General features: G+C 31.7%; 5 protein-coding genes across 8 annotated transcripts; 2 read left to right on the forward strand and 3 right to left on the reverse strand.

Annotated features, from left to right (window-relative positions):
• Positions 1-200: 200 nt before the first annotated feature.
• LOC118049482 (uncharacterized) lies at positions 201-779 on the reverse strand. Its single transcript, XM_073408894.1, has one exon. It carries the CDS (start codon positions 777-779, stop codon positions 201-203), a length of 579 nt encoding a protein of 192 aa, XP_073264995.1.
• A 1,210-nt stretch (positions 780-1,989) lies between these two features.
• Positions 1,990-15,566, reverse strand: LOC118049463 (uncharacterized). 4 transcript variants are annotated; one of them, XM_035059463.2, is made up of 18 exons: positions 15,277-15,561; positions 14,422-14,520; positions 13,739-13,926; positions 13,539-13,643; positions 13,053-13,153; positions 12,016-12,094; positions 11,066-11,077; positions 10,832-10,897; positions 10,150-10,218; positions 9,993-10,049; positions 9,686-9,763; positions 8,212-8,309; positions 8,077-8,122; positions 7,774-7,901; positions 6,701-6,806; positions 5,120-5,182; positions 3,735-3,800; positions 1,990-2,536 (listed from the first exon to the last, which is right to left on the reverse strand). In XM_035059463.2, the coding sequence occupies exons 1-18, from the start codon at positions 15,389-15,391 to the stop codon at positions 2,351-2,353; spliced, it is 1,662 nt and encodes a 553-aa protein (XP_034915354.1). In that variant the 5' UTR covers positions 15,392-15,561; the 3' UTR covers positions 1,990-2,350. The 4 variants fall into 4 exon arrangements, with proteins under 4 accessions (XP_034915354.1, XP_034915363.1, XP_073264864.1 ...); XM_035059472.2 differs by lacking the exon at positions 9,993-10,049 and having other exon boundaries at positions 10,120-10,218; positions 15,277-15,566; XM_073408763.1 differs by lacking the exon at positions 11,066-11,077.
• Positions 15,567-18,089: 2,523 nt separating this feature from the next.
• Positions 18,090-20,328, reverse strand: LOC118049454 (large ribosomal subunit protein eL24). The gene is made up of 5 exons (XM_035059451.2): positions 20,188-20,328; positions 19,032-19,107; positions 18,831-18,932; positions 18,550-18,698; positions 18,090-18,461 (listed from the first exon to the last, which is right to left on the reverse strand). Exons 1-5 carry the CDS (start codon positions 20,196-20,198, stop codon positions 18,308-18,310), a joined length of 492 nt encoding a protein of 163 aa, XP_034915342.1. The 5' UTR covers positions 20,199-20,328; the 3' UTR covers positions 18,090-18,307.
• Positions 20,329-30,691: 10,363 nt separating this feature from the next.
• On the forward strand, positions 30,692-34,014 carry LOC118049445 (glutamine synthetase nodule isozyme). Its single transcript, XM_035059443.2, has 11 exons — positions 30,692-30,856; positions 31,843-31,882; positions 31,967-32,070; positions 32,170-32,218; positions 32,310-32,416; positions 32,531-32,747; positions 32,863-32,937; positions 33,021-33,074; positions 33,178-33,215; positions 33,307-33,466; positions 33,558-34,014. The coding sequence occupies exons 1-11, from the start codon at positions 30,783-30,785 to the stop codon at positions 33,708-33,710; spliced, it is 1,071 nt and encodes a 356-aa protein (XP_034915334.1). The 5' UTR covers positions 30,692-30,782; the 3' UTR covers positions 33,711-34,014.
• Positions 34,015-36,230: 2,216 nt separating this feature from the next.
• Positions 36,231-44,878, forward strand: LOC118049164 (uncharacterized). The gene is made up of 12 exons (XM_035059091.2): positions 36,231-36,711; positions 37,075-37,278; positions 38,065-38,210; positions 38,443-38,711; positions 39,712-39,809; positions 40,859-41,006; positions 41,076-41,515; positions 41,714-42,225; positions 42,314-42,374; positions 42,486-42,764; positions 43,596-43,857; positions 44,302-44,878. Exons 1-12 carry the CDS (start codon positions 36,292-36,294, stop codon positions 44,628-44,630), a joined length of 3,168 nt encoding a protein of 1,055 aa, XP_034914982.1. The 5' UTR covers positions 36,231-36,291; the 3' UTR covers positions 44,631-44,878.
• The last annotated feature ends 21,613 nt before the right edge of the window (positions 44,879-66,491 follow it).

The raw sequence follows: 66,491 nt of genomic DNA on the forward strand, positions 1-66,491 counted from the left end.
TAATTAAGTGTCTCCATATATATATATATAATATATATATATATACACACACACACACACACAAGTGAACAGTATCTATCTAAAGCTGGAAGCCATTTCTTGCAATAAATTTGTGTAGGGAACGACAATTTGACGAGTTACTGTTAATTCACCAAGCATGGGCATCCCGTGGCTCGACAAGTAATTAACCAATATCCCAACTACCGGAATATGACTTTCCGGCCGCTGCCGCTGCCACAACGCACTAAGGCTCTTGTGTCCACATCTCCCCTTGTGCCACAAACAACCGAATGTCTTCGCCAAAACCCTTGTAAAAACGTCTTCTTCTTCTTGTCCTTCTTCTTCTGCTTCATTCCGCCAGTCTTATCACTATCCAATGACGACATACTTCTGTGGTCATGATCAAGATGATCTACCTTGAAGCCATAAAATCTGTTGCTGCTTGACTCTATAAGATAGTCAAGTTGCTTTGAAATGCTCTCTTTCTCATATTTATCAAGAAGAGAATTGTCTGTACGGATTGGACTCGGCGTTTCTGATCCTGATCCCATGGTATCTTCCTTCATTGTTCTCGTAGCTTCTAGCTTGTATCTTGATGGTCTTGGAGCTTGATGAGTTCTTGTAACATCAAATTCACAAATCGGCCTTCCTTCAGACCCTGAACCATGGTGGTACCATGCCCATGCAGCGGCTTTTACTAGGGCTAAATCATCAGTACTGCCACCACCTTTAGGTTTCTTTTTCTCCATGAAAATGTTGAAGGGAGGGATGGAAGGCATGTGGGATATCTGATATTGGAAGAATATGTGGAAATATCAAGCTCCACGCTATAGATAAAAACTTGGTATTTCCTTCTCTACTGTGGTTTTGCATCTTTAAATTCTTCAAGAAAGGTATCTAATCTCTTGAAGGAATTTGCTTGCTTGGCTCTATTCTGGTCCATTGGTTGTGTTGTTAGGTGGAAATTAATTGGGGTCCTCAGAGGACTCGTTCGTTGTTATGGGCGTATACCATTCTCGCTTGTCTACATACCTCGTCTTTATTACACTTGAAACCTTGTCTTGATCATACACAAAACTTTTTCCTAGCAAGAACCTATCTTACTACACTGTTTTAAATTGCGGTTCAAGTACCAGTTTTTTGCTGCTTTTTATTGGAGCTTTAAGTTTAAAACGTGGCATGCCGCACAAGCAAACAAGTTTGAGGCCCATGTATTGCCATGAAACTCCACTTAAAAGCAAGGAGTCTTGTTCCCATGTCATACCAATCTCATGATCCTCAACGAGTCATGTATCCCATCTCATCTACCAGATCTCCGAGTTCAAGTCTCTTTCTTGTAAAGAAAAACTCCAAGTCGTGAATATTGAAAGAGCTTGTTGTTTTTACTTTTGTTTTCCGATGAACTGTCTTGGACTGCACTGAGGAGTCTCTCCCGCCCTTTCCAGGACCGGTGTAATCAAGCAAACATTCTAAGAATTCTTGAAATAACTTGGAAGAGAGAACCTTGCAAGTTCATCTAGCTATCCCACCAACTTAAATTGCTCTGCATCTGTAGGATAAGGTCAAATGCATGGGAGGTTAAGTGATGATTAGTTTAATGAGATTTGGTCTATTCAGAGCTCCGACTTCACATGAAAAGATCTCTACCTATTTATAGCCCTAGCCAAGTGGTGGTTCAGCTATCTCTGTTTTTTCTTCACTGCCCTCTTGCACCTTTTCCATTATTGCTGCAAGAAGTACAGCCCTTAAAAGCAGTGACAAATGGTACAGCCCAGCGGAAAAGGAAAGAGAAGAAATGGGGTAGATATAAGGATGTCCATCCAATTTATAATTTTTTATATTCATCCACTACTCATTGTTTATCATATAAATATTCATACTCTATTAATTAAGTTTCTGTTATATATATATATATTAGAATAAAAAAATCAAAATATTCTACATATATTTCAGGTTAGTTTTAGGTTAAATTTCAAAACGATTTGACAATATTCATAACTTATTTATTATTTATTAAATAAAATAAATATTCAAAAATTACATACCCATCAGTATCCATGGAGTTGTAGACATGAGCTAAACATTTTATTTGCTACAAAACTAAGAAAAATTGTGATTTTTTGTTCTTGATACATTTGTGCCTCCATACAATTTCTTATTGACATTTTATTATAACTACCAGCTTCTCAAGCTAACAAACAAAGATCACAAGAGTGATACACCCAAAAAAAAACACACCAAAAAGCGTCAACGAGCACATAATATTTCCAGCATTGTATGTGAGGTACCAAAGGTTTTGGAAGTGTGGTTTCATTCTGGCTTGAACAACTGGCACAAACCTGAAACTATTTTAGGGTTTATGTTTTGAGCGATCATGAATCTCAGCTTCAACACGCTTGATTTCATCATCCAAATCCTTTAAGGTGACTTTATCTTTGTTAACAGTATCGATCATCAAGCTCAAAAGATGCTTCAAACATGAAAGATACTCGGTCTTTACTTTAGGGGAATCAGAAATTAACTTCTCAGCTTCAAACTGCATAAAAATTAAAACGTCTGGCCTAAGTTAGTATCATTTCCTCATAAGCAATCTAAGAACCCTTAACTAGATAAGAGAAACATATTCACGCAGATGTAGAGTTAAGATATAACATCTATGTATCTCTAACTTCCTGCAATAATTGGTTGTTTCATGGAAGCCTCAGAAAAGGTTCCTATTCACAATTTTGAATCAATTAATCCAGCTAGGAAGGAATGTAGAGGATTCAAACAAAAGAAGCAAAAACGAAGACAGGTGAACTAACAACAAGAAGGCACTGGGAAACAACGGAATGTTCAAAAAAGAAAAAGGCCAATGTTTAGAAGTTAAAAAGCGACGTGCAAAACTCGAACCTAATTGATAATTGGACATTCAAGTTTCATGTGTGAAAATGAACAAGCTTTGAAAGCTAATTTAAGCATTTAACTTACCACCATTACAAGAAATAAAACATCAGAAACATGCAAGAAGTTAGATGAAGGCCTGGAGGCCCAGGACAGTGAGCCTCACAACACTGAACAAGTGTTTTTTTTTTTTTTTTTGTTACTTTCTGCAGGCAATTCTTAGGCATTCCATAAGTTGCAGATCCCTAATATATGAATTTTGGGGAAATTCCCCACAAAGGAGATCAGTTTCACTATCAACCCAAAAATTCACCAAGTCATTGCTTATTTTAAGAACGTGTTTCATTTCATTTTCTTTCCATATGCCATCCGGGTAGGGTCTATCAAGATGATAACATATCCCAAATTGAGATTTGGAATTGAAATCAGATTTTGCAAAAAAGGTAACAAAATAAATAACCATTAAATTTCACATGACATTCCTTAGTTCTTTATCAGGTTAATGCTATTGATATTTCCTGTTGATATTGGGCTAGCTTCCTACTTGGAAGTAGAGTAACGAACTCATTTCTCATCCTAACAGGTTTTAGGCCATGATCTCTTCTTCTGCAATCATTAGTTTTGGTATACAAGAACAATGATTCCTACCCGGCCTACCACGCTGGACACAATTGAATTAAAGTCATATCTTTGGCAACAGCATCTGGATTAACTTGCACACATGAAACTGGCCGCACAGACAATAAAGAAAAGGACAGAAACCAAGCAGATCTCAAAGGTTTTAAAAAAACCAAATGCTAGACATCCACAACTTCACAAAAGTTGAATCTCCCATGAATTGCAAAACATACCTCTTTGTAAGATGAAATGCATTGCAAAAGGACATTTTCGGCTTCAACATAGGGTAAATGCTCTCCCTGTTTTACAAATTAAGCAAAAGGTAGTTTAGCAAAGTGAAATAAATTAATTAGACAAGGAAATTTGAGGAAAATAAATTAGAAGCAGCAGACTTTAGGATTTAATTATGAGCTCGAAGAATTAGATTTCTAGTATTGCTTCAAGTATTTTCATCTTCCACTGTTCATTCAAGGACATCATGTTTCCCAATTTAAGATACTAAGATGCAAAAAAAAATGCTTCAGTATAAAATTAGCTTGTGGAAAATTATATCGGAAGAAATTTTTTTGTATCATCAAAAGAATCAGGTTCGTGAAAAGTTGAACACCATAGCTCTTCCTATATGTTTGGAGATTCACTGGAGGTGAACACCTTATTGTGAGATGTTTACAGGTTTCATTATACTGGTGGTCAGGGATGACCAAAGATTCCCAAGCTCTACAAGGATTAAAGGTGGATTATAAAGAGCATTGAAATATTCTTTCTTACAAAATAATCATAACCGCTCGTTTAACCAATCTGGTTCTTTGTTCTCAAGTAAGGAAATATGACACGTAAGAAAAAATGAATAGCATAAAGTCAACCAAAAAGCAAAATTTGGAGGACAAAGAACTTCTAGTTTAGGACTAAAGTGCGAACTTATTTTGTTTGTTGTTCAAGAGTTTGGGTAATGCTGCAGGAAATTCTAGTCGAGATCTACACAAAAATCAATTTCCACTGAGGGTGGAATTGAGGGAAGAAAGCTGGGATCTTTTAAATTAAAAAATATGGAGACAAAAAGGCATATGGGACGCACCATAACATCAATATGAATCCAAATAGACACATTATTTCTATATCTTTTTTAGAATTATTTGACACTTCATAGCATAGATCCCGGTAATTTAACTTCACAAGCATATTATCTTTGATAGTAAATGTACCATACTATATGAAAGATGTAGAAAAAAGGGGGGGAAATGCGCCTTGTTAATAGGCACTTTCTGTGCAACAGGGTGCTCAAGGGGGAAGAGAAACAGAAAAACAGAAAATTGCACAGGACAGCATGCATCATTGATGGCAGTTTAGGCGTGCTTGCATCTACTTTATGAGAACCCTACCAAAAATTAACACTAAGAATTGAGCATCTATTTGTATGTTGTGTCTTTTCAGGTGCAACTTAAAAATAACTTTTGAAATGGAACTGCTACGCTTTTATATGTTATAGAAAGTAACAGAACAACCCTTTTTAACATCACATCAATATCCAACAATTCTGAGTAAGTTTGTATTCTGCAGTAAAAATAAAGGAGAAACTTCAAAATTTCATCATTAACCAATGGGAATTTTTAAGACTGACCTGTGACTCCAGTAACTCTTGTTTTGTAGTCTCCACAAGTCCAAGAGTATCCAGTGATTGCAACTGCAAGCAAAATGAAATTTCCTGTTGTTTCCATTTTGAACAACTAGATTCTAGCCACAATGTGCAATATGTCACAAGATAACTCATAAAGTTAACATGAATTAAGAATTCAAAATGATTCACCCCGAGCTATTTTGTCTTACATTTTAGATGTTCGAGGTAACAGATCATAATTTATCCTTTCAATAAATGCAACAAAATGTTCTCAAGACTTTCAGAGGAAGAAGAGAAACTGGAGATCACGATCCAGGGTTTGATTGCTAAAAAAGAGGATTGATCACAAAAACTCAGTTGCTTCAGTGCTATCTTTCAAATTTGAATGATTACTTAATTAGCCTTTCTTCTTTGATCGTGGATACAGGTTCGCTGCATAATTTTGGAATGTCTTCTCCAAATTCTCTTTCAATTTTGTATTTTATTTTTTAGAAATAAAGTGCCTGTCATCGACAGAAACTTGTAGTCGGTGGAAGAGAGGAAATAAACGCTACCTCTTGATCTTGACAAGTGAACTGGAATGAATAAAAAACAAGATTTTGAAAAGCAAGAGCAAAACTCGAAATGAAATTGGGTGACAATAAAAACAAAGAAAGGCTCAATGCTAGAGATAGAAAGAACAGAATAAAATAGGAAACATGAAAGCAAAAACAACGAAGTTCAAAAAAACATAGGGTCAATAACTTAAACAGTTTCACAATTTGATAAAGGCCAGCATTTCTCAAGTTCATGAGATGACTCTTCTTTTACATATAACTTCACTTGAGATGAATTTTAAAAATTTCCAGAATGTCACCTCTAAATTCAAACATTATATTAAACCATGCCAGAATCCACAATTGCTTACAAAACAGTTCCCTTTGATGCACCTCATACTTACGTTTCTACAGAGATGATAATCAAGGGAAGTAAACTAGGACAGAAATTACAATGGCCCCACATATACTGTGATGGAATGACCAGAGAGTACCCCACTACCCTGGTGGTCAACACAGAACCAGATTTTCATGTGTCTTGGTGAGATCTTATAAATAAAATAAATTAAAAATAAAAATAAAATAGACATTAATAGTATTTTCATGCATCTTGGTGAGATCTTAACAATACAATAAAGTAAAAATAAAAATAGACATTAATAGCAATGCCACGAGATGATTCTTGTAGGTTATGAATATATGATTTTCGTTCTTCATTATCTAGAGAAAGCAGTTCCTCGGGGGACAAATTAATAGAAACTCCAATATAATCACTCTGAGTTCAAAGTTTTCACTTTCCATAATTCATGAAGAAGTATGATACCCAGTTTGGCACAATTTTGGTCTGTGAGTGCAATAGAGAAAGTACAAAATAAAAACAAACTTTAATTATATGTAAACCTTCAGCTACATTATTAAAAGAAGTAACAAATCATAATAACTTTAAACAAGGATGTTTGATCAATATCAAAGAACAAGAACATTAGCTCTTGTATGACAACATTTTCCTTGACTAAGCATGCAAGCATTCAGAATGAGAGGAACTGACCATTATGACCACTGCCGCATGCCCCTCTCTTTTCATTTCAGATGCACCTTTCTTCTGCTTTTTCCCTTTTTGCGTTCTCAATTTATTTAAGACTTGGCGTGCTATCCTATCATGGAAGATAATTGCATATGACTGATCTGTAAGAACCTACAATGCTTGGAGATGATACTAATAGAAGTTACATTAGCAAAGCCAAATTAAGTTATTCCAATCTCAAATCTGATAAAGTTTGAAGGACCCATGTAATCATTAAAGTTTGCAGGATTATATGCCAAGTAATTGAACTGGAAAAATTACTGGAACACAAGCTGAACAAGGGAATACATATGTTTCTTTTTTAGATTATAAATATAACAAATAACACTCGGAAGTAGTATAAACATGCATGTACAGAATAAGTCAACTAAATGTGTACATCACCCTAGATTGTCAAACCACATTGTTTATCAAAAAGAAATATTGAATGATTTGGTTAAGTCTTATATCATCAACTCAAACACACCCCACCCCGTAAGGAACTATCTAGGAGTTTCCCAATGTATACCTATTCCAGTAGATTGCTATGTAAGAAGGCACATTTCTATCTAATTTCAACAAAGGCTAACCATCAACAACAAAACAACAAAATAAAGCAACTTTATTGAATTAAGATGAGAGAAATTTAGCAGTTGTATTGAATTAAGATGAGAGAAATTTTGAAAATAGTCGTCCTTAAATGTCTGCATGTGACCTTTAGCAATGGGTTTTAAACTTCTCAATCAACAAACGCATTCCACATTAGGACAATATCCAGAAAAAAAAAGTAGTTTATTGTTCAAACCAGATTGAGAAGCCCCAAGGTTGCTTGTTTGTTGTGCTTGCTTCAAATTGAAATCTAAAGTGGTATCTACCACGTCCCATGTTTATTAACCATGATTAAATAGAGAAACACTGAAGTACATAAATGAAAAAACATGATCTAAGATTGGAAGCAAAGAAAAAAATAAACATATGACAATGTTCACATTGACAGGGCATTCTCAAATCATATGAGTACTGTTTGTCCGAGTACTTTTCTATAGAATAAGGCAAACCTTGTAGTACTGTGCAAAAGATCTTTTGCCTTGTCAAGCTCAGCAATTGCTTCAGAGATATTTATCTTTCTCAGCCGATTTGAATTCAACATTGCAACCCTTGCAATATGAAGCAGATTTGCAGCAATCTGTCCACAAAGAACAGAAGCAAGTCATGTACAAAACACATGCAAGCTAAATTTCATTATCATAAAGTAGTGAAAAATAAAAGCACATCCTTTGGTTAAGATTACTCATCCAAATGATGTCAACTCCTTTTTTTTTCCTTATAATTTATGAGTTGAATGTGTCAGAATGATAAACCTGAATGTGATCTTCGGGAAGCAAGGACTTCCGAGCCTCAAGACACCTGCAATCAAAAGTTATAAGATATAATTTAATTTGTGTTGCCAACAATCACATCTTTTGTTCTACAGTTATCCTAATCATTTTTCTCACCTTTCAAGTAGTTCTTTTGCTTCTTTTATCTTCTCAATTGACTGTAGGGTTAGGGCCAGCCTTTCAGCTACTATTACTGTGTCCATGGAATTCCATCCCTGAATTAGAAGGTAGCTATCACATCAGGAGCTAATGATGACATCACAGAATCATCAGAATTTAAAGGAAGAAAGATGCACCTCATTTTAATAGTTAGTTAGATTCGTGACCAACAGGGTTTTTCCTTGCAAAATCTTGAAGGTCTCAAGGATGGGATGTCATTGCAAAATTTTAATCTTCTATAACAAAATCCTTACAAGAAAAGGTGCTAATAGGATGTGCACACAAGTATATGACTTTCTTTCAAATGTATTGCATGGACAAGCTCCTACCATAATAATCTTTCTAAACTTAGTCCAATATTTCTCTTCCTGGTTTCCTTTAGCCAACTTTTCATGGAAGGCCAAGTACCCTATGGTCATAGCATTTTTATTTAGTCTGCAGTCCTCACCAAGATAACACTGCTATTTGTTGCAGATAAGAAGGCCTAAAATGGCAGGCTCCGGATGCTTGTGGATGTGTGCTAACAGCATAAAAGACCTGGGTCATCTATTCCTGAATTGTTCAGTCGCCAGGAGCTCTGGCTGGCCCATGTTTTTCTCAACCTTGGAAAATTGTGCGTGTCCTTTCTGGAAGACTTGCTTTTGACACAGCACAAAGGATTTGGGAAATCCAAAGCAAAAACATGCAATGTTTGCAGGTCCATTGGTTTGACACCTCTAAAATGTTCAAGATTAAGAAATTATCTCACCTTTTGATCCAAGAGAATAATTTTCTTAGCTTCTTGATGGTGCTTTGATACAGGTGTTGCCTTTGATAAATCCAAAGACAGCAAGAGAATAATTTTTATTGCACTGTTACTCTAGTTTCGTTTGGCTTTCTTTCCCTTAGTACCACGGAAGGATGACATGTTCTCCAGTTATGTAATCCTTTTCACCCTTCTTATTCTCTATTTTGGGATAAAAATAAAAAAAGACATGTAAGGAGATGAAACCCCAGTACAACAGGTACATGAGCTAAAACAAATGCATGGCCTGGGAAGCAAAGCATCCATGAGCTCCATAAAGGGCCAAAGCAACAAGTTTATACCAAGGAAAAACAAGATACCAAGTGCCAGGGGGAATGGGCAAAGAAATTTCTATTCCACTAGTTAAAATGGAAGCTTAAAGATAAGCTATAAACCAATGCAATGAAGAAGAAATGGACAAATATCACAGTAGATGAAGACCAGAATGATATATTTCAGCTGCATTTGCTAGCTTCAACAAAGCATGTTGCAACTCAACACATTATCGGGAATTAAGGGAACTAAATCAGTAAGAACAAGACGTGGAAAAAAAATGGAGCAGAACAGCATCCTGAGAGAATTATTTAGAAGAAAGAAAGCAAACAATGAACAATTTAACATCAAAAAATTTGAAAAACTATATTGCACCTTTGATAGTTCCATAATCTGCAGCACCTTCCTTTGTACATCCTCGGCTTCAGCAAGACGATTGGATTTTAGATACATCTGGAAAAGAAAAGAGAATATAAGTAAACTATACAAGAAGGTTGAAAAATGCAGTAGTCACACAAAAGGATAGTGTGGTAGAAACAATAAACCTATTTGCATGTGGTAAAAAATACTGCATAAGTTGAACTTGAAAGACATGGTACAGCAAAATGAATTAATCTTTTAATCACAAAGGCTAACATGATAGAAAAATCTACTATATGTATATCAAAAGGAACCCCACAACCTGAGAGAGAAATTGTAATCTCCTAATGCAAGTAATTGAGTCCCCCATGCCATTTTCCTGTATAATCAAAGAAGACATGGGAGCGAAAGAAATAAATTAAATAAAACAATTGCTGGAAATTCAGTACCGGGACTAATTGAGCAGCATAGTCATGCACCTCTAATATCTTAATAGATTCTTGAATGAGGGCTTCAGCATCCTTCTCTTTTCCAAGGAGATAAAGCACCTGTGACATTAATGATATATGGATCTATAAGCCAACTAAGTACACACAGAGAGAAAAAAAAAACAAAAAGAACAGCACTGTTTAAAGAACCACAGACAAAAGGAAGCAATTTTTATTCTAAAAGACAAGGGGACGCTGCTTGAAATTTAAAATTCCTCTTTCTTCATCATAGAGTGTTCAAAACAATCTATGCTAGGCAAGTTTGTGAATCTTTTATATCCTCAATTGTATTGTGTGTTGTTAAGGACTTTTAAGTCCTAGTTGTGCTGCACTGAAGAAGACGTGTCATGCATAGCATGCCAGGATGATGGTATTTGAATTATGATCCTTCTTTTTTTTCTGTGGAAATTGGTTTCAAGGATATAACTTATGAACTAATGTAATCTGAAACAAAATTAAAATTGAAAGAAATTAACCTTTAATTAAGTATAGTGAATGGAAGGTTAGAATATCAATAAAAATATGCAACAACGAGTTAATTATTGTTAACCAGGTCATATACATTCTCTAAATACATGAAACCATCAACAGTGAAAAGGACAATGAGCATAATGATATTAAAATGAGCTGACAAATAGATTTAGCACAAGCAACCATACAACATAGCTATTACCATTCCGAGATGATACAGTGTATCTGCATAATCTGTATGGTTGAGTCCTAAAACACGCCTTTTTATCTGAACAAGATAAGGTTACATTGAGCGTTACAAGTTCAAAGTTTGAGCTGATAATGGAAGAAAGAAGAAGAACAACAAATAAGAACTTCAAAGCTAATTGAAATTTGAAAATGGATAAAAGAGAATCATGCATGCATGCTATATATGCATTTAAGTACTTGTCCGTACCTTCACAGCACGCTGCCAAAGGGAAATCAAAGGGAAGAGCACAGATCAGCAGAAATTATCAGTATGTGTAGCAGAAAAACATTAGTTGTTGACTGAAAAGAATAATCTTTGCTAGATTAATAAAAATACTTACGATAGAAAGACAATTAAAAGGAGAGAAAAGGAAGAACAGAAATATTTAGTGCACACAACATGTACATAGTCCTCCAGAATGCTAGTTCCATTCAAATGCTATTTAGCAATAAAGTTTCTATGTTATTATTAAAAGTATAAAGTTATAGTGCAATCGATTATGAGTCTAATATCTGTTGCTACAGTAGATGCTCATTGAACTACCTATTTCCCTCTCTAGGAGAGGATATTCACGCAGTAAATACCAAACCACGGAACATATTTCAACAATCAAGTACCTCAACTGAAGAAATGATAAGTTTAATGATGTAAATAACAAAGCTCTCAGTCAATTACATGGTTACAGAGTTTTTCAGAATGCACTCGATCCAGGCCAATATTTTCTTTTCACAGTCACAAAACAATAGTTCCCCTTCCTCACCATCCCGAGAAACTGGTTAATTTGTCACTACAATAATTGGTACCTTTCTTAGATGGCCAAACCAATCAACCCAAGTTTCTCTTATCTTGTGTTTTTAATTAGCATGAACTTTGACTCATATAACCAGTCACCAAATTTCATCACCTAAAAAAGGGAACCATCTACACTCAATGAGCACTTCACTCTTCATTCCACTATGACTAAGGCGTATTAAGGATTGAATGTATTACATGCTGAAGGAAAAATATGTCCAACACAGATTTTCTTGAACTGGGTGGAATGAAAAAAAAATACTGGCAGAAATTCAGAAAATTAACCAGTAAGTGCATATGAAACTTTTGATCATAATTCATGAAACTGCAAACAAACTAAGACAAGATATGAAAAATCCTTTTACCTCGTAGCACTTGTCAGCTTCATCCAGTTTCCGCTGCATGAGATAAAACTGCCCAAGGTTGTGAAGCGCAGCACCCACACTGTGCAATAACAGGATTATGTGATTGTGTAAGCAACAATGACACAACAATAGAGAAGTTCATTTCTTAGTTATTTACCAGGCCAAAAGCCACTAATCTATGGTCCTTGAATCAATCATAGCAAGGGACTGACTGATCTATTGTTTATATAATTAATGAACTACAAAACTATTAGCTGTCGATTCAGATGCAACTCTAACCATTAGCACCATGTTTGCTTGGGTGGAAAGGAGAAAGATTGGAGGCGAGAGAAGAGATACTAACACCATTTGGTTGGGCCAGAGTATACCCACAGATGGAACAAATGAATCCATTACTTTCTTCCATTCTCACATTTTTTAGTCCTAAATTGGAAGGATTGCCGGTGCATTCATGAGCTGAGGAGGCTTTTTCTTATTTTAACACTCATTTAATCTTCCCCACTCTCCTTCTGTTCTTTTCCTTGCTAACCAAAAGGGACAGCTAGAAGAATGGGATCACTTTTCCATCTCTCTTCATTCTTCCTTCTTACCCCAATCCACCCTCTCCTTATTTTATCCTTGCTAAATAACATTCTGCAAATTCCAGTCATAGTTGAAGAGAGAGGCAAGAACTGGATGAATGGAAGGTGTGCTGCACCAATATAGATATCATAGTATGGGCCTAAATGTCTATATATGATCATCGCCTCCCAATTTGGTTGGCTACCATAACTGAAATGAAAAAAATCATAATGTGTGCATAAATACCTGTCTAGTTTTATCCTGTATTCACTACATTGATAGTCTTCAATTCCTTCTTAAATTTTATTATAGTTTTAATTCTTAGTGATGTTGATCAAATACAAAGACTGTTGCTTAAGAAGCTAAATATAAAGGTAATCAAGCATTGCAAGAGATTCAAGGGAGTTCACTATGTACAATAATTAAAAATGATATAGAGAATTGCTTGTCTTACTTCCCAAATAATAACATTATACCGGATGTCTTCTGGCCCAAATGATTCCTCCAGAATTTTGATGGCCTCCCAATACAAAGGTTCTGCTTTATCAAATTGCTTCTGAACTCTAAATAGCTCTGCCTGAAACAAAAGCAAGTTGAAACAATGGCTTCTTACATGCAACATATTCCATAATTTGTTTAACTTTTCCAATTAGTGACTAACTTGACAGCAGAAACAATTCTGATCACTATCAACTTATATTAGCCTGATTATTGACATATTGAAAACAAAATGATATTTCTTCTTCTTAATAATAAGAAACAAAGAAAGAAAAACTGTGACCTAGACGAGAATTATAAAAGAAAAAAAACAGAACTCTAGTGAAGGAGTGCACAAACAGTGGCATTTCCAAAAGTTTAATCTACAATCTAATTCACTGCAATTTTCAAACTAGATTTAATAAAAGAACAACTACACTAAAACCACCTCTACGTCATTGAAAGCATCTAAACAGTAAGCTTACCAAGTTGTTGCAAGATGAGGCAACATGAGGATCCTTCTCCCCGAAACCCTCTTTTGCTTCTTGTAGAGCAGAAAAGAAGAACTTTTCAGCTTGATCCAATTTCCCCTGTTCAGATCACAGACCAGATTTGATTAAATTATGGGTTACGATATCAAATGAAAGAAATGAAAGAACCATGGCAGATAGCAAAACATGCTTGCCTGCAGGAAGACTTCCCTCCCTTTATCAGAAAAAAGCCTCCATTTTGCTGTATGTTCATTGGATATTACAGAACCATCCTCAATTTTGCGAAACCCAAACATGCTATCTGTATCTAAATCATTTTGTGAACTGCTCTCACGAGGCTCGTCTGCCAAGACAGGGTTGGCATTTATCCCAAGAATTATTGCTGCAAACATGTCAGCACCATTGCCAATGTGTCATAGACTTCATCCAATCACCAAATAAAATTAACTTACAAAACCCCAAAGTGCCATTTTCTAGTAAATTTTATTTGCACCACATTTAGAGACCATTTGTCTTTATGGTAACTTTAGCTTTTTTCCCAATCATGGAGAAAAAATTGTTTGGTTAGCCAACTAACTTCTGCTTTTTGCACTGGGCTCTACATATAATTGTGTTTCAAACCTTGGTTTTGTAGAAGCCAAAATAACTTGTTTTTCATTTGTAATGACCTGTTTTTCATTTATTTTACATGTAAAAATCAATATCACAATAGTTTTAACCAAACACATTTTTTAAAACCAGCTTTTTTAAAACTGCAGTCACAAAAGCTACTTAACACATGATTGTCAATCACATCAAAAAATCATTAACAACTAGAAATGCTATTACATTGAACTGCAAAATCAAATAGCCAAAAGCCCAGTAAGACAGAAGTTACCAGCTTGTCCAGCGAGAACAGTCCATAGATAACAATCCCTAGAGTTCATCCTCCAACTAGGCCCTCCAAAACCATATTTGTAGGAACATTTTGTTTTACCTGAAAGAACATTACAAGGATGGTAAGGACTGCAAAAGTTATTGACTGCAAAGTTTAGCTGATATATTTATTTATAACATGCTATCAAACAAAATACTTCAGAGGTTGAAATAGTTTAAATGCCATCAGCAAGAGTTCATAACAATGCTAGCTAGGCTTAACAGGGTATATTTTGCTCTAAACCAACGAAACAAAGAATGGAGAGGTCTGTCTTATTCTATATGTGACAACTGCACAATAGAACAATTTAGCATAACACCCTCTTCCTTGGTAAGTTTTTCTCTCTTTTATCATAAAAAATGTGATAAAGCAAATGAATTCGACACTAGCGTCTAACAAATGTAAGCAATACCACTTAAAAACTGTAGTGAAGTCATAAACCATATCAAAAACAAAATATTAAAAGCGAAATTCATAAACTTTAGACATGACAATTGACAATACGCAAGTCAAAAAATTGGCACAAAGCCAACAACAGGAATTAAGGCTTAAATTTCATAATTCACCATTATTCCCATCGGTACAATGATTCTATATTTCTTTCAATAACTATGAACACTAAATTACCAATCTTTATTGCATCCAAGCATCAAAGAATTAAACTTTCACCAAAAGAAGAAAAGGTTGATAAAAACAGCATTGACCCATTATTCAAAACCATGAGATTCTCGGCTAGAAAGTGAGTTTAGAAATCAAAAGCATCACAGTGAGACTGGACAAGAAAAAAAAATGTTAAAAACACAAGAAAATACATACTGGAGAGTGAATTGGGCAAGGCATTGCTTGTTGTAATTTCACTAGAAGAAGATAATCTCTGAGGAGGAAAATGGGTTCTCCTCAGAAACTTAGCTGCCAGCTGTCTCATATGCATCCCTCTCTGTCAACTATACAGAAAGCGGTTTTGTGGGGTTTATACTGAAACTACTGTTGTGCTTGTTAAACCCTGTGTCAAGACTTGAGACCTTAGTAAGGGCTTGTTTGGCTTCAAAACAAGGAAGGAAAACATAATATTCTGCGGTGCACCAAGTGGAAGGATTCCTCTAGACTTCTTTTTTCTTCTTTTTTTCTCAATATCTTTTCACTTCAAGTTTCAAAATGGTAAATGTAAAGATTTTATAACTAATAATAAGTCTTTTTTTTCATTTTTACTTGTAATTAATAACATGTTGTGTTTTTTTTTATATTTTATTCTATGAAATTAAAAATAAAAACAAACTCAATAATTCATATAAAATTCTTACATAATTTTATATTTTTTTCATCAAAATCTTTTTATATAACTAATTTTTACTTTCCATGTGAATTTCCTTTTTAAAAACATGATTTATTTGACTTTCCATTTTTTTGAATAAAATCTTATTATAATTTTGATACCAAGTTTCAAAAAAAAAAATTAAAAATATATATTTTAATTGTTTTTATAACATTGTATGAGAAAAAATAAAAATATAATTAATGTTAAAAGAAATGTTATAAACATAATAAATAAATAAAATTAACCACTTTACTCTTATATAACAACGAGACAAATTAATTCCTTCTTGTATTTCAATATTATTTTTTTATTTTTAATATTAGTATATTATAATCATAAAAAAATACTGAAAAAATATATTAATTTAATGTTTTTTTTATCTAATATATTTTTAAAAAGCATCCAAAACAGTTTAAAATACACTCTTCATCAATTCCTTAACTAGTTTTTTAAAAATTTAGAACCTCAAGAACAATATTTATCAAAACATGTATTATGTTTTATTTGAAAGAAAAGTAAGAATGGAAAAATTAGATGGAAAACTTTAATTTACAATACAACCAGTGAACAGCCTTGTAAACAACGTAAATAGGATTATCACTTCCTACAAATGGAATTGCAAACTAAACACATTGAGTTTTTAAAACCTTTTTTTTTTTTCTGATTTTAACTGTGGAGTTTTTAAAATTGTGACATAATGTCTGTAAATCTAAATCTTTTGAGCAAGAAGTTTTTTCTGAATAAATTAGATCTATGGTATTACAGTCTAACCGGGTTTTTAAAATCTTAAGTTTTTTGAATTTTAAATTATTATTTTTTTTGATGTTTTTAAATTATAATGATATCAAAAATAAATTTTTAAAAAATATATATTATTTTAATATATTTAAAGTAAAAAAATATTTTAAAAAACAATTTTTACCTTTCTCAAAACTTCAATTTTTATTGCTTTTTAGCTTGAATTAACATCATTTTTTATGTTTTTTGGATTGAATGCGTAGACAAACAGACCCTTAGTCTTAGATTTATCTCTAGCACAACGATTAGGATGTTCATCAACCCCAATTTTTACGGTGGTGGCTTCAACAGAATGAGCGTTAAAACAAATAATGAGAGGGAAAGAAAAATAGTTTCATCAAAGTGTCTGGTTCTCCAATAAATCCAAGTTCTTTGCTTCTTGCTGAAGTGCACACAAGGATAAATCCTACTAGTTTCTCTTTTGATGAAAAAGATCATATTTAATATTTACCAAATTCAACTTAATTTGACAGATAACTCCATAACTTATCGATCCAGAATCTAGCTTAAATCAAGTTTTATTTTGAAATTAGCATAATGAGTAACTCATCCATACCTAGTTTTAAAAGTAACCTAACAAATCCACAACTAACATCTAACCCTTAATAACTATGAAAATGATGGGAAAGGAGAGCAGGTTTCGTGAAAGAGTATTTTGAGGTTTTATTTTGCTCACTTTATAAAACAAAATGATCCATGAAGAACACCATCCAATGCGTGGCTTCTTCTTATCCTTGGAAATTGTCGTGCGTCTAAGGAAAATGTGGCTTTGATTTGATGGCAAACCACCTTGGCGTCTCAATAGAAACCTTAATTTTATGTTTCAACCCTAGTATAAATCAAAATACTTGCTTGATGCCTGGATACGATAACAATTTGGTAGCCTCTTCAAAATCCTCTTCTAGCATTTTACAATGATCACCATGCAGCAAATTAAAATTTATGTGCCATATCATTCAAGGTAGCGATCAGGGCGGACAGGTCGATGCAGGTAACCTAAGACTAGCTTTCCATAGTTGAGAACATAAAATTAAAGACCCACACGCTTAGCAACAGTGCTAGTGATGCTTGGCAAAATGAAAGAACTAAGGCCTGTTCTTCTAAGATTTCAAAATGAAGCAGTGCTTCATTTTTCTGATACCTTTGCTTGCAATTCTTCTGGTAATGGTAGGAACTGACTCCATTTGGCATTGTAATACGGTTAGCATTTTGCCTCAACCACATATTTGAAGAATTTTAGTTACTCAAAACACACCATAGTCATAGTTTTGCATAGATTCGATTGAAAACTCTTTTTTGAAACCTTGGTTAAGAAAGTACACAGATTTATAGATTTTCTTAATTTTACCTTTTCAAACTGTAATGGCAAAAACTACCACAACATTAAACACACACTCGGTAAAATAAACTACGAACGTACAACAATCTAGCAGTGGTATTGCACACCCAAAGCATACACAACCGATCCATTCTTGGGTCACAATCATAAATGATAATAAGTCAACTAATATATCCAATCAAAACCGTGACAAATTAATAATCTCATAAACAGAGGGTCATAAATGATAAGAAGTCAACTAATATATCCAATCAAAACCATGACAAATTAATAATCTCATAAACAGAGGGTAAATTCTTGATGAGCAAAATGGCAACAACCAACCTTGATCCATGTAAAATTTCCAGCATGAAATTCTTTAAACAGAGTTAAAAGTACTAAAAGAAAGAAGGATTTCACCGCTTCCCTCCACCTCCACCAAGCTTGGGGCCCTTTGGCGCAGCACCCTTTGGCAAGCTACCTTTGCTGCTCTTTTGTGCCTTGGCCATTACCTCAGCTTTTTTGGCTTTCTTCTCATCCTTTGTTTTCTTAATCCTCTCCTTAATTTCACTGCACACAAAAACACCATGCATTGTCAATAAGTGCCAAAGATGACTAGCTAACCAAAGTGCATTGGAGACCAAGAAAGGGAACATACCGGAGTGCAGCCTCTCGTGCAGCATCACGAACTTCAGGTTTCTCAGCTCGCTTCTTCTGTATGACCTCCAAAGTAGCACCTACAATGGACCTTGAGTACGGTTTTTTGGTAGTGCGGCGTCTCTTCTTAATAGTTTCAGCAGCAATGTCCTGTGATTATTAGGAAAGAGATGACAAAATTAACATCACGGGTTTCTTTCTAAAGGGAAGCCCATCCTACAAACAGAAGCACTCTACATTCCACTTTAAGAAGTTAATAGAAACTGTAAAAAAAATGGTCACCTTCTTATGTTGCTTCCTGTACATAGCTGTCCACGTTAGCTTTGAGGGTTTCAGCTTGTTGTGGAAGTACCTCTTGCATTTAGAGTTGGCAAAGAGGAATACCTTAATTGAATGAAGAAAAATTATTTAGTTTCATAGATTGTATTGAAGAAGATATTGGATAAAAAAATGCAATGCCTTCAACACCAAACTACACATTACCTGGGAATCAGAGCGAATAAATCTGATACCCCTGCCAGGATATATCTTTGCCCCACTGAAGCGGCAGAGTTCAGTCCTGAAATCATCCAGAAGAAAACCATCAGGATAACGAGATCAATATCTATTGTCAAATGACTATTGTCAAATCAATAAAAATGCTCCATTCCAGACCAGTCAAGTTTGATGGAAATCATGATCGCGACATCATTTGCGTATAAAAAACTCCATTCCAAGCCAGGAAAATTTGATAGTTATCATGATCACTAATCTAAAACCTCAATGAGGTCATTTGCATGATCATGACAAATCTCAGAACTGAATCAAATCCTAAACCCCTCTGTATAACCCTAAAAACTACCTATCACTCTCGAGTGCCAGTTCAATGACTAGCTAGTCACTTATTCATTAAAGTGTTGCGCTTTCTTAAAATCAAACCAATAATAAACCCAAGTATAAAACTGCAACTAGAAAACCCTTGCAAATGTCACACACATCACAAAACCTTAAACTCTCATCAAAACTACAATGTTATTCAAGTCTTATTCATTCTCTTGCTGTCCTTGCTATGTTTTCACTTAATTATATTCCTTCTCTACTCAATCACCCTCGAAACATAGATTATATTTTAATCCTGAGACCAAGATTCTGAAACAAAATGAGCATAGTAGTATAAGTTGAACCTGGGACTTTTTAACTTAAAAAACCAGTTTTCTATTAACTGTAATCATATGACAATTCAATTCCCAATGTTGTACGAGTATTTCCGCTCTTCATGTTAAGATATATGTAGATAAAAAAAAAACTCACTTGAAACAACTATCATAAATTCTTCCATTCCCAGGAATGGATAGTCTAGCCATGACCAAAGTATTGAAAGATGCAAAACCCCATTACCAAAATAAAGCTCGCATTTTTTAGTTTTATAAAACGAAACAAGCCCAACTTTTTGCCTAAATTTCTACATCTCATGTCCATATTGTGCTATACTGTAAACAATACCGAAATGACTCAAATTCAATCCAACAATTCATAGAACACCCGAGAACTTTAAAAAAAAAAAAAAAAAACAATAACTCATCTGGAAAAAACACAGAAACATAAAACCCATTTTACATATGCATAAAAATGAAAATATACAAGAGAGAAAGAGACGTACTTGAGAACCATGGCGGCGGCGGCTGGTTTTTTTTTGGCAGCAAAGAAGAAATATTAGGGTTTAATATTTTGAACAGAGTTTATATTTTTCGATACCATGTCAATGGAGGATTTAGAGTTATAGGCTTGGGCGTGTTACCACTTAAAATGGGCCTGGCTACAGTTTTAAGGTGGAAAACTGTGTATGTCTCTGACCAATGGGCTCTATGTTCAAGCTATTGGTCTGGTTTCTATGTTTATGAGCCTTTGTGATTTACCTTCTTTGTCTCACACCATCCTCCTTTTTTTATTTTTCATTTTTTCTATTAGTATTGAATTAAAATTATAAATAATGATTTGATTCTAGTTTCCTTGCTTTTGAATGTCATAGAAAAACGAATTTTTTCTTCATTTGGTATCTTTTATCTCTTGTTTCTTTAGATTTATGAAGACAACGAATTTCTCTTACTTTATAATTGTTTTGAGTACAAATTGATTGGTTTGATAAATTAAACGAATTTCTCTGTAGATTTATGAAGACAACGAATTTCTCTTACTTTATAATTTTTTTGAGTACAAATTGATTGGTTTGATAAATTAAACGAATTTCTCTGTAGATTTATGAAGACACCTTCATTAGTTTTATTTAATGTTGTATTACTTGCAATTTGAAAAAACAAATTAAAAAAAATATATCAAAACTATTCTTTGATCAATTTATCTTATTAACTAAGATTAAATTCTTTCCAAATATTTTAGACGACGCTCTCCACATTGATCTAATGCCTTCATGACACATGGTACACCATATACCATAGAATATTATAAGGTGAGTAAAAAAAATTAAAAACTAATTAAACCAAAAAAATAAATAACTGAAAAAATCAAACTGTGAAAAAAACTGATTAAAATTTTAAAAAAACTAACTAGTTCGGTTTTAGTTTTTTAAACCTGAAATTGAAAAAACCGAGCAAACCAGTTTGAACAACTTTTTGTTCTAAAAAACCGAACCAAACCGAAAATGGTCGGTTTGAACCAGTTTTGGTTCAGTTTCGATTTTTTTAAATCGGTTTGGTTATTTTTTATAAAAAAAACCGAACCGAACCGAAAATGATCACCCCTGTAATATAACAAATATTCAACTAGAAATTGCAAGAAAAAAAAACACTTTTTAATTATGTTTGGTTTTAATAATTCGAAGTGCAGAAAACAAAATAATTGAATAAAAACCTAAACTGCTAGATTGATGAACAACCTTAACATTATAAATCAGGTAAAAAAACAAATCCAGAGACAAATCTACTGTTTGTTTTTTCGTGTCAAGTATAGTAGAGGATCGACTTTGCATTGAAACAGGATCCACAATGTAATTCAAAAAACAGGATCGAAGGCAAGTTATGGGCCAGGAGAGATTAGAGCTGAAAAAATCTCTCGCAGCAGTTGCGTGATCAGTATGACGTTGGGAACAATTTAGGTCATGATAGATGATTGAGGAGGATGACTTTGCATACAGAATATATATATATATATATATATAATGACATTTTAGTATGGATTAGCAACATATTCGGTTGCTTAATGACCTGAGCTTTTAGCCCTACGTACGTGGGAAAAAGCCTGAAAGGAACAGACAGCTTCTCTGTCTTGTAAGAATATATGAGGACTAGGAGAGCTACAAGTGAACGAGGTCGCCTTTAATTGTTCCCAGAAGATGCGTTAGGCTACTTGCTACTATCCGAAAGCATTGGCCTGTTTTGGATAAAGGTATACACTTGCAGTTTAGAATATGTTCGTTTTCAGCATCGCAGCCAGTAGCCATTCAGTGAATTTCTTGTAAGCCTCGTCATGAGCTCGACGCCGGAGGGAGAATGGAGAATCACGAAGCCTGCCAATTTGGCACCAGATGCCACCATTATTGGCCTCGAGAAAGACTAGGGGGACAGCAAAGTGTCTATCACCTCCAAATGAGTGAGTCCAGTGGTGCATAAAAGACCTAGCAGGTAGGCTAGCTTTGTCATGAACAAGGCCAAGAAGTGCATTGTCTCTGTGGAAAAAATGGGTGGATGTACTCGTGATTCCCTTTTTTTCTCTGTCTTGAGATGTTGATGGGGTTGATATCTTCAATAAAGCCAAACATTGCCAAGGATCTTCTTGATCATCTGTTTTGTGTACATAAAAGGGACAGTTAACCTAAGGATAACAACGGTCCTTGATGATTTATTGTCAGTTTGGGAACAGGTTTACACCTTGTTTCTTTAATTTTTATTTTTTTTATTAAAAATAAAATTATTTTTATGTTTTTAAATTATTTTAATGTATTGATATCAAAAAAAAATTTTAAAAAAATTTTATTTTAATATATTTATAAATAAAAAAAACATTTTAAACTATTACCTTCTCACAATTTTAAACACATCTCTTAACCTAATTCCAACTCATTACATGCCAATGCATCATTGGCATTTCATCATCCTATTAATTCCCTAACGATCATGCAGAATGATAACAATAATTACTAGGCATTAAGGCAGGAATTTATTAATTTGATATGGATAGTTTCTAGCTTTAATCAAGAATTAGCTATTTGGCCTGCATTTTTGAAGTGGATCGTGATTTAAAAAAAAAAATATTAAATATACAAGTTATTTCGAGATGTTTTTTTACATAAAAAACTCAAAGTATAAATCAAAAAGTTTATCTAGACATCTAATCAAATAAATCAATAATCATCAATGTAAATAAACAAAAAACAATCGTTAACAATAACTAAAAGAAAAACTAGAAAATTTGAGAGATGGATGTAAATCAAGATATTTGATCTTGCAAAATAAAAAATTTACTCATTTATATCTACTAAATTTGTTTATTAAAATCAATAAAAGACAATAGAAATAGAAACACATATGAAACTGAGCGAATAGAAAAAAAAAATATTATACAAAACCGTACATATTAGAAATATTATTTCAAAATAACTACTTTTTTATAAACTAAAGTTTATTTGTATAAAATAAAATAAAATAATTCTTCAAAAATTAAATACAAACAAAAAAATTTGAAAAAAAAAAACATATCCAAAAAAGGCTTGAAAAACCTTTAGCCTAAATCATGAAACCAAGATAAAAAAAAATTAAAATAACCACAAAACCAATTTTCTTTAACCACAAAAAATTGATAAATCAACAAATGAAAAAAATTAAAAAAGCCCAATCCTGAACAAATCAGACATCGAAGGATGAAACCAGGAAAAAAAATTAATCAAACAAAAAACTATAATTAAAAGAATGAGGGTGAAAATAAAAATAAAAATATAAATTAGGGGGCATAAAAAAATTAAATTTGAGGGTTAAATTGAAAAGAAAAAAACTTCAACAAAAGGAGAAATAAATAAAAAGAAAGAGGGATTTATTAAAAAAAAATAAAACAACATAAACTTTGATTGAATGATAAAATTGAAAACCAATAAAACTTTAACAAAAAAAGCCAAGGAAAAAAAATCAAAAATCAATAGAATATGGAGCGAATTGGAAAAACAATATATGAAAAATTGTAATTTAAGGACTAAATTGAAAACATAGAAAGCTTTTCTAAAAGGGCTAATAACAAAAATAAGCAATAAAAAATATAAGAACAGAAATTGAAAGACAAAAAGAAAAGAGGATAGACATGCACTTTCTTTGGAAAAAATCGAAAAGGAGAGAAAAAAAAAAATGACTATCGATGACAACCATTCATTAACTGCTATCACACATCACACCAGGAGGAAAAGGAAGTGATGGCACTTCCAGGGACATGGAGGATGACCAAGTTTTACCACCGGGTGGTTTCGCACGCACCACCTCGAGGGTGTAGATATCATCCACACGCTGTCATTTAATGAGCACACACTAGCAACTTTTCAAATTAAAAATTAAAAATTAAACGTAAAAATACCAAAATACCCCTTATAACACTGAAAATTACAAATAAACTCATGTGAAGGACAAAAAAACCCTTAAACACATACCTTGTTTTTTGTCTCTTTTAAGCGCAAAGACGCATTTTACCTATAGTCTAAGAAGGGGAAAAAAAAAAAAAAAAAAAACTTAGTTAACAGCTCTAGTTTCTTTTACCTTAAGGGCAAAGAAGTATTTTTAATATTTTGAAGCTTGTTAAAAGTTCAAAAAACCTTTGGTAAATAGTTTTGTTGACTTTAGGGGTAAAAGTATAATTTTAATATGAAATTTTTTTAAGAAAGACTCAAATACCCCCAAACAATATTTTAATGACCATTGAATCGCTAAAAAAGACAAGGTTACCCCCACAACCAAGGGTTCCATTTTTTTTTCACTCAATGGTAAAATAGTAATTTTGTTGTAGCAATCCATATTAAATTATGTTTAGTGCTATAGTGAAAAGCCCATATGCTATATATTTTGTTCAGATTTGAGATTGTGATACCAATATTAGACATTGTAAATTGACATTTCATTAAAAAAAAATTATCATATTTTGATATTTTAGAGATTGTGATGCCAAGTTGCGTGTGATGTTAAACAAAAAAAATTAGGTTTGCATTTTATGATATTATCATATTTTGATATTTTAGATATAGGAGGAAATCATGTGTAAGCCCTTTGAACTTTAGATTTGATAAAGAAAAATAAGGTCAAATCAACCACAATCTTCCAGTGAAGGGCAATTTTGAAATCCTTCATCCAATTACATAATAACATGTGGCTTTATCTATACCAATTGGATTAGGCTCTGTTTGTTTACGTGTAAGGTGCAATGTTGTTTATGTTTTGTTTTTACCATATATTTAAAAGTATTTGGTTAATTAACACACAATAATTTTACATGAGTTTCGCCAAAAACTCTTTATTGAAAGCTTGATTTAAAAAAAAATACAATTTATAGTTTTTTCAAGTATATATTTTCAAACTCCAACCACAAAAGTTACGCCAAACATACACTAAGTCAAATCACCTTTAATTAAAAGTTAAGATAATGGTATAACTAGAAATTGTGAGATCCTTTATCCAATTATTTCCTAACATGTGATATTTATCTAGCTAAATAGATAGCAATGGATTTGGATTACTAGATGAAACCACTTGTAATTAAGAACATAGAGGTTGATTTGATTCAATATCTCTGACATTAGCATTTTGATGTTAAAAGTCATAAGAATAAACAAATAAAGCCTTATGTCCAACATGGAACCCATAATGATCTCTAGGCCTTTAGCTCTTTGTGTTTGGCACACTTTTAAGCTCACGGTCAATGTGTATGACAACTCGCTAGACTCATGCCTAATTAGGCTTGACACCCAGTCAAGCCCCAGGTCGATGGGTCAAGAAAGTCACTAGACCCTTATCCATTTAGGTTTGGCATGCAACTCAGCCTGAGGGTAACGGGTCTAGCATGTTGCTAAATACATGTCTATTTGAGCTCAACACGTAGCCAAGCCCAAGGATGTTGGGTCTAGTAGTTTGTCAGGCTCATACCCATTTGGGCTCGACACAATGCAAAACCTAGGGAAGGTGGATATGACAGCTTCTTATACTCATGCTCAAATAGATGTCGATAGGTTGAAAAGGTCACCAGACCCATGCCCCACCCATGCCCCGTTAGGCTAGGCATGTAGCCAAATCCAAGGGCAATGACTTTTGTAGTTCATTGGACCTATGCCCAATTAGACTCGGTGTGCAACCACACTCAATGATGCTAGGTTGGCAGCTGTTAGCTAATGTTTATCGACCTTCAATTCATAGCCACACCAAAGGGCAATGGAACTGGAAGCCTAGACCCGTGTCTTTGGGCAAAGTATTCTGCTAGGCCTGGAAATATTGGGTATGGACATAAGTCTCACCCATTTATCAATAAGTTATCATCTTGTTCTTTGGACCTTCTAAAAAAAAACTTAGACTTTGAAAATTATTTTTAATAATGTCAAAAATTATTAATCCATCAATATCTTTGGAATCTTCAATGTAACCATGAACTAGATGTTGATGGGATGATATTTCCAATGAAGCCAAAAATTGGAAAGGTCTTCTTAACCTTTTCTTGGCCTTAAAACTCTAGCAAAGACAAATTGGGTTTATCTTGTAATAAATGAGTTACGAGTAGCACACTTCATGTGAGGGAAAACTACCAAGGGTCCTAGAAAATCGAGGCATCATTTCTTGACATTGCATAGATAGAAAATAAATAACAATAAAGCATCCAAAATAATTTTATTTTTTAAGATAGATTTTTAGCGTAACCATTCAATTTAAAATGGTTTATATTAAAAAATAAACATTACAAAACATAATATAATCTGAATCCTTGAACTTTGAAAAAAAAACTTTTCAAATTCTTATCAAATTAATTGCTCGGTTCGGTTCTTGATCAAAGTTGGCAATAAAATATAAATTAATGTATTCATAAACTTGTCAGCTCGGATTAAGAATCCTGGAAAAAAAAAACCTTGGATCAAAGCTTAAAAAGAATTAATTATGAATAAAAATGGCATATTTAATTCATAAATTTTATTTATGATTATTAATATTGGATTTGGAGGTCGGCTTTCTACTCATGAGACCATAGACAAGATGATGAAAAGCCAGATAAATTGTCCTTCATTAAATAATAATTGTTAATTTCTCTAGAAAAAAGAAATCATATGTGAAGTCAAATTCATCCATGCCCTTTCAAGATAATCTAATTACTCTGGCCTTTTGAGGCCATAAAAATCTAATAATCCTATGAAAGACATGACAACTAATTGCGAAGAAAATAGACCTATTAGCCTTATTAATATGCCCATTGTCCCTAATATAATCTCTTAACCACATAAACATATCATTAGTCAACTGATTTTCTCACATGTCCCGCCTCATACGTGTCGTATTTGAGAGTATGGTTGTGGTTGTTTTTTTAAATTGTTTTTCACTTAAAAAAAATATGCCAATAATATATTTTTTTATTTTTTAAAAAAATATTTTTAAGATCAGCACATCAAAATGATTTAAAAACATAAAAAATATATTAATTTAAAGTAAAAAAAATTTTCATATTTCTTCAAAAAATATTTTTGAAACGCAATACCAAACATGCTTTGTTCCTCTCCCTTTTTTTTTTTTTTTTTAATTGAGTTAGTTTGCAAATTATTTTTTATTCCTATGTCTGTGGTGACCATTGACATATCTAAGGGCTTTGATAATTGGAGTATACATTGAGTTGTTCTGGAATAATTTAGATCTGCAAACCTCCTTTCAAAATTGTCAATGGCTGTCCTTGGGATTACATCGCTTTGATGGCCTCAAAATTTTTTTTGCATTCGTTCGGAGAATGATAATTATTGTTTTTAAAATATTTTTTATTTAAAAATATATTAGATAATATTTTTTATTTTTAAAAAATTTATTTCTAATATCAATCTAAAATTATAAGAAAAAGAAAATTTGTTGAAAAAAAATCAATCTTTTTTTTTAAAAACACAAAAATACTGAGTGTGACAAACATGGACAGATTTTGGTATTTTATTCTTCAAAACTTAGAATCTGTGGTGGCAACTGCCGCACTTGGTGGCAATTCTGGGTTTTCAGCTTCTGGTTTTGCCAAAAAATCAATCATTTTATTCCATTCAGACCAGGAATATAAGAAACTTCCATCACAAAAACTGGACTTCGAGCAGTTGATTAATTTTGAGTGGTTGATACTCCATATGAATTAGCACTGCCGATGGCTGGTGTATATGCAAGGTAGTATTATCCCTTCAAAAGGTTATAATAAAATTATTTTCTTAGAATATAAATATGTTTTTTTTTTTAAGTAAATAACAAAGAGGATACTTTTATGTGACACTTCAAAAACTCCTTATCCTTGATAAATTAATTCTTCTGATTTTAAAAAATAAATTAAATAATTATCCCTAGTTTTAAAAATTAATTGATTTTTGATCATACTTAATTTAATACTATCTTATTCCAAAAAATATAAAAAATATCCGGGCCTCGTCAAAAATTATTTTTAATAATGTCAAAAATTATTTATCCATCAATATCCATGGAATCTTCAATGTAACCATGAACTCAGATGCGATGGGATGATATTTCCAATGAAGCCAAAAATTGGAAAGGTCTTCTTGACCTTTTCTTAGCCTTAAAACTCTAGCAAAGACAAATTGGGTTTATCTTGTAATAAATGAGTTACGAGGAGCCCACTTCGTAGAAAATCTTAATCCCTGTATTTTGAAAAAAAAAAAAATTGCTCATTTCGAAAGAAAAAAAAAACTTGGATCATAGCATGGAAAGAATCCGATGGCCAAGATTAAACATGGCAAATTAACTTAAGAAATTCAGTTGAGATTAATTATGAATAAAATGGCATATTTAATTCATAAATTTTATTTTAAGGTTATTAATATTGGATGAGGAGGGCCGCTTTATGCTCAAGAGAATATAAGCAAGATGATGTGGGGCCCGGATTAGACATGGTAAATTGTCCTTCATTAAATTATTGTTAATTTCTCTAGCAAAAAAATCATATGTGAAGTCAAATTCATCCTTTCTCTTTCAAGATAATTTAATTACTTTGGCCGTTTGAGGCCATAAAAATCTACTAATCTTATAAAAGACAGTATAATATACTAAAACTCCTTGCATTTCACTATAGAAGTGAACACTACAATGTCATGACATTATATATATACTTTAGTCCTTAAAAATAAAAAAATTGTGAGAATTTTTTTTCAATTTTTTTTTTTATTTTCATTCTCTAATATTAAATTTATTAGGTATTTAAACTTATAATTTATTTTAATTTAGTTTTTATGAAGTTATTTTAATCTCAATTACAATATTTATCAATAAAGATGGAAAATGAACCAAATAACAAGTACCCAACACACATGCTAGTAATTATTTGTGAATATGCCTTTCTAAGCATAACATAAGAACAACCAAAACTCTAAATTTTAAAATGGAGAAAGCAATTAATTTAAGGAAAATACCCTGACGAAAAAAAAAATGCATGTTTAGCATTGTGTTAACATTTACTTTTTAAATTTTTTTTCGTCTAAAAAAATATTAGATTAATACTCTTTTATATATTTTTTAATGGTTTTGATGTGCTGATGTCAAGAATAAAAAAAATCTAAAAAATATTATTTTAATAAATTTTTTGATTGAAAAATACTTTTAAAAACAATCACCATATTACCAAACATATAATAAGTTTAGAGTTGATAGCTAGAATATCTTTATATTTGGTTGATGTCTAGGATAAAAGAGGTAAATATGGAAGGGATTTAAATGCTTTGATGGAGAGATATAGATAAGACATAAAATCAATATATTTTTGAAAGTATCTCAAGACAATATCTAAGAAAAAGAGAAACAAAACTATATATAATGCTTATAAATAAGCTTCATTGATTGGAAGGGATTTTTCTGATTATTACTATTCATAAAAAAAAAAATACATTGAACTTATAAGCACGTGAGCTTGAAGATGGCTTTAAATGGATCAAAAGTTTTAGCTTTTTAAATAAAGTGGTAATTTATTCCTAGAGCTTTTTAAGTTAAAATAAAGAACAACTAGACACATCTTAATGGGTATGGCTATGATGGCTATTTTTATTTTATCTTATTTTATTTTTTGTTGTTTGATAAATAACTAATTTATTTTCCTTACCATGATAGTCCAACAATTAAGATATGAGATGATCATTAAAGGTGTGAGGGGGAGATCTACCAAGGGTTGCTGGATCTTTCCCTGGACAAAAATAAATAAATAAATAAATAAAAATCACCAGTCTAGTTTCTTTTTTTTTGTTTAGTGAATACACAACGAAATTTTAGGAAGTGGAAAAGAAAAGAAAAGAAAAACATAAATAACGATAAATATTTCATATTAATGTAAGGAACAAATAATAATTTTTTTTCAAAAGAAATGGACAGTAAAAAATAAAAAAAAATATTTAAAAATAAAGATAGAATAATAGTGATAAACAAACCAAGTATAAAGTGATAAATATGCTAAATATAAGGAATTTAAAAAAAAAATTTATAAACTTGTAAGAAAATCCAAATTCTTTTGTACATGAGTTTTCTTTTAAAACTACATATTGTCTTGTCAACTAGTAAGACTTTTAGTTATTTTTATAACTAAAATCTTTTTTTTATATATTTTTCAGGTAAAAACACCTAAAAAACTATATATATATATGGGTGAAATCTAGAAAACAGCTCTTCTAAACAGGGAATTGGAAGTAATTGACAACCGGTGGAGCAGTTAGCCAATAGAGTAAAGCATGGACCTGTCTAACTAGATTCCTTTCAACCATTAACCATAATTCAACTTTGCCGCGGAAACGTTCGCTCCATTTATAATTTTATTTTAGAAAAAAAAAATGTATCAAATTATATGAATCACTTCTTAATGATTATATTTTTTTATTTTAATACATATCAAATAAAAAAAAATCTGTATCTTTTTAGAATTCTTTTATATCTTCAACACTCTAATCGCATCAGCTATAAAAGCAGCACAAGCAAACCGCTTCTGTGTTCACGTCTATATATAAACACAACAACTTCCATAAACAATCTCAAAACACAGAGAAGTTTCTTTGGTTTTTTTATCATGTCGTTGCTTTCAGATCTCATTAACCTTAACCTCTCAGACTCCACTGAGAAAATCATTGCTGAGTACATATGGTACTGCCTTCTTTACTCTCCTACACCCACGCACACACACTCTTCTTCTTCTTCTTTCATTTTTGTACGTGAATGTATGGATATTTGCATGTATTTATGCGTGTGATTCTGTGTTTGTGTTAAAGGGTTTGCTTTGTTTTGGCTTACTTCTTTGATTCTTTCTTGAATCCTATCTCTTCTGGAATTGTGGGATTTCTCTATTTTCTTGTTCTTGTAACTTTTCTTTTACTTTCATGAAAGATTATAGATAATTAGATATGTTTTGTAGCTTGAGTCCTTTTCTTTGGTCATTTAACTTCAGAGAAACGAATGCTTTTCGAAGAGTATCTCATTTATTTTGAAAAAAAAAAAGAAAGGCTTTACTTCTCCTTTTTGCAGTTCTTGCCATTCCCCTGCTGCTGCTGTTCATAGTTTTGGATGGTTTTGCTTTATTTTTGTGTGCTTTGCTTGTAATATTCAACAACCACGAATATAAGTAAGGTCACCAATTCGATGATCTGAAATGAACCAACAATTGTGAGTCATCTCTGCTTATTCCACGACATCATTTTCAAAGAACAGAACACAAGGCTCTGCCCTGCTTCAGCTATTTACGGTGTGATCGATTGGTGACCCAATAAGATGCTCGGTTTTGAAGAATCTTACAGTTTTTTTTTTTTTTTTTTTTTTTAACAAATAGTTTTTTAAGGATAAACTTTAGTAGTTCGAGGCAAATAGTTTTAGCCAATATTGATAATTAATTGAATTCTGTTTGTTTCTAATTAATTAATTTTTTTTCTGTTTGTATGATTAAAAAAGGGATTATTTGTGGTATCAGAATTAATGATCCCATGTTCTTGATTTTTCCTTGGAGGTTCAAGTTTTGTCAAGTTCTTATGGTAGTTAACATGGCTAAGCTCAGTTTTGATAAATCTTTGAAGTTAGAGGTTGCCTTGTTCTGTAACCAAGCAAGCTAGTAATCAATGATTTGTTCAATTCTTGAACAGGATTGGTGGATCTGGATTGGATATAAGGAGCAAAGCAAGGGTATATAACTTTGTGCTTCGAAGGTTTTGTATGTGTTGTTCTTGTTCAAGCTAATAAAATTGGTTTTTTCGATTTTATGGACAGACTCTTTCCGGCCCAGTTAGTGATCCTGCAAAACTTCCCAAATGGAACTATGATGGTTCCAGCACAGGCCAGGCTCCTGGAGAAGACAGTGAAGTGATCCTATAGTAAGCTTTTATTTGCTTCTCTTTTTACTAATGGTGGACCCCCTTGTTCTTTTGATTTTGTTAATTTTCAAATATTTCTGAACTTATTCCTTGAAACAGTCCACAAGCTATTTTCAGAGATCCATTTAGGAGGGGCAATAACATCCTCGTAAGCTCAATACCTTCCACTATATCTTCTCACTTGATGTAGCCACCATAGCTTGAAGTCATTTTCTCTGACATTGATGGTGATTCTTTAGGTCATATGTGACGCTTATACTCCTGCTGGCGAGCCAATTCCGACAAATAAGAGATGTGGTGCTGCTAAGATATTTAGCCATCCTAATGTTGTTGCTGAGAAGCCCTGGTATTTTTTTTTCTATCCTAATCCACCCTTAATTTGTTCATTCTTTTTCTTTATTAGAATACCTACTGTGTGATTTTACAATTACGATCAACTTGAAACATGATATATAACCAGGTATGGCCTTGAGCAAGAATACACCTTGTTGCAGAAAGATGTTAAATGGCCACTTGGGTGGCCGATTGGTGGTTATCCTGGCCCTCAGGGACCATACTACTGTGGTGCTGGTGTTGACAAAGCCTTCGGCCGTGACATTGTCGATGCGCATTACAAGGCATGTCTGTATGCAGGCATTAACATTAGCGGCATCAATGGAGAAGTGATGCCAGGCCAAGTAAAATCAAAGAACTTGCCCCCCCTCTACTTATTTGATCTTTCTAAATTCTAATTTAGAACATTTGTGGTCTTGTTATGTTTCGCAACGTTAAATCATTTTCATTTTCACGTAGTGGGAGTTTCAAGTTGGACCTTCAGTCGGTATCTCCGCCGGAGATGAATTATGGGCTGCTCGGTATATTCTGGAGGTAGTTTTAGTTTACCGATTACAGAAGACAGTACTAGGACTCCAATTTATATTATTTTCTCAGGTCTATATTTATGTTAACAGAGGATTACTGAGGTTGCTGGAGTTGTACTTTCATTTGATCCCAAGCCAATTCAGGTCAATTTTTGTTCCATTTTCTTACTTAGCCCTTATCGAAGCTCTATCTTTTGGTAGCTTTTATCGTTTAAGCTCTAACGAAAAAGGACTTCTATCTTGCCAGGGCGATTGGAATGGAGCCGGGGCACACACAAATTACAGGTACAATTTTGCATCACTGGTTGAAGCTTCAGTTTTTTGCTTGCTCTTTAATTGTTTTGGTCTCATACTTGAAAATCCTTCACATTTTCAGTACCGCGTCTATGAGAAATGAAGGAGGCTATGAAATCATCAAGAAAGCAATTGCAAAGCTTGGTCTGAGGCATAAAGAACACATTGCAGCTTATGGAGAAGGAAATGAGCGGAGACTCACCGGCCGACACGAAACGGCTGACATTAATACCTTCAAATGGGTAAGAGGAAGAAGAAACAATTTCCTTGTTGCCTGGTTTCTTTTTATAAGATGTCTAACATCAATTTCATCACATCTTGTCCGGCTGACAGGGCGTGGCTGATCGTGGAGCTTCTATTCGTGTTGGTCGCGACACAGAGAAAGAAGGAAAGGGGTATTTTGAGGATCGAAGGCCTGCTTCGAACATGGATCCATATGTTGTTACTTCCATGATTGCAGAAACCACCATCCTGTGGAAGCCATAAGAACATCAAAAGGCCCCTCTTAGACAGAACAGTGTCGGTGGTATTCTTTGCAAGGGACCATGGAAAGATTTGTGTCAGGGAGATGGTTGTCTTTCAATTTGTTTGCCTTTGTCTTTGTCTTTGAGGCAGCAAGCGAGTTCATTGCTTTGCTTGCATGTCTTGTAATATTGCATTGATCACAAGTGATTTATAGGGCCTAGAAAGGGGTTAAAAAGGTTCTTGCTTTGATGTAATGCCGATCACATCTCAAGATGTTATCAGATTTTATCTAATCTAAATAAAACTCTTGCTGGTTGATGAAGCATTGAATGTCTTCTAGATCACTACACTTTGAAAAGATGCTATGATGCACACGTTTCATAACTATAACTTCCCAATTATTCAATTTAAGCAATAATTATTGTTCAAGGAGCATTGACCTTATGGTCCTTTGTATATTCAGCTCAATTTTTTGAAAGTAGATAATTATGGCATTATGTAATTTATCCGCAAGTCTTCTAAATCTCAATTAATATTTTAAATTTGCAATCCATGATTACACACCCGACTTTACTAGAAAAGCTCAATTCTTAACTATTTTAATGTTAAATGATAGAATTAAAAAAAAATGATAGAATTAAAAAAAATCAAATTAAAAAATTTATCAAAGCAATAAAAAGAATGAGCATGATTATATATATAAAAAAAGAAAATGAAGGAAAGTGAAATTAAAAAAAAAACAAATAAAAAACATAAATTAAAAGGATGGGGATCAAATCTAATTGACTAAAAAATTGAAGGAGAGTGAAATTAAAAAAATAAAAATAAATTCAAATAAGAAAGAGGAATAAAACAAAGAAGGGATGAAACCAAAAGAAAACAAACTTGAAGGTTTGATTTGCAAATTTGAAGGGTTTTACATAAATTTCTAGGTGGAAAGAAAAATAACAGGTAAAAAACAAGGTTGTTGTTGCAGCACACGAGATTCATTGACTACACATGTCACGCAAAAAGAAAAAAGATATCGAGATAAATTGATCAACGTGATGGGAAAATGGTATTAACTACTCGCATAAGCTATATGTGTTATCAACTTTTTTTTTTTATTTATAAAAAATACCACAAGATCAAAAACTTATTAAAGAAAAATCATTATAAAATGATGAATAAGCCTCTATGATCAAACTTTTGAAAATTTAATTCCAATAACAAGAAAAGTATTACACTATAGCAAAAAAATATATGAAATATAAAAAAAACTCATAGACCATTGTAAATTTTTATTTTCTTTGCAAGGATAATTTTTTTTATTAAAGGACGGAGATGCTCTTAAACAATTCTAGAATAACAAATAAATCAAGTGTAAATATACCCCTTGACTATATAAGAGAGCTATATGAATATTTCGCCTAATTAATGAAACCGGGAAGCTTTTAATACTAATATTTTTATAGAATGTTTGGCATTTTGTAATCATAACTGTAAAACATGTTAAATTAAAACTCATCAATTTACAGGGAGATGGTTCTCGATACAGGAGACAAAGCAAGAAAGAAGATACGAAGCTAGCTCTTAACCAGTGCCAAGAGATATAAATAATTAAAAAAAGAAGAAATTGTTTGATTAAAAAAATAAAGATAAAAATACAAAATAAATTTATATTTGTAAGAATGTTATAGTAAATTTTTATATTTTTAAAATAAAAGATATAAAAGGAATATGTCTGCATATATAATATTTATTATTTATTATTTTTTAAATATAATAGTAAAATATTCTTAATTTTAAAATTATTCAACTAAAATATACAAAGGGTAAAAATAGTTGTCTCGCCAGGTTCATCAAGATTTTATAATAAAGGCTATTATAATATTATTAATCTTAACACTCAATATAAACCAAAATAAAAAAATATCTAATTATTTTTTAAAATATATAAGTTTGATAATAATGCATGTTAAAGGTAAAATATATATATTTTAATATATTTTATTATGTCTTATACACTATTATCAAACATAATTTTATCTCTGTTTTTTTTGTGTCCTGTCTCTAATGACTTAACAGACCAGCAATATTATTCACCGACCACCGTTTGAATCCTATTTATCCTTGCCATTACTTTTATCATTACATATGTGAAGAAATTCTTACAGTTAATAAGAGTGGTTAGTAGGGGATAATAATGAATTAATTCACGATTATGCTTGGGACATATAGAACAATGTCTTCCCCAAAGTTTGAATAATTCACGTTTTAGTCCTAAAACTTTTAATTTTTTTTATCAACTTAAGTTTTGTTTTATACAATATATATATTTTCCAATCCCAAAAATTCTGTTGTCTTGAAAATCTTGAACCATCTGATTAATGGGCCCACCAAGGGAACCCACCAAATAATTCACCATTCGTGGGCTACTCGTTCAGGGAATGTACTAGAGAATTTAGCCTGTTTCGGCCCAAAAACCTTGAGTCTAAATAGTCGGCCCATCAAAACTCTTTTTGAAAAAGCTCCCGCTCGAATTCAAAAAAATTCCCAAAATCAAAATTGAAAACCCTAAATCCCCAAAATTAAACATTTCTTCTCTCTGCTAAGAAAACAAATGACCAGAGAAATGGATGCCACAGAGAAACTGATTCAAAAAATCTCAAAAATTCTTGAAGAAACAAAAACGTCAAATGCTACACACATCAGAAAACTAAAAGATCTGTCTTTACTCTTATTTTCGAAAAGATCCCCGAATCAGAGTCCCCAAATCCCTAATTCTTTTCAATTCGCTTCTGCCTTTTGCAAATCCCTAACTCCTCTTTTCCTCTTCCAACGACGGTCTGCCTCTGCTGAGCGTGTTGTTAAGTTTGTCTCTGTCTTTGCCGCCTCCACTACGGCGCGTGATGGGAAAGAGAATGAGGGGGCGGGTGCTGCTGTTGATGGGTTTCTGGAGGAGTTCCTTAGGTTTTTGATGACTGCGAGTTTGGCTGCTAATAAGAGTGTTAGATTTCGAGCTTGTCAAATTATCTCTGAGGTATTTTTCTCAAATTTTTAGGGTTTTTACTTGTTTTACTATTGATAAAATTGTGGATTTTAATAGGTATCAATGAATTTAAACCTTAATAATAATTTTAAAAATCGAATTATAATTCTAAAATCTGAAACACTGCTTGTTAGTAAATATTTTAATGAATTAAAATGTGAGTTTTGCAGTATAATTTTGAGTTTTGTCTATACTCGTTTATAGGTTTTGAACACGGCTCGTTTTTCTAGATATGCTTATGAATAAAATTCTAGTTTAGATTTTAGACTCTGGGACCCGGAGTTTTGACTCTTGTAGGAAAACTGTTGCATTGCTTTCTTCTTTCTGTTTATGGTATTTTTGCTTTTTTTGTAGATTATATTGAGACTGCCAGATGATGCGGAGGTAAGCAATGAGCTCTGGGATGAGGTTATAGAATCCATGAAGCTAAGAGTTGCAGACAAAGTTCCAGCTATTCGCACATTTGCAGTTAGAGCTCTTTCACGCTTTGTAAATGATACTGAGAATAGTGATATTCTGGATTTGTTTCTTGAAGTGCTTCCCTTGGAGCAGAATGCAGTGAGTGTCCTAATTGCTTCAAATGAATATGATTTGTTGGTGTAACTTCAAATGGAGATTTGGATGCATGTTTAGTGTTTTGTTAGAGAGTAAGGATCAAGAGAGCTGTTACATGCTTATGAATTGGTGTGTTTAAAAGGGAGATACAAAGTCATGTGAGGATAGGAGGCATTCCAATGGTGATGGTTCATTCGCAGATACTTGCTGAAAAATTTCTCACCTGTTTTTGTGTTGGAGAACAGAAGTGACTGCCTTCATTTACTTTATGTGAAGGGGAAGATATCATGAGCACGGTCCTTTTTTGAACGCATGAACTTGAAAACACACTCACATATATAATATAGATTTGGATGTCCAATACAGACGACATATAATTGCCAATATAAGGACTGTTACTCTTTTGAACCCATTTCATTACCATAACATGTCAGTTGTTCCATGTTGGTTGATGGTTATTTGATTCAGAAAAGAAATGCTTGAATATTTCTCATCATATTAGAAATTTGATGAACTCATTAAATTTATATTTTATCCCTTACCTATAGTTTTTTTACAATTATGAACAACACTGTTATATTGAAGGGCTAGCTTTCATATTATAAAGTGAATTAAACAATGCGGAAAAATCTACTGTATCTTTTATAATACTTGTCATACAGCACTTCATATATTGTGTTGGACATAAAAAGATGAACAACTCAATGGAGAAAAAAGCTGTGAGATTATTATAGTGATTTGGATATCAGAAGTTTGTCCATTGTATGCTTACCTGAGGCATATTTGCAGGAGGTTCGTAAAACAATTGTATTAGCTTTGCCACCTTCCAATGCAACCTCACCAGCAATCATTGATTGCACCCTGGATATGAGCGAGTCAGTCCGCAAAGCTGCATTCTGTGTTCTAGCAAATAAATTTCCTCTTCAAAGTCTCAGGTAATTGATGTTGTCATTTCAGAACTGTTATGTAATTTTGCCTTTCGCTTTAATCTATTGGAGACTTTTTCTTTGCTCTCATATATAAAGATACATCTTCAAATTACCTTTTTTGAATTGCATATGTTCCATTGAGTCTCTGGGGAAATTATGTGCTTTAATGTCTGGTTGTAACTTAGTGATCATGCATCTAATATTTCTCATCAGGCTTCTCTTTTTATTGGTTTGATAGCATAAAGCTCAGGACAGTAATTCTACAGAGAGGACTTGCTGATCGTTCTGCAGCTGTTGCAAAAGAATGTTTAAAGTTGATGAGAGATGAATGGCTTTCTAAGTGCTGCAATGATGATCCCATTGAACTTCTTAAGTATCTTGATGTTGAAACCTATGAATTGGTTGGGGAATCTGTGATGGAGGCTCTATTAAAAGATGGATTAATAAAATTACATGGCGATCAGAGTATCCGGCAGTACATATTATCAACCTTTGGTGAAAATGGAGGTTGGTAGATCTTTTCAATAAATTTGTCATATTGTAGCCCTTTGTTTTATCACTCTTATTTTCCAGTTATTAATTTTTTTTCCTTTCACATTTTTCAATTCCCATATATCCATGGAGTGACTGTTGCTGCTTGTAGCATGAGTTTTGATAAAAAAAGCCAGTTAGCATACATATTTGCTAGATGGAGCATGGTTTAAGAATGATATTTAATTCCCCGGTTCCCTACACTTATCAAGTTTTTGGTAGCTTTCAAGGGAGAACACAATTTGATGTGTTTGCCTGTCAGATTTCTCCAAATTGGGTCTTTAAGGATGGAAAGAAGAAAATTTGCTTCTTTGTTGATATTACTAACGACCATGCATGTTCTGTTGTAGGCATATTTTTTAATGACCTGTTTAATTTCTTTTGGTTATGCTTGTAATCAAGCTATCAAACTAAAACCTTTTTGAAATTAAAGATGACTCTAGAGACATGAGTTCAGATTTCCACAAGCGCTTCAACATTCTCCACTTGATGAAAGCGAGATATAGAAATAGAATAAGTGCTTCCTTTTTTCTGTGACATTGGGTTTATATGATGGAAGCATAGCTTTTCCATCTTTATTTATCCTTCTCCAAGCAAATTGCACTAAATCTAATTTTTTAGTTGTTATCTCTTGTTGTACTCATCAAATGTTTGAAGAAACAACATATTCATTGTATCCCTGGCATTCATAGACTTGAACTAAATTATAAAAATTTCTATGTAGAATCAATTACTAATGACCACTCAACATGCCTAATTCATGTTTCCCCTTTTATCTTCTTGTGTGCCTCTGAATATCGGTTCTCTAACTTTTCAGTGCATCAAAACTAGTGTGCCATAAGAGGCCTTGATAGTTGAGTATTTTATACCTTCTGCAAGACAAATCTATTTAGCCTGTTCAGGGTTGATCGCTTGATATTTTATGTGGTTAACTTGCTATTTGTTGTATCCTTAAGGTTTCCTGTTTTGATGACAGAGGAACCTGAAAACTGCTCTGCAAGCATCCAGCTAATGGAACCAGAGTTTGCTCTTTATTGGAAAACTGTGTGCAGGCACTTGCAGACAGAAGCACAGGCAAACTTTTTTCACTTATACTTTGTTTCGTTTTCTTTTGGCATGGGCTGTTGAATTTTTTACTTGTTTTATTTGTTTATGAAGGGAGGAAGAGAGTAAGCATAGTGAAATATATTTGAGTTTTTTCCAAGGAAAGCATTTACCTTACATCATAGCAGTTATTTTATTTCCTCTCTCAATCTTATTGAGAAATGAGATTATCACGTCTTCAAAGTTAATTTTTCTGAGCATAATCAATAGGTAATTGACTTGTTTGTTTTCAATGAGCTATCAAGCTGAATTATTTTCTTCATGGAACTGTTGTGTGTACGAGTTTTCTTAAGTTTTATAACTTGTTTAATCTTCAGAGTTCCCAGAAGATCCCAGCACCCTTAAAGGCTGTGGTTATTCAATGGAATCCCTACTTGATGTTTAAGGAGAAAGTTATTTTCCAAAAGCTGCTAGATCACCTGTTCTTATTCTGACTATTTACTTGTAAAATGCACCAGATATCAAGCTGCCAAATCCAAATCACTCTGGTTATATTTTGTGTAGATTTCTTGTCAAAGCAGACATCTCAACTCCCATCATAATATAGTTGTGGGTGTCTGCTGATTCCTATAGTCCCTTAGAATGGTTGGGAAGGGGCAGGGATGGATTTCGTTTGATCCTAGGTTTTAGTAATGCAAATGCCTCTTTCTTTGCTTTGTTTTTAAAGGACATGAAGTTGTAATGTGCATTCTGTTAAAGCTCATTCCCTATTTCCTTGATATACATGGTTGCACAGCTGTCCTTTTATCTATAACTAATAATCTTTTGATGCTCTTTAGACTTGAAAGTTAATTCAGATAAATTCTTCAAATGAATTGTTTGGAGGTAACATCTTGCCAAGAACAAAAAACTTACACTAATGCTAGTGTAGAAGAATTAATCATTTTAACAGGATATGAATTTTTCGAGAACAATATAACTTTTGGTTTTTCAGGTTGATCCTTCACGTTATGTTCTTCTGGGAAAGTTATTGTTGATTTTAGATCCATGCACTCTGATCATAAAGTGTCTTTGAACAGGCAAAGGGCTCTGATGCTGCAACTACAATGGGCACTGAAGCTGCAGTGTATGCAGCTGAAGCTTCAGACAACAATGATCTTCTCGAGAGGATTCTTCCTGCAACAGTTTCAGATTATGTAGTTTTGGTCGGAGCTCATATAGATGCTGGTGGGTGACATTAGATGATTGGAATGTGTTATCCTAGTATATATTCTAATTTGACCTTGATGTTTTCAGGACCAAATTATCGTTTTGCATCTCGGCAGCTACTACTGCTTGGTGCAATGCTTGATTTTTCTGACTCTACAAGCAGGAAGGTTGCTAGTGTATTTGTACAAGACCTATTGCACAGGCCCTTAGATCATGAAGTGGATGATGAAGGGAACAAGGTTATCATAGGAGATGGAATAAACCTTGGTGGTGACAAAGAATGGGCTGGTGCAGTGTCCAGTTTGGCAAAGAAAGTCCATGCTGCTGCTGGTGAATTTGAAAAAGTTTTTCTTGCAGTTGTAGAAGAACTTGCCACGCCCTGTAGGGAGAGAACAGCAGACTTCATGCAGTGGATGCACAGCCTTGCTGTTACTGGTCTTCTTTTGGAAAATGCAAAATCATTGTACTGGCTTCAAGGGAAGGCTATTGAGCCTATTGAATTACTGCAGTCATTACTGCTTCCTGGGGTAAGAAGAAAGCTGCACTTCATGGATTTTCCCTTTGCTTTAACCTAGTCATGCCTACATTTTTTTTTTGATTTGGCCTCATTTTGTATAAAAATTCCATGCTTTATGTGTTCATTACTGCAGCAATTAATGTATCATTTCTCAACATGCTATTTTTTTCCAGACGATATTAACTACTGGTATGAATGATGACTTCAGGCAAAGCATGCTCACTTGGATGTGCAGAGGGTTGCTATCAGGTGTCTTGGCCTTTTTGGCTTATTAGAGAAAAAGCCAAGTGAAGAACTATTGAAGCAGTTGAGGCTTTCTTTTGCTAAGGGCCCTGCTCCAGTTAGCATAATGGCGTGCAAGGCTTTAATTGATCTTGTCATGTGGCACGGTCCTCAGGAAGTTGACAGGGTGATTGGACTAGATCATTCATCCAATTTTCAGGGTGACAAGATGGCAGTTGATCTTGTGGACTTTTCTAAGGCTGATGACAATTTGAATGTTGAATTGCTCGACCTCTTATATGCTGGCTTTGATAGAAATAATTGGGGAGATGTCGAAACTGAAGAAAATGAGACAGTGCAAGCTGCTCTTGGTGAAGGTTTTGCTAAGATTCTTCTCCTTAGTGAGAATTATCCAAGCATACCAGCTGCTTTACACCCTTTGCACTTAGCAAAGCTCATTAAATTGTATTTCAGTAATGAAACAAAAGACCTGCAGAGGTGGACTGTGCTGTACCTGTTTTCTCATTCATTATTGTCCTCTATAAGAATGGTCATCTAACTTTGTTTCTTGCTATCTTGTTTGCAGGTTGAAACAATGTTTATCCGTGTTCTTTGAGCATTACCCATCACTATCAGCAAATCATAAGGCAAGCCTCCGAGATTTGATATGTTTTATGCACACTTCAGGATAGTTATATTTATCTCTTGTTTTGTGTATGCCTGTTAGATTTATAACAATTTTGAGTACGTAAATGCAGAAGCATTTGTCAAAGGCGTTCATTCTAGTGATGCGTACTATGTGGCCAGGCATCTATGGAAATGCTGGAGGTTCTGCAGTAGTGGTGTCTAATATGCGTAAGCGTGCAGTCCAAGCATCACGATTTATGTTGCAGATGATGCAGGCCCCCTTGTATGCTAAACCAACTGAAAATGGGGGTGAGAATTGTAGCACGCAACCAACTGAAACTGTAGATGGCTCTTTGCAACCTTCATTTGAATGTTCAGATGAGGGACTTGGTATTCGCATTGCTGCAGAGGTGACCTTTTACAACCAAAGCTTTAATTGTTATATAACAGTATTTCTGAAAAGGCTTAGCGGTCAATTTTTAGCTGTGCTATTTTAGTCCTGATGCTGCGTTAGGAAAGTATTTGCTCAAATTCATACATGTTTATTTTCTTAGCACTATTGTTAAGTCATACATGACAAGGATTTTTATATCCAGGAAGATCCTATCATAGCTAGTGCTCCAAGTTGCATTGGTCCTCTAAGTTATATGTATGTTTAGGAACCTGTTTCTTGTGAGACATCTTATACTTTGTTATGGAAAATGGAAAAGTGCTGTATTTAAATACCTGAATAAGGAGTAGCTAAGCTCCACTGATGACCATAGAAAACTGAAGAACCCTTAGGAAGCATAGAGCAAAAGCATATTTCAAATGAAAGGAGAACTAACCAACGATACAGGACTCCTTGAGTTGTAAACATAGAGTACTTTGGTTCCTGGAAAAAGACCCCTCCACAGCTCATGTCAGAGTGCTATAACATAATCACCATCCCCTTAAAACTGCTTATCTGCTCCAAACAAGGAAATGTTTACTCATATTGCAGCAAATCATGTGTACCTTTTTTTTCTCAATTTAAAAGTTTTTCCTACCTGGAAAGGAAAATAGAAATCGAATACAGTAAGTGTTCTATATTTTGCTTATTATATCAGCATCCTTGGTTCTGTGTTCCTTGATTTCAGGTTCAGTAGTTAGTATATGTGCACTGCTCACTACAGTTGACAACCCTGCTTCTGATTAATATTGCTTCAAACCTTTTCTTTTATATCGAACTTCTTCATTTGTTACTTCTGTGCTTCTTTCAGGTGGCAAGCTTCACTACAAAGAAGACACCAGCTGAGAGGTCATATGTTTCAGCATTATGTAGAATACTTGTCTTGCTCCATTTTCGGGTATCGGAACAAGGTGCAATAAAATTAATGAGGAAACTCTTGAATCGTGTGGCTGAAAATGTATCGACAGAGAAAGACCTTGTAAAGGAGCTGAAACAGATGGCTGAACGTCTCAAGTCAGTGGATAAGCAACCAGAAGAGGAGCTATTGGGGGATCAAGCAAAACTTATTTTGGGTAAATTCCTTCTTTTCCTAGGAAATTCCTGAAAGATCTGCGTCTTTAATGACAGTTTGCTAGATATTTTAATTACATAGGTTACGAAAAAATTTGAAAAAAAGAAATGCCAAGAAGCTGAAGCATAAGATTGTACTCATATATTATAAATCACAAACGCATCTGGAAAGAAGGATTAGTCGCTTTACAGTGTGATCTTTCTGTGCTGGTTAATAGATTTCATATATCAATAGCAAATCAGATATTGAGGTTTCTAGGCCAAATTGAATTGTTATTCTGATATACTGAATGGATTCCTGACGACACTATAAAGTTTTTGCATGTATAAGTTGATTTAGTGCCTAATCCATGGAAAGCAATCACCAATTTAGTTTTAAAAGTAGTTTTGATGATTCAGTCCACTTCCTCGTCTTTTCCCGAGCTGACTTTCGTCATCTATTGCAGGGAAACTGGAAGTCTATATCAACTTGGATGTTGATAGCCCTGCTGCAATGCCACAAACACCAGCCCCTCCGCAATCAACTAGACCATCACGTACTAGGAGACAGGCCAGGCATGAAGACTCTTCTGATGAAGAAGCCTCACCAACCACTGTTGTTCAGACTGCCCCTCGTACTATAGGTAGCCGCTCACAAAGGGCTAGCAAGACTGCAGCCCTGTCCAAGATGACAGCTAATGTAGCTGCTAGGATTGTTGAAATTGATGATGAAGAGGAAGGAGGCTCTGACATGACTTCAGAAGAAGATTCTGACGACTCTTGTTCATCATGCTGAATGAGCATTTTGCAGATTTTCCTTGCAAATATTGTGCTTTCTCAGCACTATTATCTGTTGTATTCTTGTAGAGAAAAGGTCCATATATATATTTTTTTTGTAATGTGCATTTTGGTTTGGAGGGCTGGACTTGGAAATTCTGCCAGTGAAATCAGCTCTAAACTACCTGTATGAATCCGAATTCATCTATGAGATCGACTCAAATTTTCTGAAATCAATATAATCATAGCTCATTGTATATCTCTGTACATATGATCAGTTTGGTGCAAGGAATTGTGAGCCAACTTTTGCATGCTTGCACTGTCATCATTTTAGATTTGTTACCTTTTTTGAATCCATCTGTAAAAGGGAAATTTGAAACCACAATCAGATGTTGCAAGCCATAAGGACAAGTTAAAAGGCAGATAATCTTGTAGCTGACAATCCGAGAAGTTCCTATAAAGCAATGAAAACAAGCCTTATTTTCCTGACTTCTGAGTTTATTTTGAACTATTTATTTATTAAAACAATGTTATTTTATGTTTTTAATAAAGATTTCATAGTTTATATTAATCCGCTAACCCAACGGCCAACACATGAATTGGGTTTGGAGCTGAGTCGATTCCGGGTTGGTTTCTACTTCCACCAACTCACTTAAAAAACTCAACCCTATATTGAATACAACATGCCATTTGGGACCATCCATCCATCTACCGGATAAAACAAAGAGGAAAAACACAACCCTTCACGTATATGAAGGTCTTGGAAGAGTCAGAAAAAATGGCGTCAGAATTTATTGCAATTAATGGAGATGAAAGGGAAAGGCAAGTTGCCATTAAAATTTCTCAGTGGAGACCCACCGAAAGGATGACAAGCACGTCATCATCGGCTCTCACAGGCCACAAGAGCAATCCCACAATCTTCTCTCGTCGTCTCCTCTCGTTGTGTCCATTCATCCATTTCCAATCAAGGCATTCTTGACCTCTAGAAAGTAGAACTCACCTTGCTTGCGTGCGATCCCATGTTCTCCTGGCCACGCATGTTCAGTGCTTATCTTTTTAAATACGAAATATGAAGTGAGTGACTCACTGACTTGTAGTACTTATAGGCTCATAGGCCACCGGCCTCTGTGTCCATTAGCCGAGTTTACGCAGATCTATTCATTTATTGGACTGAAACATATTTATTGCAAGTGATGGTGAGATTTGTGATTCGAGCATGGTCAAGGTTTGTTTTTGTATTTTAAGTTGTTTTTTTAAGTGTTTTTTTATTTATAAAATATTATTAAATTAATATTTTTAAATTTTTTTCTTATTATTTTAATGTATTAATATTAAAATAAAAAAAATTATTTTAATCTATTTCAATTAAAAAATATTTTTGTAAAAACACTCCCCTTTCCAAGGACACAAAGTTAAGGATATAGATGTGACTATAAATGTAGGTATCATAGTAGAGAAGAACATTTGATAAAATATATGATAAAAAATGTATGTACGTCAATGTATTCAAAATTATTGGATAAATAATATAGAAAGTTATCAGAACAGATGGAAAGTTCTAGAAAACTTTTGAACTTTTTGTTATAAAATATAACTTTAATATTTAGGTAGTTAAAAAAAACTTTATTTTATATCATAAAAGTAAGATGTATTTTTTTTTTTATAATATAAGAGATATTATATTAATAAATTTGAATGCTGAAAGAAAGATACAAGGAAAAACCAACACACATATATATATATATATATGGCAACACTTGACATTTGATTTCATGTAACATATACAATTTTTTAATTTTGAAATTAATTAGTTTAAGTTAGTTAATTAATTATGCATGACACCTTGTTAAATTTTGAATTAATTTGAATGAAAAACTACTTTTAAAATTTTATAAATATATTGATATGGAAAGATGTATTTTTAAATTTCACGAACATATTGATATGAAAAAAATATTATTTTTTTATAAATATCAACTGATTTTTTTTTAAATAAATTGGAAACAATCTTTTTCTTTCTTTAATTTTTTCCCCTATAAACTCCCTCTTTATGTTTGTTATAAACAAAAAATAAAGTAAATATTATAGTAACAATTAATATCTTATCAAATACAACGATATTCATACCTCCTCGAAGAGTGTTAGGTTGAGATTAACCACACGAGGTACTCTGGGGGCCCAAATCCCTAAAAGTCACCGTTACCGTTACCGTTACCGTTACACCAAAAACACAAAGTCCCATGGCACATGCCAGGCGAGGATATCAATGTTATCGGAATCAAAGCAGAAGACTTGGCAGATCTTAGCCGTTTATCTTGTCATCGTAATCAATAATTCGACTAATGGGTCCCTCATATGATATAAATTATTGATATTGCGCCGCTCGCATATTGAATAAAACTACGGGTGGAAGAGGTTTCATGGAAAATAGTACTATGATGAGTTTTTCTCTGTCCCAAAAAAATATTAAGCTAGGATTTGGGGTAAGGTGATTTTTTTTTTTACTGTCACTCAATGTTATTTTTAAATTACTTGGAGGTAAATTAATTTTTTTAGAGCAATTAAATTATTTAAATACCCTTTAAACAAAAAAAAAATGATGTCTTAAGCATAGGGGCTTTTACATCCCTTTTCATCTCTTTTTTATTAAAATTAAATTATTTAATTATACTTGATTTCAAAATTAACAAAACAATAACTATTTTTACCCACATAAGTACCGGCATGTGGCTGACTATGTACCCTTCAGGCAATGCATGCAAGACTTTTCAGTTACTAAACACTGTCTTCTGCTATGCGATGATGTTTGAAAGATTTCGACGCCCTTTTAATGATGGGGCAGCGTATGCACCAAACACATCTTTGGTTTGGAGTATGCAACTATTTCCCCCCTGTCTCCCTCCACCTTGAGTTTCACACCAAGCCTTTCAAAATTTCATATCAGACCTTTTAATTTTCTTCCTTAAAATTCAGTTTATGTTGTTTTAATTATTATTTATTTTATTTTGAATAATCTATAAAATTAGAATTTCTTTTCAATTTCACCCCTTTTTATTTTATTTTCTTTTAAATTTGATCTCTATTCTTTTGATTGTTAATTGTTTTATTTGGATTACTTTTAAAATTGTTCTTTTTTTCATAATTTATTAGGAATTAAGCTTCTTGATTTGATAAGTTACTAATTTTAGAGATTAAATCAGGTTTCAGGAGGTTCGTGTCGAGTTTGCTTTGTTTTTTTTTATTTTCTTTATTTAAGCTAATTCTTTTTTTTTTTTTTTCAACATTTATTTAATTGGAGACCTGAGTTTTGTTTTTTTTATTTATGTGCTTTATGTAGAATTTTTTGTTAGTCATGAAAATGACTTCGGTTATCTTAGGTCTTTTTTGTCATTCTTTGTTGGTTTTTTTTTGGATAATTCTTTTAAATTAATTTTTTTAATTTTATCCTTTAATATTTGGAATATTTTTTTAAAATAATTTATAAAATTATAATTAGTTTTCAATTTCACCCCCTTTAATTTTCTAATCTTTCAAATTTAGTCCCCATTTTTTACTGCTATTTGTTTTATTTGAGATAAATTTTTAAATTTATTTTTTTACAATCTCATCCTTCTTAAGATTTTTTTCCTGTAAAATGTGATTCCCTTTCTTTTTTATTACTATTTTTTTTTACTTTGACATATTTTTGAAATTAATATTTTTTTAATTTCATCATCCAATATTAGATTGGTTGAGAATAAACTTCTTGACTCGGCCCGAGTCTATGATTTCACAGGCTTTGGGTTTTAAAGATTAACCTAAGTTTGGGGGGTTCACCCGAGTCTTTTTGTTTAATTTTTTTCCTTTCTTTAAGCTCATGTTTTATTAAGTTTCATTCTTTAATATTTATTCAATTGAAAACTAGATTTTGTTGTTTTTATTTATTTTTTTTTGTAAGATTTTTTACTGATTTTGAAAATGACCTAGATGTTTATGAGTCTTTTTATTTGTTTTTTTTTATTGGATTTACTTCGGCTATTCAATATTAAATTGATTATAAACTAAGCTTCTTGATTCAGTTTGAGTTTAGAATTTAATGAGCTACGAGTTTGAGACCATAACCCAAGTTTATAAGGTTCTCTCAGGTTTGTTTGGTTTGATTTCTTTTTTAAATTATTTTAAACTGATGTTTTTTTTTTAATTTTATCATTTAACATTTATATCATTAGCGATTAGGCTCTTTTTTTTCTTTAGCTGTCTTCTATATGATTTTTTGTTAGTTTTTAAAATAACCCGAGTTGTCTTAGATCTTTTTTGTTGTTGTTGTTTTTGGTTGCATTTACTTTGGCAAGTTTTCTAAATTGATAATTTTTTTCTTCTAATTTCATCATTCAAAATTATATTGGTTGTGAATTAATTTTCTCTTTTGGTTCCATTAGTCAAGGTTGAGGTTTTTGGATATTAGGCTTCGTGATGTTCTTTGATTTTCTTTCTATTTGTCTATCCTGGTCCCATCGCTTAGATCATAGGTTTTGTGGGTTAATCTAAGTTGACTTGATTTATTTTTTATCACTCTTTTTAAATTTAATATTTTGTGTGCTCCATCTTTCAAAATTAGATTGTTTTGAAATTGAGCTCCTTGATGGTTTTCACTTTACCTTTTTATTTGGTTATCTTATTTGCATGATCCAGATAACATAGTTTGGTTTATTTGATTTTTTATGTCATTTATTTAATTGATCTTCTTTTTAATTTCTCCCTTCAATGCTGGATTTATTTGAGATTTGATTTTGAAGTTTTTTTTAATTTGTTTATTCCGGTCTTATGACCTCACCTGTGTATTTTGCATGCTTAGTTAGGTTGATCAAAGTCATAATTTTTTTCTTATTTCTTCCACATTTGAATGGCATGCCACTTAAGAGGGATATGCTTAATTCCATTAGGCGCCAAGATTTGATTGGGTTAATTATTTGAATGATTCAATTCAAGAATTAGATTGGTTTAAGAGTCGGTTCATCGGTTGGACCAATTAGTCCATTGACCTAATTCACTCACTTTCAATTACAGGGGAGATTGAACAAAAACAAAATATAGGAGGGAATCGAATTTTCATTACAAACACAAAGGAACAAAACACAGGCTATCTCTTTTAACTACCTTTGTCACTTGGGACTTTTGTGTTGGTGCTCCACTAGGCAGAGACATCATCTATATATCATCGTATCTGAGTTCAGCCCTATCATGGATTCCAACTTGCAACTAAAGCTTTAAAGGTTAACCACACACGGTACCTTTAGTCGCTAATGGTTTTGGTCAAGTAAAAACATTGCTTAGTGGGATATGCATCTGCACAAGCTAAGCTTAGATAATGAAATGAAATCAGATCATCAAATGCTGGTGTCATAGATGACATGACTTGACTTTAGTGCAATTCATATAAAAAAATTCACCGTATTTGACTCCACAAACTGCGACTCTTATAATTATTCACGTTTGTTGTATATATTAAATATCATTAAAAAGGGAGAAATTAATAGCTCGAAAGGATGACTTGGGATTTGAATTAGTTGAAGTAAAAAAACACAAAATAAATAAAAAAACCTGGCAACTTGTAACTTGATTGATCTGAATCTAATTTGAGTAAAACCAGCTCTTAACCCTTAATATTTTTTTTTTAAAAAAGATTTTCTTGGTCAAAATAATACTATTTCTTTTTAATATTGATCTGGATTAACTTCTAAATCCATGATCTGGGATTGTCCTGAATAGGGTTTTATGACTATTAAAAGTTCTTTAGAAAATTAAATTAATTAGTTTATGTGGGTATCATTGGTTTCCAAAATAATAAAAATCCAAGTCTTTCCTCTCCCCCCCCCCCCCTCAATGTGCAATATAATTACCTCTAATGTCAGAAACCACAGGAAACAAAATCAGGGTAATGCTTCAAAGATCCCAATGCTTGATTCGTGGGTAACATGTCCACATGCCAATTGGTTGAATTATCTGCGGTTTCCACTGATCTCTTAATTAGCTTCATATGCTCATGTGTTACATCGTTGAGAAGACATAATTAACGAATAAAAATAATACAATTGTTTATCAAATTTTCCCTTAGAACTTATTTATTGATTATTTTCTGTCCTTGTAAAATTTATTGGTCAATACAAAGAAAAGAAGGCAATCTATACTTATGTTGTACGAAACCAAAGTTGAGTGATGAAAATCTATTCTACTTAATTCGTAAACGAACCCAAAAGCTTGAGGCCATACAAAATGACATGATATGTTTTCTAATTTTTTTTTTATAGAGAAAATATATATACAAATGAGGTGATCATATATCTATATATACACACACAATTGAAAATATTATTTTTATACCTAGATCAAAAATTAAAAATATTTTAATTGATTTTTTTCCTTGCCATCAAATCCAATCCAATCCAATTCCTTTAAACTTGGTGTTACCTATTAAAAATATCTTTGGAAGCTAGTGATTAAATGATTTTTTCCCTTGCCATCAAATCCAATCCCTTTAAACTTGGTGGTGTTACCTATTTTTCGAATCCCATACGAACAAGAAACACAAAAAAGTAAAATACAAAAAACATTTAAAAAAAGTTGGAAGAAAATAAAAAAAATATATATATATTATTGAGAAGAGTGTACCAAAATATCCAGGAAATTGCCGAACACTGGTTGAGGAAAATAAAATATACAAAATTAAAAAATTTGACAGTGTATTTTAGACTGATGAAGGTTTTATTTGTAAGGAAAATTCAATTTGAGAAGGAAAATTCAAAACTAGATGTTTAAAGACTCAACTAGATTTTTTCAAGTTTTATTTGAATTTACTGAGGACTTAATTGTAAAAAAAATTGATTTTTAAAGTCAATTTAAACTTTAATTGGAAGAAATTAAAGTATGGGGGTCGAATTATATTTTTTAACAGTTAATTTAGTCAAATCAATGACTTAATTCCATAAATATTGAAGTTTGATGAGTAATTATGAACTTGATTGAAGAAATTCAAAATCAAGAACTAACTTATAAGATGCGCGAGACTTCAGGGATTGAAATTGGTGAGATCAGGGGGCAAATTGATGAAAATTAAAAGTTTGATAATCAATTAGAGGTCAAATTGAATCAATCATAAACTAAGGACCAAAATAAAAATGATGCTAAACTTCGAGGTTGATATTTGAGTCTGGCGGGGGGTAAATTACATGCAATAAAAAAGTTTTTTTTTTGTCAATTAAAAGTACATGTGCCATAATTGAAAAAACAAGGACTAAATTGAGACTTTGCCAAATTCCAAATTAAAAACCCTAATTTTTAGAGTTTTAACCTAAACGATGCATCACTTTTGTTTATTTTCTTCCTTGGTAGTTTATGATGATAAAGGTGACACCTTTTAAGAGCTTATTCTGGAGTTTTAAACCTTCAATTGGTATGAGATTTTTGCAAATGAAAGAGGAACATCTCCTTTACAATCCTATTTCCATGAAATTAGACATTTATACTCTCAATTTTTCATGAAAGTTCCCAACATCTTGCCCTTGATCAACCATCACTCAATTTTTAGATTTGGGGCAAATCAGGTTAGCATATTTAAAGGAATGAATGTGGAGTTAGAAACCTTCAAATTGAGTAAAAATGGATCCAAATGAAAACTGTGGATTCTCTCTACCAAATTCAGGTGATCTCAGGTGATGATTACGTTAGAATTGCTTTGACAAAATCTCAAAAGTAGGCAATTTAGTCAGTTCCTATAATGCAACTATCTTGTAAAAAACGATTTGGTTTTCGTTTTACATATAAAGGCTCCTCAATGAGTCCTTGTCAAGGGTTCACAATACTCCTTTCAAAATCAAGAGGTCAGAAATGGATTCAAGACCTCCTAAAACCTTTATTCCTTTTCAATTTCATCATTCAATCAAAGTTTATGGTATGTTTTTTATTTCAATTTGATCCTCATTATTTTGATTTGTTTTTTTTTCTTAAAGTTATATATTTTTTTCAATTTATCCCTCATATTATTTTTTTTTGTTCCCCTCTAATTTATTTTTTATTTTGATTTTAACTCTCATTCTTTTAATTATAATTTTTTTTGATCATTTTGTGTAATTGATTTTTTTTTTCAGTTTCATCCTTCAACGTTTGATTTACTAGGGATTGAGTTTCATGATTTTTTCTTTCATGGTGCTTCTAATCTATTGACCTGAATCATGAGTTTGAAAAGTTAATGCTATTCAAAATCTTTTTTTCTCTCTCATTTTCTTTTCTTATTTCATTGTTCTACATTAGTTTTTTAAAAGATTATTTTTGTGGTTATTTTTAATTTTTTTTACCGGTTTATCTTAGTCCTAGATCATGAGTTTTGAAGGCTTTTTTTGAATATATTTTTAAAATGTTTTATGTGTATTTATTTTTTGAAGATATTATTGTGATTCATCTATGTTGTTTTTGTTTTATATAGATGAGATTTATTTTTATGAATAAAAAATATTTATTTTTAAATAATATTTCTAGCATTGTATAATATTTGTTTTTCCTTTTATTTTATTCAATTAGTTTCATGTGTGTTTATTTTTATTATCTTTTATTGATTTAATAAAAAAATTTAGTAAACACAACTAGGTAATATCTCGTAAATATCTTATTTTATAAAATTAAATATTTTGATCTATATTTATTTCTTAATTTTTCTAGTTTTGCTTTCAGTTATTGTTAATGATTTTGATTTATTTATTTACATAAATATTTATCAATTTATCTAATTATATATTTACATTAACTTTTCAATTTATATATATTTTTATGTAAAACATATATTGAAATAGCATATATATTAATTTTTTAAAAAACAAATATGACCCGCAACTAAACTGAACACAATTCAAATAACTAATATCGAGTGTGTTTGGTATTGCGGTAGCTATTGTGGTTGTGGTTTGAAAAAAGTTATTTTATAAAAAGTATTTTTAATTGATGTTGGTTTTAAAAAATAGGTGTTTGATTAAAACCGTGGTTGAAGAAAAAGTAGTTTAATGTGTTTAGTTAAGAATGTTTTTAAAATTGAGGTTATAAAATAATTTTAAAAAAAATATATATTAATATTGATGATTTTTAATTTAAATATTATGGATTTAATTATTGCTATTACATCATGAAATAAATGATACTTAATATAAAATATTTTTTATTATTCCATGAAACCATCTAAAAATTCTATTACGTACGAAATACATTCAACAAGAACTACAGTTTTTATAATTTTTTTAGCTTGTAATAAAATTAGATAAAATATTATCAGATATAAAATTTACTCTAAACTAATTTTTTTTTTTTTTAAATAGTTCACGCAGTGTAAGTGAATTGCACTATTCACTCTTTTTTAAATGAGCAGTGTATCAATCTACACTGTTCATTGTTTTTTTAAAAAGAATGTGACATTTGTTTCTTCCAATCCTGCATTGCAAGCACAAAAAATAATGGGATTCATAAACAATAATTAGTGGTTTTTTTTTTTACCAAATACTTTACTCCTGTGTTTTGTTTTAAATATAATTTTTATTGTGTAAATAAACGGCCTTAAAAATAATAGTGGAGAGTTTGTCACTTCATCTGTGTGTGTGTATATATATATGATTAAATTCAAATATAAAATTAATTTGTATTAAAAGATTATAGAAACGTACAGTTTTTCAATCTTCTGGATTGCATGATAACTACCAATAAAGCAAAAGGTCGTCTTGTTACAAATTTCAAACTAACTCTTAACCGACGCGTGACCAAGCACCAGCTTTATTATTTCTTTTCAGATCACAAAAATAAAATAAAAATAAAAATAAAATCGTCAACTTCTGAAATTGATGGCAAAGTTAACATAAAATGAATATAATATTGACTATCTTTTCTTAGTCTAATTTTGGGTTTCGAACCTTAATTGATTATAATCGGCTAACGTTTGTTTGTTGTATTTATTTATTTTTTATAAAACTAGATTTGTAAAATTATTTCTAATTTTTTTTATTTTTAATTTCTTTCATTGGATTTCATTGTTAAATCTTTATTAGTTTTTAATTTCATCATTTAATCAAAATTTTATGATATATTATATTTTTTAATTTGATCTTTATTCTTTTGATTTGTTTTTTTTGTTAAATTTATTTTTCTTTTCAATTTTTCTTTCTAATTAGAAATTTTTGGTTGCTCTATAATTTACCTTTTATTTTGATTTTAACTCTTATTCTTTTAATTATATATTTTTTTTTATTTTTGATTCTTTTGTGTAATTGATTTTTTTTCCAGTTTCATCCTTCAACGTTTGATTTACTATAGATTGAGCTTTATGATTTTTTTTATGGTGTTTTCAATCTATTAATTCAAGTCACGAATTTAAAAAGTTAATGCTGTCTAACATTTGTTTTTTTGCTCATTTGCTTTTTATGATTTCATTGTTCTACATTATTTTTTTTAAAAAGATTATTGTTGTGGTTATCTTTAAATTTTTTCTATCAGTTTATCTCAGTCATGACCATGAGTTTTTGAGGCCCTTTTGAACAATGTTTTTTATTTAATGTTTATTTTTTGAAGATATTATTCCGATTCATCTATATATTTTTGTTTTATATAAATTGGATTTATTTTTATAAATAAAAAATATTTATTTTAATTTGACCCTTATTCTTTTGATTTGTTAAATTTATTTTTCTTTTCAATTTATCTTTCCAATTGGAATTTTTTGGTTGCTCTATAATTTATTTTTTATTTTGATTTTAACTATTATTCTTTTAATTATAATTTTTTTTTTTTTTTTGATTCTTTTGAGTGATTGATTTTTTTTCTAGTTTCATCTTTTCAACGTTTGATTTACTATGGATTGAGCTTTGTGATTTTTTTATGGTGTTTTCAATTTATTGATCTAAGTCATCAGTTTGAAAAGTTAATGCTATTTAACATTTTTTTTTGCTCATTTGCTTTTATTATTTCATTATTCTACATTATTTTTTCAAAAGATTATTTTTGTGATTATCTTTAATTTTTTTCTATCGGTTTATCTCGGTCATGACCATGAGTTTTGGAGGCCTTTTTGAACAATGTTTTTTTTTTAATGTTTATTTTTTAAAGATATTATTCTAATTCATCTATATATTTTTGGTTTATATAAATTGGATTTATTTTTTATAAATAAAAAATATATTTTTTAAATAATATTTCTAATATATTCGGCATTGCATAATTTTTTTTCTTTTTATTTTATTCAATTAGTTTTATTTGTGTTTATTTTTATTACCTTTTATTAATTTTAATAATTATTTTTGAAACACAACTAAGCAAATATCTTTATTTTACATGATCAAATATCTCGATTATATTTATTTTTAATTTATTTTTTCTTTTAGTTATTATTAATGATTTTTTTGTTTATTTATATAAATTTTTTATCAATTTATTTAATTAGATGCTTACATTAACTTTCAATTTATATTTTAATTTTTTTTTAATGTAAAATAATATTGAAATAAAATATAGATCAATTTTGTTTTTAAAATATATAACCCCCAACTAAATCCCTTTCAAATAGCTAGTATCTAAATAATCGTGAAGAGTTTTTTTCCACTTCCGCTGTGTATAATATGATCAAATTCAAATATAAAATTAATATGTATTAAAAGATTATAGAAACGTACAGTTTTTCAGTTTTCTAGATTGCATTGATAACTACCATTAGAGCAATAGGTCGTCTTCGTTACAAGTTTCAAACTACCTCATGCTCATAACCGACGCGTGACCGATTGTTAAGCACCAACTTTTTTTTTTTTCAAGACAAATTTTTTTTTTGTCAACTTCTGAAATTGAAGGCAAAGTCAACTACACTACCCTCCTCTTCTGCCATGTATATAATACCGACTATCTTTTCTTAATCTAATTTAGGGTTTTTTGAACCTTAATTGATTATAGTCAGCCAACTTTTTTTTTTTTATAAAAAAAATTAGGCTTTTAAAATTATTTAGTAATATTTGAATATAATTTATTGATTGAATTTAACTATAATTGTTTTTGTCAAACTAAATATTTAACAAATTAATGATTTTTTTGTGTGGGTTTTATCTTACCTGGTTTGTAAATGTATTTGCATAATCTCATCAAATATATATATATAATCACTATCATTTTCATGAGGTTTAACTTATTTTTTAATTTAAAATTTTTTTAGTTTGGTTGGTTTTACCACTAGTGTGTTTGGAAATATGGTTGTGGTTTTTTAAAAAAAATTTTTTATTAAAAAATATATCAAAATAATATATATTTTTATTTTTAAAAAATTATTTTTGACTCAGTGCATTAAAATGATTTAAAAAAATTAAAATATTAATTTTAAAAAAAAAATTCAATTTTTTTTTAAAATACTTTTAAAATGTAAAAATAAAAGTGGCACAATAAAAAAAAGTTTGTATAAATTGTGTTAGTGAAAGTGATACAACTAGAGAAATTTAAGTGGTGCGATAAACAAAAAGTGTTATTTTTACATTTTTTTTTTCAAATGATATATTAATTTCTCAAATACTTCTACTGACTATACTATTTTGAAAAAAAAGAACTCCAATATAAAATCAATTCGTATTAAAAAATTATAAATAATTTTACAGTTTTTCACTTTTCTAGATTACATTGACAACTACCATTGTAGCAAAATGTCGTCAGGCTACAAATTTCAAACCAACTCATTATCGACATGTGACCGACAAATTATGAAGCATCAGCTTTATTATTATTATTATAAATAATAGTTAATAAAATAATGATTATTTTTTAAAATATTTATTTTTAAAATATATTTAAATAATATATTTTATTGTTTTTTAAAATTTGTTTTTACATCAATACATTAAAAATGATCTAAAATTATATAAAAAAAATTAAAAAATAAACAATCTTTAGACTAAAATTTACGGTCTATGAAATTGAAGGCATGAAAAATATTACTTGGGTTTTGCATTTTCACCGAAAGCATTAAGTTTGTTTGACCATTTTATGGATTGAAAACATAAATTAATATATAATTGGAGTCTTTTTTTTTTTTTTTAGATTCTGGGGATTCTCATGAACTTGCATTTGGATCATACTTGGTTGTCGGTTTCGAGCAATTGTTTTTTCTTCCCCTAAAGACTTCAAATAGGTGAGAACATGCCATGTTGTGATGATATAAGATAAATTGAATTCCATTTTAGGAATATATTATTTCGGGTTGGTTGTGTGCGCATGGATGCACCACGCGTGCGCACACAAATATTATCACTGGTGAGGCTTCTAGATGAACTGACTTCGCAGCACCTCTCTCTCTACCTCTTATATTTAATTTTTTTACTTAAAATGAAAGAAAGAATAATAAAAAAGAACAAGGAGGGGGGATTTCTATTACCCTACTACACTAGAAACTTGAGATATATAGGTGATGTAGCTTCATTGTTTGAGTTAATTGGGTTGGCAGCTCCCTACCAATTTGTTTCTTTTCCCTGCCAACAACACATCTACACACGACTTTTGCCTCAACTATTTTGAGCCTGTTTAGCTCAGCGTTTGGAATGGCGTTTTGTTGGACCGTGATTTATTCCGTTTTTGGTTACCAAACAAAATGCAATTTTCATACAGGGGCCCCACCATTAAATGCATTCAAAATGCAATTTTATTGAAGCAGAAATTGCATGCTTTTCACAATGCATCATTTTCTGATTATTGTAACTGTATTTATAAAAACAATAAACAGAGAAAAAAAAGAGAAGGTGGTGACTGGAACATAAACAGAGCACAACAAAACTCTTCCTCTCCCTCATCTCACTATCAACCATTGCTCTCTTCCTCTTCCCTTTTTTCTTCTCCTTCCCCTTCGTTTTCCCCTTCATCTATTGCATTCTTCACTGTTCACGTTGCATGTGAACAGTGGAGAGCAGCTCACCACTAGCCTCCATCGTTTCCACCGTTAGCCACTGCTCTTCCTCTTCTCCTTCTCTTTCTTCTTCATCTTTTGCATTCTCCACTGTTCGAAGAAGAAGAATAGAAACATAGCACAATAAAGCACAGTGGAGAGTAGCTCCTTCAGCTCACCATTAGCCTCCGTTGTTCCCACCACCAGCCACTGCCCTTCCTCTTGCCCTTCTCCTTCTCCTTCTCCTTCGTCTTCTACATTTTCCACTATCCGAAGAAGAAGAACAGAAACAGAGCACAGTGGAGAGCAGCTCCCTCAACTCACTACCGCCCTTCGCCATTCCTAATTTTTTTTGTTTTTTAAAAATTATTTTTGAGATCAGCACATCAAAACAATCTGAAAACATAAAAAAATTAATTTTTAATAATTGTTTTTTGAATTTTAAAGAAACACGATTTCAACCGCGTTTCCAACAATGCCGATAAGTTAATTAATTGGGGTGTCATCTCTCTAGCATTAGAGCCGTCTTGAGCTAGGAACTATTTGGTCAGTAGTCCAAGTTTCCATTAAATAAAAACTCTAAAAATAAAATATATTTATCAATAATATTTTAAAAAATAAAAATTATCACCGCTTAATAAAATACCTGAACTACAAAGTGAAGACTGCCCAGCAGTGGTGGAGCCACATAGTATATTAAGGGGGCAATTGCCCCCTTAATTGTTTTTGAATAATAGTTTTGAATAATAGGTATTAATTTAATTATTTTGAATTAATTAAAAATAATATTATTTTTAATTGAATTAATAAATATATGGAATTAAATTTTTTCATGAGATGAATAAGCAAACATTTTAATTGTTGTTAGTGAATAAAGATTGATATTTGCAAAATTAAAGATTGGTTTTTTTTTTATAAAAAAAAATTATTTTTTTATTTTTAAAAATGATTTATCATGATAAATTTAAACTATCAATGTTGATCCATATCCATGCATTATATACAACATGTTATATGGTAATGGGTGTTTGAAATAAGTTTTGATGAATTAATGTGTATTTTATCATGAATTTTATATGAAAGATTGTCGTGATTTCATATGGAAGATTTATAATTATTATGTAACTGAACTTAATTTTATTATTATGCAAATTTAAAAAAAATGATTAAAATGTAAATTTTTTATGTTAAAAGTATTTTAAAAATTAATTTTACTTTATATGAGTTAGTATATTTATTTTGAATTAATATTTTATATATATTCATATAATATATTTTCCCTCTCATTTAAAATATTCTAGCTCCGCCACTGCTGCCCAGTACCATATTTATTAGGCATCCATGAAAAAGTAATAATAAAATATTTTTTAAAATATTTTAAAAGATCTTATTTTACCCCAGATTTTGACTCCGCATAGTATATGACTCGATAAGTTGCAAATGGTTTGTTTCAGCAAATTTTGTTTTTTCCACCATTTCTCTCTAGAAGGAAGTACGTTGTAATAGGAAGTTGAGTGGGGTTTGCACATATCCTTGGGGACTTCCTCGTTATTTTTTCTCTGTTTTCGCCTATTCTTTATTGTGATTGTACTTTTGGGTTTTCCTCACCTTTACAATTACTGGTAATATTATTCCCGTCTAGCAATTGGTTAATATTATTTTTTTAAAAAATTAAAAATATTAAAAATAGAATTTGTTTTTGTTATTTGATAGCCAAAACTCAAGTGATTTCGATCTGACGGTCATGTTTAATTAAATTTATTTTTTTAATTTTTTTATATAAAAAGCAATTTAAACTACCCTTAAAACATCCTAACTAGAAATGCTAATTAATTGTTTTTATAATTTGTTTTTTAAAAAATCACTTTTAAACTACCATTGAAATATCCTAAATAATTTTTTTTATAAATGTTTTCTATATTTTATAAAAAAAAAACATTTAAACCACCATTGAAATATTTTAAACATAAATACTAATTATTTTTTTTATAAAAAAAATAAAACTACCCTTGAAGTATCCTACATAATTTTTTCTATAATTTTTTTTTTATTTTTTATTTATAAAAAACATTTAAACTATGTTTGAAGTATCCTAAATAATATTGTTTTATAAATTTTTCTATATTTTATATAAAAAAAACATTTAAACTATCCATAAAGTATCCTAAACAAAAAATTCTATTTTTTAATAAATTATTTTTATTTTTTATAAAAAAAATATTTAAACTATCCTTGAAATATTCTAAATAGAAATTTTAATTATTATTTTTTTATTTTTTTATAGACTCTTAGCCTCTTAGGTCATGTGGCCAAGCCAGACCTAAGCTCCTTTGGTTTGATGTATTTGCCAGACCCAAGGTACTGGATTCTAGCAATCCTTGCCTAACCCAAGTAAACAACAAATAAAAAGAGAATAATATCAAGCAAATAACCAAAAAGATATCCTGCACAAAGATAAAAAAAAAATAATTAAAAATGAAACTATTATTACAATTCATAGTAAAAATTTTATTGATCTATGACAATTTCCTCACATAATTTAACTTTTATTATAATTATTTCCTGGCTTTTCAAAATAAATAATCAAGTAGACGATGGTTGCAAGGAACTTCCATCTCTTTGAAAATGCTAAAGTAAATATGGCGTGCATGGCGTGCACATAAAATATATCCATGAAGCATGAAAGTGGCGCTTGATTCCTTCACTGAATAAAAAACACATGGAAACCTACCAATTAAATAAATAATGCTGCGGAGAATAATGCCTTTGGCTAAAGAAGAAAAAAATAACATGAAAGTGACTAATATAGACCTTATAAAAATAATGAAGGGTTAGGTCTTAAGATTCAAAAAACCAGATCACAAAAATTCTGGCAAGAATTATTAAATTTTGTACGTTAAAGTTGCATGAAACCTTGAGAGGTTAATCGAGACAAAAAAATTAATAAAAACAATTTAAAGTTGCTTGAATAAGCCCTAGTCCTGCTTAATTCACCTTTTTTTTTTTCAATGTCCAAAGTGTTTGCTGAGCTTGAAGACACTTCAGAAGCATATTGCTTCCTAAAGTGCTTGCTGACCAGGAGCTAATAGCATAGGCAACATCGATGAGCATAGAATGCTTTGAGGGTAACATTGCTTAAATCAATAGTTGGAGGGTATAATTGAAAGACATATCATAATCGAAGGACCTATTCTCGATGTTATGCCAAATAAATATTTCAGTACACTAATTGAGACATTTTCTCGGAAGTTGATCCTCGTTATATTTATCACATGGAAGCCGGGCGCCGGTTTCGTATGATATATATAAAACATTTTCCTTGGCCACCAAAAGCAGTCTTTTAAGATTATTTATATTTTATACATGTATCTTTGTAAATAGGCTGGAAGGAGGCAGTTGGATATATCCAAATTCTTTTACCCATGTCGGTATCCATTTTATTTTATTTTATTTTATTTTATCTTTGTAAATAGGCTGGAAGGAGGCAGATTCTACCGGGGCAATGAGCAATTTCAGAAAACTTGCAAAGAATTACATGCATGAATGCATGAATCTCACAGCTCGCATGAAAAATCATGCAGGCTATATACAAGGAATGTTTATATATTTCAACACGGTATTAAGATCCCACCGAAAACTTTTTGTTGTCAAATAAGTACAAAGAGTCACAGACGTCTATATTAGGGCAGAAAAAAATAAACGTGATGCATATACATAATATTTTTTTCTTCCACTTGAAGGTTCTTTTTGTGTTTTTTTTTTTTCCGTTGACAGAGAGAAAAAATTACCTAGTTCTCTTCAATAATATGTGTAAAGGATCTAAAAAAAAAACAAAAAACTCTATCATGAATAGACACAATTGCTCGATTCTTGGAAATTCAGTCCAAAAATATATAAGTTTATTTTTCTGAATTATTATTATTATTATTATTATTATTATTATTATTATTATTATTAGAATCGTAAATAAAATTTATAAAAAAAAATCTCTTAAGTGTATCGAGATTTGAATCAACTTAAGCCAGGATTAGAAGGAGGCTTGATTTTTATCATATGCTTTTAAATGGTTGTAGTTATTATTATAAAGATTTTAAACTTCGATCATGATATAGATATTATGAGATTCTTTTAATTTTATGTTGAAACAATATTTATTTATGAAAAAGCATAAGATAATCTATTTATTTTTTTCATATTTATAACCAAAAGTAAAAAAGTTGAATTGTGTAGACATGATATTGATACCTGTTAGAGTATTGACAGCTACTATCAACAGATCAGGAGAGAATATCTCCACAGTTGGTGTAGGATCAGGATTGCCATCAGATGAGGAGAGTATTTCAAAGACTCTACAAGATACTAGCTAGCTTTAAAATTCAAATCTCTAGTTTATCTTCCTTCAAATACTCAAATGTTTGTTTAGAATACAAATATGTGCAAACCTATATATACACATGAGAATAAGAAAGATGTAATCAAGTAAAGTGATTCTACTTTAAAATACATATCTGCAGAATTCTACTCTGCTTCCTTTATTTATTCTTTTATGGTATCAGAGCTATAGGCAAACACCTCATTCATTTCAATCGTTTCTGCAATCTTCCTTATTTGCATCATTCCTACTATATTCAAATAGTTTCCATGACTTCCCCTAATACCACACATTTTTCCTCTCCATCTACACAACATTTTGAATCAATATCACAACCCATAAGCAACAAACTTGAAGGACACAATTATTTGACATGGAGTGTTCAGTTTCAAGTCTTTCTTCGAAGTCATGATCTGAATGGTATGATTGATGGTTCTGAAAAAGCACCATCCAAACTTCTTTCAGATAACTCTCCTAATCCAGCCTACACAATTTGGTTCAGAAAAGACAATTGTGTTTTAAGCTGGTTGCTAGCCTCTATTTCTGAAAAGCTAGTATCTACTATCTTTAATATGAAAACTTCCAAGCAGGTCTGGGATTCTTTTCAGACTCGTTTTTCAGCTACCTCAAGATCTCGAATTGCTCTTCTTAAGAGACAACTTCAAACTATTGTTCAAGGAAATTGGTCATGCTCTACATTCTTTGAAGATGCTAAGCAATTGGCTGATCAACTTGTTGCTGCAGGCCAACCTGTGGATGATTAGGACTTCATCACTTTTCTACTTGGTGGTCTTCGTGCCACCTATACTCCATTCATTATGTCTTACAATTTTGCTTTCAGGGACAAGGAATTATCTCTTGATGATTTTCAATTTGAACTTTTAAGTTTTGAGACACTGGTTGAAGCACCTATTCTGATGCAAAATCAAAATTTTGCATTTGTTGCCAAACACTTTTATTATCCCAAAAGAAAGCCTGCAAGTACTGTTCCAAGATCTCAACAATTTGTTGTATCAACACAGCCTCGTGGTCCTCCTACAAATCATTTAAATCATGATAGGGGAGCCTCACATGAACGACTAAAATGTCAGATCTGTGATAAGCATAATCATATTGCTTTGGATTGCTTCCAACGTTTCAACTTCTCTTTCCAAGGCAGGAGGCCATCTTATGAGTTAGCAGCCATGGTTGCAGAAGCAAATAACACTTTTGAGCAGCAAACTTGGTATGCTGACAATGGTGCCAATGCTCACATTACTGCCAATGCAGTAAACTTGATAACCCTTCAACCGTATGATGATCATGACACTGTCGAAGTAGGCAATGGTTCAAGTTTGATCATAAAAAACACTGGATTCTCTACTCTACACACAAATCATAATTCTTTTCAGTTAAATAAAGTATTTCACTGTCCTCAAGCTACAACCAATCTATTATCCATTAACCAGCTTTGTCTTGATAATGACTGTTATTTTATTCTGACTGGAATGGATTTTTGTGTGAAGGAGAACAAAACCAATAAACTACTATTTCACGGGCTGGTTGAGGATGAACTTTATCCAATAAATGAGAACAAGAATTTCATCAATAAATTCAGTTGTCTAACCTCCAAGTTAGGAACAAAAGCCACCAGTGATTAATGGCATGATCGCCTAGGACACCCTGCCAGTCATATACTAGAATTTATCTGCTTTCCTCCAAATAAAGAAACCAACACCCAAGTCTAGTATTTGTTGCCCTTGTCAACTAGGAAAATCAAAGAAATTACCTTTTCCCGATTCCACTAGACAGTCCACTCGACCTTTAGCTTTAATTCACACTGATGTTTGGGTATCTCCTATCATTTCAGTTGGAGGTTGTCGCTATTATGTTTTGTTTATTGATGACTTTAGTCATTTTACGTGGATGAATCCCATGCGTTTCAAAAGTGATGTTCTTTCAATTTTTCAAAAGTATAAAACTCTTGTCGAAAATTTATTTTCCTGTTCCATTCAACAATTGCAATCTGATAATGGCGGAGAATATCTATCCAAAGAGTTTAAAATATTTTTAGAAAACAATGGCATCTTTCATAGATTAACATGTCCATATACATCCCCACAAAATGGTGTAGCCGAACGTAAACATAGACATATTCAAGAAATGGGGTTAACTCTTTTAGCCAAAACAGGTCTTCCTAATTGTTACTGGGTAGATCCCTTCCTGACATTAGTCTACTTGATAAATCGCCTACCCACCAAAGTTCTTAAAATGCTACCACCATACTTTATCCTTCATAAAACTATGCCTAGCTATTCTGAACTTCGAACCTTTGGGTGTGCCTGTTATCCTTATCTCAGGCCATATGAAAAACATAAATTAGCTTTCCGAAGTAAACAATGTATTTTCATAGGATATTCCAATCAACAAAAAGGATATTGTTGCTTAGAATATAACACGGGTCAAGTTTTTATTTCAAGACATGTAGTTTTTGATGAAAACACATTTCCTGGATTCAACATAGGTTCTTTCGCTACCAGCCCCACGACTAATAAATCTCTCGGTATGTCTTCTCAACCTTTATTCTTTTCATTACACTTAATTAATCAAGACTTCAATATTCTTCCCATTGTTTCATGTCCAGAATTCTCGGTAGTAATACCAATAACCTCACCATTACCAATAGCCACTCCATCTGTAAGCTCTCCTCTGCCAATAGATGATTCCCATCCAAATAATCCTACAATAGACACTACACCTATACCTTCTTTTCTGCCACCTGATGATTTAGCCACTGCACTTATACCTTTTTTTCTGCCACCTAATGCTTCTCATACAAATAATCCTATACCCCATAGAGAAATTATTACCCAATCTAAGACAGGTAAACTCAAAGCCAAAGAATTTCTTGGTTTCAAAACATTCCTTGTTACACGTCACCCTTTATGTGTCTTCTCCAGTATTATGATTGAATCTGAACCTACCTGTTTTAAGTGACTAAACCAGAATGGCGGGTAGCAATGGGCTGTGAATTTGATGCATTGATGGCTAATGGGACATGGTCTCTTTATCTAAAGCCATTAAACAAATGTGTTGTTCGTAACAAGTGGGTTTATAAGATTAAAAGACATCTTGATGGTCGTATCGAACGCTACAAGGCAAGGCTTGTCGCTAAGGGGTTTGATCAAATTTTTGAAATTGATTACTATGACACTTTCTCTCCAATAGTTAAACCTATACCATACGGTTAGTTTTGGCTCTTGCTGTCTCTTTAAAATGGAATGTTAAACAGTTGGATGTTTTAAATGCCTTTTTGCATGGCATTTTGGATGAAGAAGTATATATGGAACAACCAAAAGGTTATGAAGATGATAATTTTCCAGAGCATGTATGCCGCTTGCATAAATCACTCTATGGTCTTAAACAAGTTCTTAAACAAACTCTTAGAGCTTGGTTTTAACGACTCTCACAGCAATTGGTTGAGTATGGTTTTTTAGAATAAAAAATGGATTATTCCTTATTTATATACACTACTACCACTACACGTATGTTTGTATTAATGTATGTTGATGATATTATTGTCACAGGATCTAACACCCAAGCAATTCATCACTTTA

This window comes from Populus alba, chromosome 4 (genome assembly GCF_005239225.2).
Source record: "Populus alba chromosome 4, ASM523922v2, whole genome shotgun sequence".
Classification (NCBI taxonomy): domain Eukaryota; kingdom Viridiplantae; phylum Streptophyta; class Magnoliopsida; order Malpighiales; family Salicaceae; genus Populus; species Populus alba.

Excerpts from the sequence above, each read along its gene's own strand:
- LOC118049164 (XM_035059091.2), top strand. The coding sequence starts at position 36,292 with ATGACCAGAGAAATGGATGCCACAGAGAAACTGATTCAAAAAATCTCA. Across the intron at positions 41,007-41,075 it reads CGGAGCTCATATAGATGCTG|GACCAAATTATCGTTTTGCA; the intron begins GTGGGTGACATT and ends TGATGTTTTCAG. Across the intron at positions 42,375-42,485 it reads CACTATCAGCAAATCATAAG|AAGCATTTGTCAAAGGCGTT; the intron begins GCAAGCCTCCGA and ends ACGTAAATGCAG.
- LOC118049463 (XM_035059463.2), bottom strand. The coding sequence starts at position 15,391 with ATGCATATGAGACAGCTGGCAGCTAAGTTTCTGAGGAGAACCCATTTT. Across the intron at positions 10,050-10,149 it reads AATCTATTAAGATATTAGAG|GAAAATGGCATGGGGGACTC; the intron begins GTGCATGACTAT and ends TTGATTATACAG. Across the intron at positions 7,902-8,076 it reads TTCCCGAAGATCACATTCAG|ATTGCTGCAAATCTGCTTCA; the intron begins GTTTATCATTCT and ends CTTTGTGGACAG.
- LOC118049482 (XM_073408894.1), bottom strand. The coding sequence starts at position 779 with ATGCCTTCCATCCCTCCCTTCAACATTTTCATGGAGAAAAAGAAACCT.
- LOC118049454 (XM_035059451.2), bottom strand. Across the intron at positions 18,933-19,031 it reads TTATTCGCTCTGATTCCCAG|GTATTCCTCTTTGCCAACTC; the intron begins GTAATGTGTAGT and ends CATTCAATTAAG. Across the intron at positions 18,462-18,549 it reads GCACGAGAGGCTGCACTCCG|TGAAATTAAGGAGAGGATTA; the intron begins GTATGTTCCCTT and ends TTTTGTGTGCAG.
- LOC118049445 (XM_035059443.2), top strand. The coding sequence starts at position 30,783 with ATGTCGTTGCTTTCAGATCTCATTAACCTTAACCTCTCAGACTCCACT. Across the intron at positions 30,857-31,842 it reads ATCATTGCTGAGTACATATG|GATTGGTGGATCTGGATTGG; the intron begins GTACTGCCTTCT and ends ATTCTTGAACAG. Across the intron at positions 32,938-33,020 it reads CTGCTCGGTATATTCTGGAG|AGGATTACTGAGGTTGCTGG; the intron begins GTAGTTTTAGTT and ends TTATGTTAACAG.